The following is a 68,560-nucleotide window of genomic DNA, read 5'->3' as shown; positions in this document are numbered from 1 at the left end:
TATTATATATCTAAATATCCCCCTATTTAACCTTAAAAGCCTCCCGTACTGCAGTATCCTTAAAGTTCTTTAGTGGTTCCTAAGTCGGCGAATCGTATCCCTTCTATTTTACTAGTATATTATATTTGCTGCTGTAACCCCGAGCGTTTTTCGCAGCTAATATCTCTTTAATTTTAAATTCCTCGTGCGGGGTATTAGAGTCCTTTAGTAGGACTAATAAGGGACTAGGCCTAGTATCCATAAATATTTAGCTTGGTAGTGGGTCGGAAGTAGTATATTCTATAAGATCAATATAGAAGACTAGGTAGATATCATTAGGGATATCAAGTTAGATATTAAGTAGGGATGGGACGGCTATAATAATATATTTAGCGGATACCTAGTTAAGCTTCTTATAAGGCCGGTTAGTTTTAATATTCTATAGGCTTAGCTAAACTTAGTCCCCGATTTAGTAGCATTCTACTAGATATTAGGAATAATTTATTGCGTCCTACTGCTGCTATTAAATAAAGGCGATAGCGGCTTAGGCGAGTTCGCCCCCCTCCTGTATTATAGCTAGGAAGCGCGCTGCCCGCCCCTTAAGGGTTATAGAACTTGGCGTAATATCGGGGGAAGGTATTATAATAGGAGAATTAAAGCTATTTGGGAGACGGTTCGGGCTATATCTAGTGATAGAGGAAGTATAATTATTTAGAGTATACTAGTAGGTCGCGAGATATTAGGACTAATCGTATTAATCGAATACTACCTTTACGTATAAAATAGTCTAGACCTCTTGGTTTATATGCTTTATACTATTATCGGTCTATAGATAGTATATAATCAAGAGGAGTTATTTAGTCCTAATAGCCTTATATATTATAGTCTAGAATTGGCCTACCTAGTCTGAGCCTTTATTGCTAATAATCTAGGCAGGGAATCTATAGTGCCGCTACTAGTAGTCTAGGAACCATTCTATATAATCCTCTGCTTATATCGAGTGTATCGCCTTAAGTTAAATATACTTAGATAGGTGGTCGGTAATAACTATTAGGTAATATAGGTCGGAAGCGTGACAGGCTGGGAGGTTAGTTATAAAATTAATAGAAATCTAAGACTAGAAATGATTTAGGATCGGTAAGGGCTAGAGTAGGCCTTAGTATAGCTAGCGACTTTTATACGCTCTACAGTATTAATAGTTCTAAACGAATCAAGCTACTTTAGACGATATATTGTCGAAATAGTAGTCCTGCTATAGTAGCTAAAAAGTTGTATTCTTCCCTAAGTGCCCTATAGTAGGGGAGTTATAGTATTATTAAATTATTATAGTTATTAATGGTTTGAAAGAGGGGAGCTAAGTCCGACCCAAGTAAAATAGTGCCTTATAGGCGTTTAGGGTATAATCTGCAATCTGCTTTTTAGTCTTTACTTCTTTTAGGAATCGTTGCTGTCTATCTGCTATAGCCTTCTATCGGGTATAGTATAAGGCATCTTTAGCTATAGCCTGGTCCTAAAGCGCCTATAGATAAGTATTAGTAAAGATCTAGGAGCTATTTAGTAAAGAGACTCCTATTAAAGGTACTACTTTTAGCGCATCCTTTATTATATTTAGGTCTGCGGCCGGTTAGTCCCCTATTAGGTCCGGTTAGTCCTCTATTAGGTCTGGTTAGTCTTCTATTAGGTCCGCCTCTATAGCGGAGATAGATAGCAGCTAAAGTATTTAGCTAAATCTCAGGGCTATACTATCTGCCTTTTACTCTTATTGCAAAAAGGCATTAAGGCATTAAGCTTATAAGCTGGGTTAGTATCGAAAATAGAAGTTAAAGAAGGCTAAAATCTTAGCCTATTGCGCCTAGCATTCTAATATCTCTTTTAATCGAGTAAAATACTTTAGGTTCTTATAGTCTATAAGGATTATAAATAAAGCAGCAATAGAATAGAATTCAGCTAACTATACCTTAAGGCGTAAGATAATAGTAAGCAGCTCCTTATTATAGATAGTATAGTTCCGTTCGGCTTTTATAAGCTATACTAAGTAGTATACGATTAAGTAAAGTATTTTATCTTCCCCGATTTAAAAGAGGCAGCTACTAATAGCTATACTAAAGCTATCTGCCTTAAGGATCGTTTCCTTCTTAAGGTCCTATTAGGCAAAGACTAAGTATAAAATAAAATATTATTTAAGCATTTAGAAAGCCTTTTCTTCCTTTTTAAGCTATTAAAAGGGGATACCTTTTTATATTAATCGAACTAAAGGCTTAGCTAGGTAGGAGAAATTTAAGATAAAATTGCAATAGAAGTTTATAAACCTTAAAAAGCTCTAAATGCCTTATAACTTTATAGGCGCTTTTTACTTTTAGATTGCCTTAATCTTCTTAGGGTTTAAACGGATCTCCTTTCCTGCTATTATAATATAGCTGAGGTAGTATACCTCCTTTACTCCGAAATTATATTTATCTAGATCTAGATTTAGGCCGGCATCTTATAGGCGCCTAAAGATAACCTTAATGCCATCTATATATTCCTTCTATAAGCCTCCGGTATAGACTAAAATATTATCTAGGTAAGTAGTAGCGAAATCCCTTAATAAGTCCCCTAAGGCCCTATTAATATATCGCTAAAATATCGTAAAGGCCCTAATTAGGCTAAAGGGGGTTATTAATTACTTAAAAATATCACGGACTCGGGCTATGCCCGTGTCATAGATTGACTGAGGCTCGGGCTGCGCCCGTGCCTAGTCTAGGAAGGATAACATAAGGTAGACGCGCGGGCCTATAGGGCAACGTTAGGGCTTTAGCCCGCGCCACATACGGATGTATATAGACTGCGGAAGGGACCTAATTTAGGCTTTTCTCCCTTCCTCCTTAGTTTTATTAATACATCCAATTAACGCCTATTCGCAATCGCCATAAGGCTAGTCTATCACAATTAATAAAACTCTCTCAACCCTTATTATTATACCTCATATAACTGCCGATAATAGATATAGACCCCTTATAGAATATTATAGGCTTGGATGATACCTAATGCGCCTCCGCTCGCCAACGGGCCATATAACTAAAGTCAATTATGAACGCTATGGAAGTACTTAATATAAGGTTTCAAAAATAGTTATCCTAAAGCTAAAAGAGTAAGCGCTAGATATACGCCTAGACTAAGTAGACTAAGCATTAAATATAGGCTCTTATCGACTAAATATAATAATAACTATCATCAGTACCTATATTAACCTTAGACTAATCCTAGACCGATTCTATCCTAATCCTAAAGGAAACCTAATAAAAACGTAAACTAATACCGGTCGGGGAACCCTTTAATAGCAAAAAGGCTATATTTACTATATAGAAGACCTTTATAGAATATAAATTAGAGATCGATCGGGACTTCATTAGTAACGATAAGACCTAGTAGATATTTATCTATTAAAACCTTTCGGCTATAGTCTAATCTTAAGTAGCAGCCTTCTTCGTAAATAGTGCAACCCTCTATTACTATCCTATAGCCTTCTTTAATTACCTATAGCGACTCTTTAAGGATCTACATTAGGAGGAATATATAATTGCTAAGCTTAAGTATACCCTCTACTAGATGCCGAAAGAACCCTTTTCTGCATTTCTTATATATTTTAATTTTAAGGAAAAATTAGTATTAGTAGGGGGATTTAATTAGCTTAAGTCGGTAAAGCTAAAAATACTCTAATCTGCCTTTAACCCTTATATATTAGAAAAGATTATCAGCCTTAGGGTCTCCCGTAAAGACTATAATGCGGCCGTTATAAGGTACCGTAAAATCGCTATCGACCTAAAGATAAGCCTTACCGTAAAACGCTATATAGACCTCTCCTAGGATTACGATAATAATGCCTAAGATCTGCAGATAACTACTCGGGATAAAAACGGTAATACGCCTATAATAGGCGTCTATAAGCTAGGTTCGAAAGGTAAATAAAAGTTTCCTAGTAAAAAGGCGCTATAGGTTTTAAAAAAAGTCCTTAAGAAGTACTATTAGAAATCACTTTATACCCGATATAAGGATGCTAGCTATAAAATATAGGAATATAAGCTAAAGCCGGCCCGGCCCCTACTAGAGATAACTATAACTTCTATAGACCTAAAAGCTATAAAAGCCTTACAAATCGCCAAGCTTAGAGATAGCGATAATAGTAATACCTAGGGAAAAGATTAGCCTTTAAGCTGAATCTCGCAAAAAGGCTTAAAAAATATACCTAGCCCCTAGCTAGGTTATAATGGGAATACTATATAAAGGAGATTAATAATATTAAGGACTATATAGATAGATACCCCTTTTTAGTCCCGATATTATATAATAATTCTACCTTTATTGATACCCTAATTGATTCTAGTTATAACTGCTATACTACAATAAGCAAAAAAACTATCTAAAGGTTAAGACTCTAGCCTATCTACCTACCGTCTTATAGGAAATTTAAGACTATAGTAGATATAAAGAGTCAATCGGGAGAGTAATAGGCTACCCCTTTAATTATCTATACCGTTTATATCAATATCGATATTGATAGATAGCCGTTAGCTATAATACTATATATCGTACTAGGCTTTATTCGCGATGCTATCTTAAGACTACTATAGATAGAATACTATAATATCGAACTATAAGTAAAACGATGCTAATTAAGAATTAAAGCCGCTAATAGCCTCTTTATAAAGGAATCGACTATTCGATCTTTTAGGCCTACTATAATTAATATTCTTAGATCGGTCTTTTACGGTATATTACAATATATAATATACACTTAAGATAATTCGACCTCCTTTTTCTCTATAAGCCTATAGGAGCTTATATATATCCTCTATATTATACTCCCGCCTTATTAGAATTTAGTTCCCCCCCTGGCCTAGCTGCGAACCCTACTACTTAAGCTTTAGGATTTTACCAACCTTTTTAATAAGGCAAAGGCTTCCAGCCTCCTACTATACTAAGGCACGCTTAATTACTATATTAAGCTTAAACCGACCCTACTAGATAAGGGGCCACCCGACCTCCTATAGGGACCGCTATATAATATACTATAGGACTAATTACTTAAGGTTCGGAGATAAGTAACTAACCTTATAGATAAAGGATAGATCCGCGCGAATTCCTTATTGGCAGCGGTATTAGTCTTACTCGCAAAAAAGGCGAATAGTAGATAGCACTTCTGCGTGGATTACCAGGCCTTAAATAAGGTTATAATATAAGACTAGTATCCCTTTCCCTTAATTAAGGAGATACTATAATCCCTATTATAAGCAAAGTGGTTTATAAAGGTAGATGTCTAGGCTGCATTCTATAAAATCTATATTACGGAAGGCAATAAGCACCTTACTGTATTCTAGATATATTTCGGCCTTTTTAAGTAATTAGTAACCCCTTTTAGTCTAATAGGGGCCCCCGCAATATTCCAATATTATATAAATAGGGTCTTAGGGGATATATTAAGAGACTTTACTATAGCCTACCTTAATAACGTTTTAGTCTATATAGGGGGCTTATAGAAGGAATATATAGATTGCATAAGGAATATCTTTAGACGGCTATAAGATGCCGGCCTAAACTTAGATCTAGAGAAATATGAGTTTGCTATAAAAGAGGTATATTACCTAGGCTATATCATAATAGCTAGAAAAAAGATCTACCTAGACCTTAAAAAGATTAAGGCAATCTAAGAGTAGGAGGCCCTTATAAAGCTATAGGGCGTCTAAAGCTTCCTATGATTTATGAATTTCTACTGCGATTTTATCTTAAACTTCTCCTATTTAGCCAAACTATTAGTCTAACTAATATAAAAGAGTATTCCTTTCTAATAGCTAGAAGAAGAAAAAAAAGCCTTTTAAACACTTAAGTAGTATTTTATTTTATATTTAATTTTTGCCTAATAGGACCCTAAGAAAGAGATAATCTTTAAGGCAGATAGCTCTAGTATAGCTATTAGTAGCTACCTCTCCTAAATTAAGGAGGATAAGGCGCTTTACCTAATTATATACTACTTAGTACGACTTACTAAAGCTAAATAGAATTATACTATTTACAATAAAGAGCTATTAGCTATTATCTCATATCTTAAGGTATAGTCTGCTGAACTCTACTCTATTGCCGCTCTATTTATAATCCTTATAGACTATAAGAACCTAAAGTATTTTGCTTAACCGAAGGAGATATTAGAATACTAGGCATAATAGGCCGAGATGTTAGCCCTTTTTAACTTCTACCTTTAGTATTAGCCTAACTTATAGGCCTAATATCCTAATATACTTTTACGATAGGAGCAAAAGGCAGATAGCGCGATACTAAGGTTCAGCTAAATCCTTTAACTACTATCTATCTCTACTATTAAGGTAAACCTAATAGAGGTCTAGCTAGACCTAATTAGGGATTGCCTAACTATAAACCTAGGTATAATAGACGATATACTGGTAGTAGTATTATCGACTAGAGTCTCTTTACCTAATGGTTCTTAAATCTTTACCAATATATACCTATAGGCACTCTAGGACTAAATTATAGCTAAAGACGATTTATACTGGGCCTAATAGAAGGCTATAGCAAATAGAGAACGATAATTCCCTATAAAGGCAAAGACTAAAAAATAGATTATAGATTATACCCTAAACGCCTATAAAATACTATTCTACTAGGGCTAGACTTAGCTCCCTTTATTCGAACCGCTAATAACTATAGTAATTTAATAATACTATAACTCCCCTACTGTAGGGCACCTAGGGAAGAATATAACTTTCTAACTACTATAATAGGATTACCACTTTGATAATATATTGTCTAAGGTAGCTCGATTTATTTGGAATTATTAATACTATAGGGCGCATAAGAGCCGTTAGCTGCAATAAAGCTTACTTTAGCCCCTACCGATCCTAGATCGCTTTTAATCCTAAATCTCTATAGACTTTATAATAGACCTCCCGGCCTATACTAACTCTAACCCGCACTACTTAATAGTTATTACTAACTGCCTATTAAAGTATATCTAATTTGAAGCGATATACTTAATACGAACGGAAAATTGTATAGAATACTTCCTAGATTACTAGTAGTAGCACTATAGATTCCCCGCCTAGATTATTAGCAATAAAGGCTCAGACTAAGTAGGCTAATTCTAGACTATAATATATAAAGCTATTAGGACTAAATAACTCCTCTCGACGGTATACTACCTATAGACTAATAGTAGCATAAAGCGTATAAACTAGGAGGTCTAGGCTATCTTATATATTAAAGTAGCATTTAACTAGTATAACTAGCCCTAATATCTTGCAACTTGCTAATACACTCTAAATAACCGCACTTCTTTAGTTACTAGATATAGTCTAAACTGTCTCCTAAATAGCTTCGACTCTCCTATTATAATACCTCCCCCTAATATTATACTAAATTTAATAACCCCTAAAGGGCGAGCGGCACGCTTCTTAGCTATAATGCAGAAGGGGGGCGAATTCGCCTAGGCCGCTATTGCCTTTATCTAATAATGGCAGTAAGACGCGACGAATCATTCCTAACGCCTAACGGAATGCTACTAAATTGGGGACTAAATTTAGCTAAGCCTATAGAATATTAAGACTAACCGGCTTTATAAGAAGCTCGATTAGGTATCTACTAAGTATACTATTATAGCTATTCCATCCCCGCTTAATATCCGACTCGATATCCCTAATAGTATTTACCCGGTCTTTTACGTTAATCTTATAGAATATGCCGCTTCCAACCCACTACCGAGCCAAATACTTATAGATACTAGGCCCGGTCCCCTATTAGTCCTACTAGAGAACTCTAATACCCTATATAAGGAATTCGAGGTCGAAGAGATACTAACTACTAAAAACACTTAGGGTTATAGCGGCAAACGTAATATACCAGTGAAATAGAAGGGATATAATTCGCCGACTTAGGAACCACTAAAGAACTTTAAGGATACTGTAATATAGGAGGCATTTAAGGTTAAATAAAGGGATATTTGAATATATAATAGGCCCGGTCGAACCCTATAGCAACCCTAATATAAAAATAGATGAAATTTTTCCCAGAGAAGGGGGGTATATTATAGACTCAGGCTATGCCTATATTATAGATTAACTAAGGCTCGGGCTGCGCCTATGCCTAATCTGGGATAGATGATATAAGGTAGACGAGCGGGCCTATAGGGTAACGTTAGGGCTTTAGCCCGCGCCATATACGGATGTATATAGACTGCGGAAGGGACCCGATTCGGGCTCTTCTCCCTTCCTCTTTAGTTTTATTAATACATCCGATTGATGCCTATTCGTAGTCGCCCTAGGGCCAGTCCGTCACAAAAAAGACTAAAGCAGGTCTGGAATATAGTTAGGTATTTATCGCTTTTAGTGATATACATCTTATAGAATGCAGTATAGATATCTACCTTTATAAACCACTTTGCCTAGGATAGGGAGTATAGTATCTCCTTAATTAAGGGAAGGGGATACCGGTTTTATGCTATAACCTTATTTAGAGCCTAGTAATCTATATAAAAATGCTATTTACTATTTGCCTTTCTCGCGAATAGGACTAGTGCTACTACTAATAAGGAGCTTATATAGATCTATCCTTTATCTATAAGGTTTATTACCTATCTTTAAATCTCGAGTAGCTAATCCTACGGTATATTATATAGCGGTCCCTATAGGAGGTCAGGTAGCCCCCTTATTTAGGGTCGGTTAAAATTTAATATAATAATTAAGCGTGCCCTAGTATAGTAGGAGGCTAAAAGCCTTTGCCTTATTAAAGAGGTCGGCGAAGTCTTAAAGCTTAAGTAGTAGGGTTTATAGCTAGGCTAAAGGGGGAATTAAATTCTAATAAGGTAGGAGTATAATATAAAGGATATATATAAGCTCTTATAGGCTTATAGAGAAGAAAGAGGTCGAATTATTTTAGGTATATACCGCTTATTATAGTATATTATAAAAGACCGATTTAAGAATATTAATTATAGTAGGCCTAGAGGATTGAGTGGTTAATTCCTTAATAAAGAGGCTATTAGTAGCTCTAATTTTTAATTAGTACTACTTTACTTATAGTTCGATATTGCGGTACTCTATCTAAAGCAGCTTTAGGATAATATCGCGGGTAAGGCTTAGGACGATATATAGTATTATAGCTAATAGCTATCTATCGATATTGATATTAATATAGACGGCATAGGTAATTAAGGGGGTAGCCTATTACTCCTCCGATTAACTCTTTATATCTACTGCAGTCTTAAGTTTCCTATAAGATAGTAAGTAGATAGGCTAGAGTCCTAACCTTTAGATACTTTTTTCGCTTATCGTACTATAGCAATTATAATTAGAGTTAATTAAGGTATTAATAAAGGTAGAATTATTATATAATATTAGGACTAAAAAAGGGTACCTATCTATACGGTCCTTAATATTATTAATCTCCTTTATATAATAATCCTATTATGACCTAGCTAGGGGCTAGATATATTTTTTAAGCTTTTTCGCGAGATTCGGCTTAAAGGCTAGTCTTTTCTTTAGGAATTACTATTATTACTATCTTTAAGCTCGGCGATTCGTAAGGCTTTTATAGCCTTTAGGTCTATAGAAGCTATAGTTATCTCTTATAGAGGCTAGGCCGGCCTTAGCTTATATTCCTATATTTTATAGCTAGTATCCTTATATTAGGTATAAAGTGACTTCTAATAGTGCTCCTTAAGGACTTCCTTTAAAACCTATAGCTCCCTTTTATTAGGAAACCTTTATTTGCCTTTCAGATCTAGCTTATAGACGCCTATTATAGGCATATTACTATCTTTATCCCGAGCGGTTGCCTATAGATCCTAAGTATTATTATTGTAATCCTAGGAAAGATCTATATAGTATTTTATAGTAAGATTTATCTCTAAGTCGATAGCGATTTTACGGTACTATATAACGGCTGCATTATAGTCCTTATAGGAGACCCTTAGGCCGATAATCTTTTTTAATATATAAGGGTTAAAAGCAGATTAGAGTATTTCTAGCTTTACCGATTTAGGCTAATTAAGCCCCCCTATTAATACTAATTTTTCCTTAAAATATATAAAAAAAGCAGAGAAAGGTTCTTTTGGTATTTAGTAGAGGGTATACTTAAGCTTAGTAATCGTATATTCCTCCTAATATTAATCCTTAAAGAGTCGCTATAGGTAATTAAAGAAGGCTATAAGATGATAATAGAGGGCTATATTATTCTCGAAGAAGGCTATAACTTAAGATTAGACTATAGCGAAGAGGTTTTAATAGATAAATATTTATTAAGTCTTATTATTACCGATAAACTCCTAATCAATCTCTAATTTATATTCTATAAAGGTCTTCTATATAATAAATATAGCCTTTTTGCTATTAAAGGGTTCCCCGACTAATATCGGCTTATATTTTTATTAAGTTTCCTTTAAGATTAGGATAAAATCGGTCTAAGATTAATCTAAAGTCGATATAGGTATTAATAATAGTTATTACTATATCTAATTAATAAAAGCTTATATTCGATATTTAGTCTGCTCAGTCTAGGCGCGTATCTAGCGCTTACTCTTTTAGCTTTAGGATAGCTATTTTTAGAACCTTATATTAAGTACTTCTATAGTATTTATAATTAATTTTAGTTGCGCGGCCTATTAACGAGCGGAGGCGCATTAGGTATTATCCGAGCCTATAATATTCTATAAGGGGTCTATATCTAATATCGGCGGTTATATGAGATATAATAATAAGGGTTAAGAGAGTTTTATTAATTATAATAGACTGGTCCTAAGGCGACTGCGAATAGGCGTTAATTGGATGTATTGATAAAACTAAAGAGGAAGGGAAAAAAGCCTGAATCGGGTCCCTTCTGCAGTCTATATATATCCGTATATAGCGCGGGCTAGAGCCCTAACGTTGCCCTATAGGCCCGCGCGTCTGCCTTATATCATCTATCCCGGACTAGGCATGGGCGCAGCCCGAGCCCTAGCCAATCCATGACACGGGCATAGCCCGAGTCCGTGACAAAAGCTATCCTATATATACACGAAGGAGGGGTGGGCCCAGGCATCCAGGGTAGCTAGTAAGAGAGCTCCCCGTAATGCTCGTCAGTAACTCCGCTATATCCGACTAACCCCGCTATATCCGACTAACCCCGTTATATCCGGCCACCCTAACTACCACGCTAATGACTAACTACCACGCTAATAGGCAACTACCACGCTAGTAGGCCGCCATCACGTTAATAGGCCACTACGCTAATTTAGCAATGTCACACCTTTTTTAACAAGGCCTACCTTACTTGATATACAGTAAATAATCCACTGAAAATCCTTAAGGTAAAAGGCAAAGGCCTAAAGTTAGTAAGACTACCGTAAGTCTAAGAGGCGATATAAGGGCCAGAAGGTCAGTAGGCCAGTAGGGCATTAGGCCAGCAGCCTAGTAGGCTACTATAGGATTTTAACAAATCCACTGAAAATCCGGAAGGTAAACGGTAAAGGCCCAAGGTTGGTAAGACCACCGTATGTCCGGTGGGACAGTTGTGAGTCTAAGAGACGGTGGAAGGGCCAGCAGTCTAGTAGACTACTATAGGATTTTAACAGAATGGCTTCTGCACTTATTTAATTTAAACCCTATTAAATATATATAGAAGGCTTTAAAGCAGGAATTGGTAATTACTAACCCTTATTTATCAGTTTTAAAGAATAATGAGGCGCATAAGGCTGAGTTGATAGAATGTATTAAAAAAGCGTGGGCAGCAGTGCTATAGCCTTTAATTACAAGGCTGATTGAGTTTATACTATAAGGCTTACATGCTGTAAATCGCGCATATAGTAGGTATACTAAATATAAATCGCAAAAAGCAGGGCTATTAGCCATATCTTGTTTTATTAGAATTAATGCATTACTACCTAAGTTATGGCTATTTGAATTCTTACGCAATAATGTAATGATGGCATTGATGTAGGAGTCTGGTTGTTGCGACACTTTTGCATACCTACTGTAATACTCGCTATACCTGCTATTTATAGTGGGCAGAGGGGTAGCCCTAAGGGGCTACTATTCCCTCGGTTATATGTGCCATATTCTAGCCGAATATTCCCGACAATTATACGAATCCACGATATCCCCGGCAACACCAACCCCACTACTGCTGTCGCTGACGACGCACCTCCATCCGGGCACTCGACTTGGACTGAGACGCCGACACAACATACACATTCCTCTCGTCGATTGTCCACCCTGTCCACTGTTGAGTTGCTGAAAGGATGGCCAGCACCCCTCCGATTGGTATGTATGAAAGGTCTACGCCGTTCCCAAGACTGCCTCACAAAGGGAGCTTCTCCCCTCTTTATTGCCCATACAGCCCCCCCCTCCGGCGAAATCCCTCCGTGCTAATTTTACAACAGTCCTCGACGGCGGCACCGGCTTCCTCAAAGTCGGCTACGCAGCACAAAACTTCCCCGAGCACCAGTTCCCTTCTATCGTGGGACGACCCATTCTCCGATCAGAGGAACGTACCGACAGCAATGTCGTGATCAAAGACATCATGTGCGGAGATGAGGCGGCCGCGGCCCGCAACATGCTTCAGATCAGCTACCCGATGGAAAATGGCATTGTGAAGAAGTGGGACGATATGCAGCATTTATGGGACTATACGTTTTTCCAGAAGCTCAAGGTCGATACGAACGGGCAGAAGATCCTGTTGACGGAACCTCCAATGAATCCGTTGAGGAATAGGGAGCAGATGTGCGAGGTCATGTTTGACCGCTACGGATTTGGGGGTGTCTATGTGGCCATCCAGGCGGTTCTTGCGTTGTATGCCCAGGGTGAGTACACGGGCTCATCCCCGCCCCCCCTCTCTCCCGGGACGTTGACCATGTCGAGGCACTAATTGTGTGGTGGGGTTGGTGCAGGTCTGAGTTCTGGTGTTGTCGTCGATTCCGGGGACGGCGTCACGCACATTGTCCCGGTTTACGAGTCAGTGGTGCTGAGCCATCTTACGAAACGATTAGACGTGGCTGGTCGAGATGTAACCCGTAACCTGATCAAGCTGCTCAACCGCCGCGGGTACGCGCTCAACCGAACAGCCGACTTTGAAACGGTGCGCCAGGTCAAAGAAAAGCTCTGCTACGTCTCGTACGATTTGGAGCTAGACAAGCGACTGAGCGAGGATACCACAGTGCTGGTGGAGAACTACACGCTTCCCGACGGCCGCGTGATCCGGGTGGGCAGCGAGAGATTCGAGGCGCCCGAGTGTCTGTTCCAGCCTCACCTTGTCGACAGCGAATCTCCCGGGCTGGGCGAGTTTCTTTTCAACACGATCCAGTCTGCGGATGTGGATATACGTTCTTCACTATTCAAGGCCGTCGTTTTGTCAGGAGGCAGCAGCATGTATCCGGGTCTGCCGTCGAGGCTGGAAAAGGAGCTGAAGCAGCTGTGGCTGACGCGGGCGCTGCAGGGCAACCCGGAGAGGCTGGGCAAGTTCAAGGTGCGAATAGAAGATCCGCCAAGGAGACGACACATGGTGTTTCTGGGAGGCGCGGTTCTGGCCAACATAATGGCGGATAAGGAGAGCATGTGGGTGACCAAGGCGGAGTGGGATGAGCAAGGGTCACGTGTTCTTGAGAAGTTGGGGCCGCGATAGATAAAGAAAAGCGAGGTGAATATGTATATCATGAGCCGGCGGTGTGACACGGCCAGTACGCCTTGACAGCCAGCCAGCCCAGCAGTTTGCGTGAATATGTGTCATGCTACAGAGTACTGTGTACGGAGTACGTTGGGTTGTTTTCATTTCGTCTTCAAGGTATTGACACTCTAATCCTCCTCCAGCAGTGTAACTTTTCTTTATAAAAATAAAGGAGCGTAAAAAAATAAAAGCGAAAAATAAAAATAATCAAAAAATCAAAAAAACAGTCAAGTCCACATGAGGGCTAGAAGGAAAAGAATGAGCCACGGATGCCGAACTTTTATTTCTTTTTCCCGTTGATGCCATGATACATCCAGCGACTACTCCGTCTGCCATCTGCATCTGCAGCCCAAGCTTAGTCATTCCTGCAACATGGCATGCCATGACCCAAACATCACCGCAGGTCACACCAACCCAGCCTGCCTCTCCAACAAACTCGTCTCTTGCGGCAAACCGGTCCCCCAGCCCTGAAAACCCAGGGCCAGACAACGGACGCTCGCCGCGGAAACGTGCATCCGCAAGACGACACTCGCTACCCGCGCGACTCGCTCCATCGGCGGCCCTCGCTGGTTCCCACCTTGCGGACTCCCCTCCCCCGACTCGCGCGGCTCTCCGTCAGGTACTAAGCGGGAGGGGAGCGGCGGGATTTCCCCATGCGGCTCTGGGGGCCTGTGGGCGAAGGGGGCTCCTCGAACAAAATACGCCGGGTTTGATGGCTTGGGGCTGGCTGGCTGGGCTGGTTCTTTGGACAGGTTGACGGGGAAGAGATTATTAACGAAGCAGCGGTGGGAAAAAGAAAAGAGGGTGGGAAACAAAAAAAAAAAAAAAAAAAAGAAAGAAAACAGAAGAAGAAAAAAACGGACATAGAAAGGAACACACTCACGCGCCAAGGATTTATATTGGATACGCAGCATTTTTGTCAACATCGGATCAGGCCGAGCAATTCAACCAGTTCATCGATGAGCTTGACGAATCCCCCGTCGGGGCCGAGCTCCAGCGCCATCAGCAGAGGCCAGTCGCTCAAGAGGAGTGTGCAGGATGCATTTTCGGCGGGGACAAGTAAGTTTTTTTATGTTTTATTTATTTATTTTTTCCCGATCAATCGAGCGAGTTTCGTTGCGTTTTGTGTTTTCTTCTTCAAAAAGAAACGACTAGCTTCCCTCTGGGTCGTCGCCCCAGTCCACTAGCGGTGGGATTGGCCTGGTGGCGACCAGGCGGCAACGGGGATTCGGCAATAGAAACAAGCTTGTTTCCAGGCCACCAGACCCCGTGCTTCATTCTGTCGAAGTCGAACTGAACTGGCAGCGCTCAGGTTCCGGCTTCGCTTGGGCCAGGCCAGGCGTGCCTGCCTGATCTGGTCGGATCCGCACGAAGCACCCCTTGAACAGGTCTCCACACCCTGCCGGTCTGGCTGACAGATGTTGCCGGGCTGTGCCAGTTGTGCACGTATCAAGTCTCGTTCCCGCACTGCCATAGTCGTCCTTCCTTTTTCTCGTTTCCCTCCTGGCCGCCGCAATCGTCCTTTTTTTCTTCTTTGTTTTTTCTTCTTTTTCTCCTGCCCGCCAAGGGTTCATTTCCTTTCACCGGCGCAAGCGGTGCAGCGAATCGATCGAGGGCGGGGGGGAAGAGGGAGCCGGGAACCCGGGAAAAGTAGCTTCCGGACGGTCCTTCGGCTTGACTTGCTTTGCCTTTTTTCAACATCCGAGACCAGACCTTCTTGACCGGAACAGCGCATAGCGCAGCGCAGCGCAACAGCAAGACGCCGTGGAGCGCTACCCTCCCGCCATGCCTCTGCAACTCCGCATCGGGGGCCACTACCATCTCTCTGCTTCGTCGTCGTCTTCCCTCCAGTTTGGCTCGCCCACTCACCGTCGCTATGCAGATGCCCACGAGCGGCCCGGCGCCTTCGTCCCCCGGCATCGGGTCATGGACCGCTACCGGATCGTCGGCTTCATCAGCAGCGGCACCTACGGCCGCGTGTACAAGGCCGTCAGCCGCGTCGGCACGGCGCCCGCCCCCGGGACGCACCAGGCCGCCGCCGGCCAGGTCGAGGTCGCCATCAAAAAGTTCAAGCCGGACAAGGAGGGCGAGCAGGTCAGCTACACGGGCATCTCGCAGAGCGCCATCCGCGAGATGAGCCTGTGCAGCGAGCTCCGCCACGGCAACGTCATCCGGCTGGTGGAGACGATCCTCGAGGACAAGTGCATCTTCATGGTGTTTGAGTACGCCGAGCACGACCTGCTGCAAATCATCCACCACCACACGCAGCAGCCGCGGCACCCCATCCCCCCGGCCACCATCCGGAGCATCATGTTCCAGCTGCTCAACGGGTGCCAGTACCTGCACACCAACTGGGTGCTGCACCGGGACCTCAAGCCCGCCAACATCATGGTCACGTCAGGCGGCGAGGTCAAGATTGGCGACCTGGGGCTGGCCCGGCGCTTCGACAAGCCGCTGCACTCGCTCTTCAGCGGCGACAAGGTCGTCGTCACCATCTGGTACCGCGCGCCGGAGCTGATTCTCGGCTCGTACCACTACACCCCGGCCATTGACCTGTGGGCCGTGGGCTGTATCCTGGCCGAGCTGCTCTCCTTGCGGCCCATCTTTAAGGGGGAGGAGGCCAAGATGGACAGCAAGAAGACGGTGCCTTTTCAGCGGAACCAGATGCAAAAGATTGTCGACATCATGGGGCTGCCCACGCGCGCCAGGTGGCCCTTGCTGCCGGCCATGCCCGAGGCCGGCCAGCTCAACACGTTGCAGGCGCCGCCGTATGCCCATCACCACCACCACCACCACCACCATCATCATCATCATCATCACAACCAGCACAACCAGCAACAGCAACAGCAACAGCAACAACACCAGCAACACCAACACCAGTACTCGCCCATGCAGCAGCAGCAGCAGCATCACCAGGGCCACCACTCGTCCTCGGCCACCGGCACCACCACGTCCAACCTGGAAAAGTGGTACTACAACACCATCTCCAACGCCTCGTCCGGCGCGTCCGGCTCCTCGCCCACGTCCCTCGGCGCAGAGGGCTTCAAGCTGCTGGCCGGGCTGCTGGAGTACGACCCGCAGAAGCGGCTCACGGCCGCCCAGGCCCTGCAGTCGACCTTCTTTACCGCCGGCGACCGCGTCCACACCAACGCGTTTGAGGGCCTCAAGGTGGAGTATCCCCACCGGCGGGTCAGCCAGGACGACAACGACATCCGCACGAGCAGTCTGCCGGGCACGAAACGCACCGGCCTGCCAGACGACGGGCTCCTGCGGGCTACCAAGCGTGTGAAGGAGTAGGCATTCCACGGCGTGCCAGAGGAGTCGAGGCACCATTGCTGCATGTACATTCACGACTTGAGCATTGCACGGGGTTCCGCGGAGCCGAGGCGCAGATCTTGTCTTGTCTTTTTTTTTATTTATTTTTTTTTTTTTGCCCTTTCTTCTTCTCTTTTCTTTGGTCTTTTTCGGCTCCTAGCCTCGCAGGTTCGGCGTTGGTTGCTTGGCATCTCCAGTCATGGCTTCATGGCCTGTTGCATCTCTTTCATCTGCGCATCTGGCACGCAGCGTAATAGCCAGTGAGTGACCAGTGATCAGTGATCATTTCAGTCAAGCCTGGGTACACCTGGCCCGTCTCCATCCGTCAAGTCTGCAGGAATCGGGAATCGTGAAGGCGTAGACAGGCGCCGGGTGTGTACCAGGACGCCACGCAGCCCGGAGCGCCGATGGCCGGCATGGCGGGGTCCGCGAGGCTGCTGTGCCCGATTGCGCTGCTGTTGGCGGCGGCTAGCTGGGCTTCGTGAGGCCTTGCTGGGGCGGCGGTGATCTAGCCATGCTGGGGCTGGGTGGTCGGTGGTCGGTGGTCGGTGGTTTGCCGTGCTGATTTGGCGGCAGTTAACTGTTTGGTGCTTATACATGGACGCGGCATCGGCATCACGGCATCGGCATCAGCACCACGGCATACGCACCATGGAATCAGCATCACGACATCAGCATCGGCATCATCACACGGCGTCAACTGCTCGCGCCATCCACTGTACTGCAATTCCATTGACCAGCAGCGCTCATCAACCGCCCCGAACCTGCCTCACCCCACGACACTGCACCCTGGCGCCCACCACACTCTACAAGCTAGAACGAGTAGCCCCCCCCCCCCCCCCCGCCCTTCCCCCAAAAGCCCCATTATATCCCCCGCGTTGCCGGCAAAGTCGCCGTCGCCACCTGCCGGGTATTCGCACAAGACAACAAGACTGAACCGCCAACCGCGCAGAAACAAAGAGCAAAACACGCACCGAAGCCGAGCAAGCGCAAGAGCCATCAGATTAGACAAAGTATCAAAAGCAAAGCACGTGTAAAACGCAATCAGGGGGGGGCGGTGTGACGGGGGCAGCTGCCCGATCCCTCTGTCTCTGCAACCACGGGCGCCACGGCCGGCGTATGGAGAGGACATAAAAAAGGGGGGGGGAAGAGTGGAAAAGTAAAGTAAAGTAAAAAGAAAAAAAAAAGAAAAGGGAGTTCATGTCTGAGGAAAAAAGGCAGAGAGTGTGCCTCTGCAGTGGTCCTTCATATAACGAGTCATAATGCTTGGTGTTGCCGCGGCGGAAATGTCACTTCTTGACCGGCGCAGGAGGAGCCTTGACGTTGTTGGACAGCCAGGCCAGTCCCTCGAGGAGGCCCTCGCCGGTGGTGGCGCAGCTGGGCACCACGTACCACACCTTGTCTTGCAGCTTGGCGAGCTGCAGCGCCTCGGTGACTTCTTGGGGCTTCATGGCTGCACGGACGGGGTTAGTCCTGGTCTCTCGAGTTTGACGACGCGGAGCTGTCTCTCTTGGTTCTTGCACCAGGCCAGGGGGAGGGGAGGGGGGGCCTACCCTCTCTAAGATCCTGCTTGTTTGCAAAAACCAGCAACAAGCTGTCCTTCATCTCGCGGTCGTTGATGATGCGGTGCAGCTCCTGCCTGGCCTCGTCGATGCGAGCGCGGTCCGACGAGTCAATGACAAAGATTAATGCTTGGGTGCCTGCGGCGGGTTTAGCGCACGATGCAGCCAGAAAAAGTGTAAAATAAAAAAAAATAAAAAAAAAAAAACCCCCAGAAAGGGGGCATCTTTCCAACCACCGACAGGCCGGGCAACATACCGCCGTAGTAGTGCCTCCACAGAGGACGGATCTTGTCCTGGCCGCCCACGTCCCACACGTTGAACTTGACGTTCTTGTACGTGACCGTCTCGACGTTGAAGCCGACCGTGGGGATGGTGGTCACGTCCTGCCCCAGCTTGAGCTTGTACAGGATGGTCGTCTTGCCGGCGGCGTCGAGGCCCAGCATCAGAAGCCGCATCTCCTTGGACCCAAACACCTTGGCCAGCAGCTTGGAGAGTTGCCCGCCCATTTCTGCCGCTCTGTGTCTGCTAAGGGGTCTGTCTGCGCTGCGAATGATCGGCTGGTGATGGTCAACGCGGGCATGTAGAGTACAAGTCGACGTTCGGGAGGAGCGCGCACCGAGGGAAAGACTTCGTTTTTGACGGTGAGGCAATCGAAGCAGTCGAGGCAATCGAGCGGTGGAGAGAGAGAGAAAAAAAAGAAAAAGAGCGAAGGAAGAAACAGACGGCAAGAGAAGAGAAGGGAGCGAAAGAGAAGGGTAAAAAAAAAAAACAAATTAAAGGAACGAACTCGGTCGGGAGACGTGCAAGAGAATGTATGGCGCAGAAACGGCGGGTGATTGCAAAGAAAAGGAATCAGGAATCTGAGGTTGCCGACGCCAGCGTTAAGGAGGGATGGAGGGATGCATGGGAGATGAGGCGGGTACGGGCGTGGTGGACCCAGGTGGGGCGTGGTCGTGGTCGAGTGGGAATATGCGGGGCTGCAGAAAACGCAGGGTTGGCCTTGGGTGCGCTGGCGTTTCAAGTGCTTATTAGTGAGAGAGCCTCAGCCCAGTTGGGCTTGTCTGTGGGGCTGCCTGTTGGGCTGCACTTGTCTGTCTGGTTGATGGACAAGAGGCGGAGGTGCCCATCCCCAGGTACCGACCGCACGTCCGAGACATACTGAAGGTACCTACCATACCTAAGGTAGGAATGTACCTAGTTGCTCCCATCACCATGACACAGCAATACGACGTATGTGCCGGCAACGTTCTGGCTGTCCAACCCATCAACGGACGCATCATGCGGCTGCATGCGCAGCCAAAGTCTGAAACACAGCATGCAGCTTGTTTCGACGCGGGCACCCAGCTTGACGCACCGTAGAAAAACGTCATCCCACATATCTACATAAGCCGACCAAATGCTGTTGTTATAACACTTTGGGATATCTATGACCTCCATGACCGGTACTCCCCAAATCTACGGGGGTAAAAAAAAAGGGGGGGGAAGAAGAAAAAAAAAGAAGAAGAAAAAGAAGAGAACAAGAAAAACCCTGTAGCCGCCGCAAGCCAGTGCCAGGAGAAACCCAAAGCCAAAGCCGTGCACATGTCCTTGCCCCCCCCCCCTCTCCCCAAGGAGAACGCCCTGTACGAGTCCGAGTCCATGTTCGACAATTCACGCCCGGTACTCAATCACAAACCGCCTCTCCACTTGCTGCAGCGTCGATGAGTCGTTTTCCCCCTCAAACTTGAGATCTACGCGGCCCTGGCCGTCCATACTATGGACTTCGGCCTTGTAAAACGTCGTCGTGTTTGGATACAGCGCCAGGACCACCTGCCCGGCTTCCCAGCCCTTCAGCGTGCTCGCCTGGCTCTCCGGAGTGATGGGGATCATGCTGCTCGCGCTCGTCCGGTACTCCTTTTGCTTGCTCTGGTCGTCCGGCTCAATGTCCAGCACCTTGTAGCGCCGGCTCTTTCCTTCTCCCAGCACCTGGGCCACCTCGCCCAGGATCCAGTCCGACACCCCTTCTCCGCCAGCCTTGGGCTTGAATGCCACGGCATCTCCCTTGGAGAAGACGACCTTGGACTTGTTGCTGTTTGCAGCCACCGCCACCGCCGCTGCTGCCGAGGCGGCTGCCAAGGCCGAGGCGGCGGCAGTGGGAACGGCCGATGCGGCCCCGCCCGCGGATGCAAAACTACCAGCGCCGGCGCTGCCGCCCCCGTTGGTACCGGCGGACCCTCCTTGAGGCTCGACGCTCTCCGCCTTTGGGGGTATGCTATCCCTATTACTGTCTCTGTCTCTGTCCCTGTCCCGGTCCCGGTCCCGGGTGCTCAAGCGGTCGCCGTACTTTCTGGATGAATTGCCAATGGGGCTGGGGACGGGCGAGTCTCCTGCCCCGTCGAAATCGTAGAGAGACGCGGCGCTGGCGGCGGCTGCGACGCTGTCTCGAGCGTTGCGTTTGCCCGTGGGTGCTGCTAACGGACCGCCCTCGGCCTGCTCCTTGGCGACAATGACGGCCCTCATGATCTTTAGCTGCTCCATGACGGCCTTGATGCTGCCGACGTTGGCTTCCGAGTGCCGAACACCGTTCCGGCACAGCTGCTCCATCTGCTTGAGCGCGTCGCCGGGGATCCGGTTTGGGTCCATGGAGCCGACCCTTTTGTCCATGTCGACAAGCTCGGCCAGGTTGTCGTTCTCGGCGTTGATGCCGGACACAATCTCGCCCATTTGGTTCTTGCAAGAGTCCCATATCTGGGCTTCCTCGCCGTGCGCATTGTTGCCGTTGCTCCTGTTGGAGCCGCGGCCGCTGCGGTTGCGTTGCGACATGCCGGCGCTTTTGCTGCCGGGGCTGCCTGTGCTGCCGCCGCCGCCGCCGTGGCCGTGGCCGTGGCCGTGGCCGCCGTCGATGCGAATGTGGTGGTTGCCTTGGGATTCGACCGAGCCAGCGTGCGGCGAGGACCGTCGGAAGAGCGTGCCGTGGTTTTCCTTGAGACTGTCGAGTTCCCTGCGGCGCTTCTTTCTGTCAGCCATGACGAGGCGGGTATCTCTCTGCCCGAGGAATGTTTGAGTTTGTCACTGCGTCTCCGTCGCTTGGCAGTCCCCGCCTTTTTCCGAGTTCGCGCTAGACACACCCGGGGGGGGAATGATTAAAATAAACAAGAAATAAAAAAAATAAAAACTAAAAAAAAAACTCCGATACAGATTGGGAGGAAGCGATGCAAACGAAGCAAAGGCCAAGTTTCCGCTGTGTTGCTTCCCATGCCATCAAACCAGCTCGATGAATGATGCACACTGTCACTTTGCGCGGCGCACCGCAGCTGGCAAACTGGGCGAGACGGCGACCAACGCGAATCTACGCGCACGACAAAGCGACTGGCTGCGCAACAAAATGCAGGTGCTGACTCAACGGGGCTAGTGTTGCAAACAAGTGATGGTGCGCAAGTAAAATGCATAGATGCTGGTAAAGAGGGGGGGAATGGAAGTGTAGTAAGGCGGAAGGGGGAAAGGGGAAAAAAATTTAGGAAATAAATGTAAATAAATAAAAATAAAGACGTACTTTTGAACTCCCAGCCCAAGAAATGCACGTCCAGAATGGCCAGGCGCGACTGCGGCAAGTGTCTGGTGGTTCCTTCCTCCCCGGTCCGCTGGTGCAAGATGTCGTCGCGTCCAGTCTGCGCAGCGTCCGGTGCCTATGTCTGGTTCAGGGCAGACGAATGGGCGGCTCGCTGCTCCGCAAACTGCAAGTGCCGTCAACTACCTCCTAGGTACCTAGGTACCTACCTATGTATGTACCAGTACCAGACTGTATCTGGTTCCGCAGGCTCCGTGGGTGCAATCCTTCGCGCGCTTCCACCCTCGCCGCTGGCACCACGCTGAAAGGCCAGCCTGGCGTGGCGCGTGGTGCGTGGTGCGTTTGTCGCTCGGCTGTACGCTCTCGCGAGGGAGTCGGGCAACACCCGCCGACGGAAGTTTGGAGCGAAGGAATGCCAAAAGAAAATCACGACGTGCAGGGTGCGAGGTGGCGGATGCAAAGGGTCGACGCGCGTCTTGCAAAGGCGAGGGCGAGGGCGAGGGCGTGTGAGCGCACCCCGAGATGTGATGGCCATGGGGCGCTGGGGCAGTCAACTGGTTGCACCAGAATGTGACCAGTGCCACTCCCTCGGGCTTTATTACAATGTACCCAAGGTAGGAGGTAGGTAGGTACTGCTACGGCTCCGTTACCGCCCGGGTGCTTCAAGAAGCCCAATCCCGCTGCTACAGAGTTGATGTGTGCGGCAAACGCTGGTCCCCTATCCTGCCTATTGACGTTACGCAGTAACCTCCAGTCCTGTTCATAGTATGTACCAGTGGCTGGCTACCACTGGTGATTTGTGAACGCAGCTTGAGCTATTCCACGCCTGGCCAGCTCTTCCCTGACAACGGGCTTGCGACATGCCCCCAGGGCCCTGATCTTTGCCTCGTGCACCGAGGACCCCAGATAACCCCCCCCCCGTCTTACAGTCTCCCCTTTCCTCCCTCAACCTCGCAAAACGCCTTGAACGTGATAAACTGGTCGTCTGGCCCGCCCGCCGACTCGAGCACACACTCAGCCGTCGACCCTACAAAAAAGACATAGCCCTCCTTGACATCCAGCGTCGTCGGCCCGACGCTAATCTTCCCCTGGCCATTCGTGCAGATGACAATGCTGGGCCCTTCCAGGGGCTCAAAGGTCGCCTTGGCGCCGTCGCCGTAGAGCACCGACCGCACCACGCTAAACTCCTCGATGGGCGGGTCGTACAGCACCACCGCGGATCCCGAGCTGTACGCCGTCCGGTTGAGCGTGGCGTACGGGTAGTCCCTGGGCGCCATCTTCTGCTCGTCGATCGGCGCGCAGTTGTACGTGAGCATGTCGACGAGCGTGCCGACATCCTTGAACTTTGGCGTCAGTCCCGCGCGCACAACGTTGTCCGAGGCGGCCATGCACTCGACAATGTCCCCGGACACGTAGGCGTGGATGTCGTCGGCGACGAGGAACAAGGCCTCGCCGGGCTGGAGCGTGACATAGTTGAGGAAGAAGAGGACAAAGATGCCGATGTCGTCGCCGAACTGGCCATGCAGCCGGGTCACCAGCTCCGACAAGACTAGGCCCGACGTGGAGGCCACTCCGCCTGCGGCGAACCGGTCGCCCTCCGACTTTGCCAGCCCGACCAGCTTGGCCATTTCCTTGCTGACCTCGTCCGCCGACGAGGCCATCAGAGACCCAAACGCCCTTTTCAGCGCCTGTTTCTTGGCTGCCTCGTCCCCGTCGTCGCCCTGCGCGGCCGTCTTGGCCAGCTCGCTCGCGGCCTCCTCGCCAACCAAGGCCCGCAGGGGCGGAATCGCTCCGAGAAAGTGGCTGACTTCGGCGAGGGGTCTGAAGCCGCACAGTCCCTCAAAGGGAGTGATTGCAATCGCCATCTCTGGCTTGTGGTTGTCGTCGGGGTAGTTTCTGGCATCCCGCGCATGCAGTTTCTCCGCCAACCGCTTGTTGGGGTGGGCTTGGATCGAAAGCGCCTTGTTGATGGAAAGCACCTTGAAGAGGAACGGCAGTTTGGCGCCGTACTTTTCGGAAACGGAAGAGGAGATGAGCATCTGGTTCTCGGCGCAGAGCTCCAGCAGGGTTCGGCCGGTCTCGAGGTGTCGGGAAGGGTTGGAGGGGTGGGTGCCCATCCAAAGCTAAGGTTGCCGTTGCGTTAGCAATGCATGCGAGGAAACCCGGTTTCTTCAGGGCAAACTGGGCGGCGTCGACGGTATTCCCCCCCCCCCGGCGGGGGGGAGCTGGTGTATCGCATGTGTACTCGCCTCGGCATACGGCTTCTCCGCCTCGATGCTCAGTCCCTCTCTCGGCGTAGCAGCGGCAAACCTTGCCGCGGCAGAATCTTTGCCCTTTTTGCCCCATTCATACGAGTTGACGCCGCACTGGAGGCGGAACAAGGGCACCTGCATGATGATTGATTCCGGTATGCGGCAAGGAGAGCAACCGATGCAGTTGTGGAAGCGTGTCGATCAGCGCTGGAGACTGCGGATAGGGCAGCCTTCGGGAATGTCTCGGGCAGCTCAAGCCGCGGCCCAGTTCCTGCAAATGTTATTCAAGCTTCGTCTCTGTTGCATTCGCATCACCAAGACGAGAGAGGGGGAAATGCGGAAGCTCGGCCTAGTGCAAGGGCAAGCAAAGAATGGGATGGAGTCAAGGCAGGTAGCATGACGTCTGGTTGTTTATTGACTACATGTAGGCTCCACCGCTCCCAGCTACCCTGATTGCTACCCCGCCCTCGATGAAGCAGCATTGAATGAATAATCAGTACTCCGTACAGCCAAGTGACCACGTCCCGCTTGACTCCCGCTAGACCCACATATGCAGCCTGGCGTGTTGAAGGCGGAGCCCGTCAATTGATAACTTTGCGACATACGCTGTCAATCTGTCAGTGGGTACGTAGCAAGTGGTGACAATAAATACGCCCCGCTGTGGAACAAGCCTCCTTGGGCGCTTCCAGGGCCAGTTGAATTGATGACCTCGTGCCATCTCATCAACTTGCAGCTCGTGCCTGATTTACACCCCATCGCTCCTCCATCAGTGTCGACCGGTGTCGCGCGTTTCATCAACCCCGTCTGCTGCGGGCACAGCATCCTATATTCTTCTCTTCTACGTCAGCGCTTTTTTCTAGGTTTCCTAAGACAACCAAAAAAAAACGACCTCTCGTGGGAAATCAAAACCCAGCCCAGTTACACATACAGCCTGCGTCAAGCAGCCTCGCAACAAGTCCTTTCATCTCCTCTTCGTTTCATCTCCTCGTCCTCCTTCGTCTCCCCCATCCGTATCCTACAATCGGCGCGTCCCAGAAGTCTCTTTTTTCCCTCGACTCAGCTCCCTCTTTGACGACCAGCGCCTGCGTCGCAATTGCCCAGCCGCATGGATTGCCCGCGCCCACCGGCCGTAAATAAACATCAAGCACGCCAAAGCTCGGACAGTCCTGCAGAATGATGCGCATCGGTAGACCACATTCGGCTCGTCGCATTCGCATGTAAACGGCCAGCTTGGGCGGTGGTTCTTGGCCTCGAAGGCGGGGCGTCGCTCCAGAGCATCGGGATTCCAAAGCAAAGGACGAGGACGATTGCGCCGAGATGCCGATCAAGGACGCGCCAGCTTCACCCTGGATCAGCGAGGCGATGGCGCTTCGCAATTTGTGGAAATGCCCCCAACGTGGCTTGAAGATGCCTCCCAGCATGCGGAAGAATGATGGAAAAAAAATAGAAAAAATGTCGTCATGGTGTAAATCAACGCAAAAAACACACTGGGCGCAGCGCAAGAGACTGTGCACTGGGCACGTCTCTGGATCCATTCCTACATCATCATCGGTGAAGAGCTGCGGAGCGGCCGCGGCCGCGGCTGGCGCCCGTCCCCAAGGGGGAGGTTGATCCCAGACTGGTCCCGCCCATGTAGCACCCGCGGCCCTGCACGGCTTGCTGTTGGTCTCCCATGGCCAGCATGCTTTCGGACATCTGACCCCGTTCCGACGTAGCGTCCGCCGTGTACCGATAGGCATACTCGGGAATGGGCGGTCGGAGGTGTCCGTGTGCTAGAAGCTCGTCCGACGTCGGCGCGGTCGTGTACATGTCGGCGGTACTCTCCATGGAAGACGTGTTGCACGGGCTGTTGCCGTAGCCACCGTGGTAGCTCAAGTCCACAAGGGCAGGGTGCTCCGTCCCGTGAATCGCCTGCGCGGTGCGGCGATTGATTGTTTCGTCGGCACCCAGGGGGCCGGCAGCACAAGATCTGTCCACGGGATGCGACATGATCCTTTCTCCGCCACTGTCCACCGCAGCGGCGGCATAGCAGGGAAATCCGTTTGCGAACGAATATCCTGCGTCTGTCCCACCGGTCGGACGAGCCCCGATCCCGGCAGGACTTCCACCACTGGGGCATCCGTACCCGCCATCTGCTTCGTCGTACATCATGTCGTTGCTTCTAGCCACCATTGAACCTCCGGACCGATACGCTCCCATCATGTATTGGTGCTCGTCCAAGGCGATGCCTTGCGGTGAGGAGACGTAGGGGGTGGAATGTTCGCCATTGTACCCGTTGACCCATTCGCCCGTCTGGCCGTAGTGTTTTCCCACGCAGCCGTAAGGAGTCTCGTGCTGATTCACACTCCCGCTGTGCCCCATCGATACCATGTTATTGTAGCTGTAAGGCGGTGACGCGGGCAGCGCCGAGGTGGCTGCCGAGGTTCGGGCAAACTTGCGTGATACAGCAATGTTGTAGAAGTTTTCTTGCCTGACGCCGGAGACTTCCTGGGACGAAACCTGTACTTTATTGTGAGCCTTTCGCTCCGCTGATAATGTACGGGCAGATTGGAAGGGAGGGGAAAACAGGGGAAAGGAAGCAAAAAGGTACCCTCAAGAACTGGCAAGGTCCAACTCCCGCACTCCTGCAGTTGGTGCACGCTTCTCCCGTTCCGTTATCTCCGCTGCAACGAATCTTTCTCTGGCGACAGCGACCGCACTCAACTTACATGTCAGTAAACTGCATGTGGAATGCCTATGCTCCCAATCACTTACGGCAACGGCAATACGCTTTCTCTGGGAGCCAGCATCGTCCATTCTGTCAGCATCCGTCGTCGTTTTGCACATCCGAGTGTCCGGTTTGCCGCGGAATCGGGAGCCTTGGTCCACGACGGCGTGTTTCTGATGACAAGGAAGCGGTCTTTGACAGATACTGTATCCCATGCCCTCTTCAGAAGTCTGAAAAGAGCTGACCATGATATGTCGGGCCGCCCAGTCACCATTCAAGACCTGGTAGCATGCACTCGGACCCAGTGAATCGCAAAGGGGGTTTGTAGCAAGGCTGCGGGCTTGTCAATGATTCTGCAATAGCAATGTCACACCACAAATCAAGAATTCGTCAAGCTCAGCGAAGCGTCCTTGGTTGTGAGAGTTGCAAATGACAAGCAGACCAAAGGGGAAAAAATAAGATAAAAATAAAAATTAGAAGAAGAAGAAAAAGAAATTAGAATTGTCTTGCTTCGATTCGACCAAGAAGACTTTTGGAGAACTGCAACAACAACAAGGCAACAAGAAGGCGAGTTGATGCTCAAGGAAACAAGAGACTGGATGTGAATCTTTGAGAATCTTTGAGTGAACGAGGTTCTTTTGAATGATTCTTGCCAGAGAAACCGTCATCAAGCTGATCCTCTTGAGCTGAGAGGCTGACAAGAGATTGGTCTGCCGGCTAGACATGGAGTAAGAGCACCGGATAGCTTGAGAATCTGCAATCATGCCATGCTGTTATACGTCGGCTGTACGACACTTGAGACATCCTGAAAACACGCTCAGTCTGATGATAGCTTGTTTGTGGTCGCCGGATCACGCCCGGTGCATCCAATGGATTTCCATCCGATTGCACAACGCCATTCATCCCTGACCATGTCCGTGTTTGCGACAGGCCCTCCCAGGAAACACGGCAGAAATCGACTCGCGCAGATGCCTACTTCTTCGACTCCCCTTGTCCCTAACGGTGTTCGTTTCAACTGCAGACGGCCTCCAGAAAGAACGCTGCACCTGCGGCGGCCATGACGGCGGTATGCCAGATGGTCTGTTCATCGCGGACTCTCCGAGTGGGTGCACCTTGACAGCACCCGACGGTTACATGCAGCAAGGGGCACAATGTGCATGCCATTCAGGTACATGCCCCCTCTCTCGGCCGATAGTATTTTCCCACGAACCACCAAAGGCCCCTTCTTCAAGGGCCAAGGGCCCGGTAGATCTGGTGCTTGGCTCGGCAGATCAGGCGAAAGCCTTGCGTCCCAGAGAGCATCCAATCTCATTTGCAGGAGCAGTCCGTCTCAGAGAAGTCCGAAATTGAGCCAGCAGGGCGACACAAGGTCCCCAAGCAAGATAAAGATTCCGAGAGAGCGGATCCCGCCTCCGTTTGTGTAAAAGGAGCCAAGCATTGCTGCTGCGGCCACTCAATGATGGCTCTCCAACCTCGCTTGCCATGTTCAGCGCTTCGGTTGCACATCTTTCGGTCAATAAGATTTGACATAGCGGCGGAATCCGCTGCCTTTGCGGAGAAGCCTAAAGTGTTGGTAATCGACTTGTCGCCTGGACATACGGAAGGAAATTGCGCGCTTGGGCAAGGGCAAGTCGGCTGGACCTCTCTGGCCTTGTACCGACGTCCTGTCATGGCTGTCATGGCTCGGCTCAGGCCGTTTCGCCTGTGCGGGCCACGTAGTTCTCTCTCTCCCCAAGTCAGCAAGGCGTCAAGCACGGGTACGTCCGGCCAACAGCAAACTTGACGGCCGTGGACTACTTACTCGTCTCCGGGCAAAGCGAACGAGTGCGTGGACTGTTGCAGATTTCTGCGCCTATACTTTGCCGTTACACCAAATCCCTTTCTCCACAGCTCTCAGGTCAGCGCCTTCTTTTTTTTTTCCCCGCCCCAGTTTTGGACGTGCGTCGTAGCCACAAGTGAGGTTGGTTCTGGACAGTTCTCGCCAACATGGTTCATATCAGAAGCACTAATCTGTTCTTTGGTGTAACCGCAGAGCCCAAGAGAACTACATCAAGTTTTGGGCAGAACAGCAGACAAGAAAAGCCACATCAAGCGGTCCCAGCGGCGGGCTGTTGGTCGGAAACTCTGCTGTGGTTGTGCCATTGAGGGAACGTAGCAGTGGCTTCAAGGTCAGATCAATTGGTTTGCCCTTGAATAAGCTTCCTGAACATGGTTGGCTGCAACAGGGACACATGCCGGGCACGTGTATACCATGTCGCGGTGAGGAGAGACAGGGCACGCGCGTCATCGATGTTGGATAATGCCAGTATAGGTACGGAGTAGGCGCTTGCCTTATCCCAGCGGGCGTTTGCAACCCTCGACAGGTGGCTTGGCAGACGATGGCTGTTGGTCGATAACGCTCGTCATTCGTGACGGAGCAGTGCGAGGAAAGTAGGAAGACGTCTGGTATCTGCGTCCCTGCGTCCATAGTGGACGACGAAATCCTCGCAAGCAAACACCCTCGCATATGTATCCATAACAATGATGCTCGCAATGATATGCTCGTCGTCGTGGATTCAGCTCTATTTCGTCCGTGCGTCGACACTTGCGACAGGGACTGGCCAACGGTGCTGTATTTCCATTTCTCTCGATATGGGTTACCTCGAGCCTGCTGTTTGTCATGGCCAGAGGCATGCTTACGCTTCAGGCAGAACCCAGAGGCGCAGGCTTCGTCAGGCGACTCAGGGCCATGATTAACGAGGGAGGGCCGATACCGCCATCGCACAGGCTTTGAATGGATATGCCAGGCTGATGCGCCGCCCAAAGGCCATATATTCCTACTCAATAAGATTCGGTCCGTAGATCTTTGTCTATCAATACCGGTAGTACCAGAAATGACCATGGTCATGTAAACACATCTGCCAATCAATCTGCAGTACCGGCACGACCATGGTCATGTCTTTCGAGTGCTCACGATCGTTGTCATGAAATGCCTGGCCAGGCTGTCGGAGGATGGTAGCCTATTCCCTCAATCCTACCTTGCACGGCTCATGTAAACCTGCTTTCTCCAAACAGCTTTGTCCTTGATACGGAATACACCAGAGTGGTTCCCATCCCATGTGCAAGTCACAACTGTCATTCGTTGCTCAGTTAGCCATGCTGTGGGGGGGGGGGAAGCACGTTGCAAGTGAGCCATCCTGTTCACCGCAGGTGTGTGCGGGACTGGCTACGCCGTCAAGAGCCTTCTCATGCACGAAGCACGTCACTCCTGAGCAGGATCGTGTAGAATCTCTCTTCGTTTCTTTTTCCCTCGCCTTCTCTCCTTGATACCCCACTATCGGATTGTGCCATGCACCCTCGCTACACAAGACATGGTTAACCATGTCAAGGGGTTCTGCGGCTGCTAGCCAAGTCGCTACCGGTTCCCCATTCGGGCAAACATGTCAAGTCCAAGCCAGAACAGACTTTGTTTCCCTGCGCGCTTTGCTGGTACCCTTGTGTTCCCCTCTGTGACTTGGGAAGGAGCGAGCTCAACAGAGGCGGGTCAAGACGGGGGGCTTCCTTGGAGTGCACATGGAGGCCGCGATGCGCGCATGGACGGAATCGGCAAGTTGACGGCCATTCCAGGTCATTGCCTTCAAGGGTGGGAAACTTGGTCGACTACCTACCCAAGGTACGGAGCAGGTGGCGGTGACGTTCAAACGTGATCAGTGGTGCCCTGGAGGACTGGAATAAGGTCAATCATTCCCCGGCACTTCCGTATGTCTCAAACACGATGCCAAACTCTCGCCCAACTTCGTAGTCCTGGTCGTTTGCATGACAGCCACCGTGGCTTGATTGGCGGTCCTGTGTGCCATCAAAGCACCCGGTTTCGAAAAACGTGCAGGGACGTGCATTGTCGTCTCTTTGAAATCTTGATGCAGTTGCTTCCAAATGACCGGGGCGCGGTTGGTGGAATGCTTCTGCCGTGCCTTCATGATCGACGGGCCGCTTCCCTTTTCCCTTTTGCCACTTGTTCCCAGAGATGGTGATGCCGTGAGCATCGGGCTTTCACCACGATAATGCAAATGCTAAAATTAGATCACAAATCAACGCGTTACTTGGTGCATTACACTAGAAACCAAACCATCCGATGTTTTCAACTGCGGATGCCATCCATTGCCTTTGGGATTGGTACCTTGCAGAGACGCTGCAAAGTCCAATGATGTCTCTGAGAGCAACCCGGGTGCCGCATTGCTGGCATCAACTCGGGATTGTCTGATAGGATAGGTCGAGGCCAACAGCAACCACGGCCTCCTTGCTGTGGCGTCCACTGAAAAGCAGCTTTGCCAAATCATCATTCAGGCGGCTCACTTTTGTACGACGGTAGGGTTCAAGATGCCCAAACTGTCCACGAACCTCGGATGGGTTACTACCAATTCTCTGTCCCGGCCGACTCACGCTGCAACATGCGCTTATACTGTACGTCAAAGGCCCCGAAAACAGGCTCTTGGACGAGGTCGGTGAATCTGCTGAATAAGGGTTATCGGCACCGGGTTTTCCCACCGAGTCCAGAGCAGATGCACGCCAAGTGATGCTCAGAGCCGAGGGCGTGTCACAAGTCGAAGAAATGTCGTGATTCGCGAGTTAGTTTGGTAAGCTGACGGCCTCCCATTCGTAACTCAGCAGAAAGAGGACCAGTTGAAAACAATGTCTTTTCCGTGGTGGCCAGATGTACGTTTCGGTTTTTGAAGTAGTAATTCTTCGTCATCTTCCAGAACGGTACGAGTCGTCAATAACGGTCATCTCGGTCGTGACCCCGGTGCTGATCTTGCTTCCAATTCCTGCCTCTATCGACGCCCCTGTCATCACGCCTACGATCACGGGCTCTGTAGTCCCAATCTCTCCTTCCGCTACGGCCGCCAACGTCTTTGCCACTATACCTGTCACCGCCGTCTCGATCTCCTCGGCGGGGGCTGCGACTTCGACCTTGTTCCCTTCGGCCCTGGCCTCCTCGTGTCGGTGACTGATCATGTTCTCGAGCGTCAATTCTGCCACCCCGAGCATGACGGCCCTGCATCTCTTCTTCTCCGTGTATCATGCCATAGTTGTTCTTCTCGGCCCTATCTTCCTCAGCCCTGTACTGCCTCCGCTTTTCCAGTTCGCGAACGCCGCCCCAGCCTCCCCGCGAGGCGTTTGCCTTTCGCTTGCTATTTGTGTCTTTCCGCCACATGTCGCTCAGCTTGCTAACGCTTTGCGAAAAGTCCACATGTATTCTGCGATCGTCGATCAACACTCCCTGCATCTTGAAATATGCCGTCTCGCAAGACGCCTTGTCTTCGTATTCAATAAACGCGTACTGCAAGCTGTCCCCTGTTTTCTGGTCCCTAATTACCTCGCAGCTCAAAATCTTCCCGAATCGTCCGAATATAAGCTCCAAATCCTCGTCTCCAGTGACTGGGTTAAGTTTGCACACAAAAAGCACGTTCTCTGGTGGTTTAACCTCGGCAAACGGTAAATCACCCATCATCTCCAATGTTAGAGCTTGGGCGTTCGCCTCGGTTTGACGTCGTCGCCGTTCCAGCTCAGTCTCATCAACGCCGTCATCCTCGTGTAGAGCTGCTTCGTCTGCAATCCGCACGGTTTTCAGCTGCTCGGATGTCGGTGGGGGGCTTGAGCTCGGCTCCCTCAAGCCTGCTGGGTCTGGGTAGGGGTCGTCCAAAATGACAGCGTGTTTAATTCGGATATCAATCAACGGGTAGCCATTGTCATCGACGATGGCTTCGTTGATCTTTTCCAAGGCATCGAAACCCTCCACAACTTTGCCGAATATGGCGGCCTTTCCATCCAAAAAGTCTGTATCCTCGCCCAGGGTTATTATAAATTGCGAGGCGGCCATTCGAGTGTCTGGATCGTTCGATAGAGGCACTGTGGCCATGCTGACTGTGCCGCGCTCGAGGTGCTTCAACTTGGGATGAAAAAAAGCATGAAAAGGACGCTGTGCGGGGTCTCCGGAGACCAAGCCCCAAATAGACGAACCTCCATCAGACTTTTTTGACAATGGTCCTAGAGGGTCGCCGGTTTGGAAGGAAAAGTTCTTTCGGATTGAATGTATGGGAGAAAAGTTGTAGTATTTTGTCTTGCAGAGTTTAACAAAACTAAAACTTAAGTTAGTGCTGCCTCATAAAGCACCGGGAAGGAAATGACGGACTTTTCGCAAAGTTTCGGAGCATACTCGACAAGCAAGTCGATGACAATGTCACCAGCGCTTGTCTCGAGAAGAACCGACATGGCAGCCAAGGGTCGTAACGTCGGCTTCCAAGAGGGTAGTGCCAGCCGCAACTTGATCTTTGCTCATCGAAGCGGTAGCAGTAAGCAGAAAAGGGGGGGCGATTACGTGCAAATCGCCATCGAAATAGAGCTACGAAGTTGGTTATTGTTCAATCCGTTGGTTTCCTCAAGTAAACTGCGCAGACAGATTACCTACTTGAGTCAAGCCACAGGAGCCGCAGTGGCGATAAGATGCGGCAACAAATGGGGAGCTGTCTAAGCCACAGACGCCCCAGTTTGGACGGGAGTTACTCTTGAAATTGGTACGATGCGCCGCTACCTCCCTAGGGTAGTCAAGCTCTTTTCTGGCTCCGCCAACCATCTAGCCCATTTACCTTGCACCTTGCCTTGGGTACCTACCGACGGGAACTTGTTGGGAGCAGGAGCTGCATATTGTCCTGATTTGGAATTCCGCGTGTTATGACATCCAGGAAATGAGGTATGCTATCTTGTACTTCGTATCCGTGAGAATCACCAACAGACCACTAGTCAATCATGAGCGAGTTCATCAATTCAATCTGAGTCGCATATTTTATGGCCTGTGTATCTGACCATGGCCTACGCTGGAGTACATTAGCATTACTGTTGACTGAATAATGAAATGAAGGGCATGCATAGGCGTCATGCTACAAGCAGCTCCAAGTTCACACCCCTTTTCTGCCGCCGTCCGGTGAGACATGGATAGGGAGCTCCCATCATTCGTTGTTGGTCGAGTCAAGAGCCAGGCGCTTGACCATCACCAGAATCCTATGCAAGCCCCGACCCCTGACGTCGGGTTCTCTGAAATGTCCTTGCACCCTTGGTACAGTGCAACATACATGTAGTAGCTATTACCTACCCTTCTGACTACCTAGGTAGCTAGAAAAGAAGACCTTCCAAACGCCAACGCTGAATCCATGATAATAAGCACATCGCATTTACTCCATACATGGCGAGCTCTTTCTCCGTCGCCCAGAACGAAGCTCCTTTTCAGTTTCCATTAACCGAGCTTGTGCCCACATTCGCATCGAGTTATCGCCACGGACAGTGTCACAGTTGAGAAGCTCGGTTAAGGCACGTTTGATGCTCTCGTTGACATCAAACAGACGCTTCTCCTCGACGGAGATCTCGTGTATTGTTTCTTCATCAATAATAGTATCGAGAGTATCAACGGCAGTCATTTCCCGATGACGATAGCAGGTTCGAGTGCGTCCATGCTTGTGGTCATTAAAAGGATGGTGTCTCTTCGGGGATGACGACGACGTTGACGATGCAGCGGATGAGCTGGTCGAAGTACTGGCGAATGAAGATTTGCGCGGTCGAATTTGCTCCAAGTGATTGGACAGTTCTTCATGCTGCTCCTGAAGGAGTATGTATTTTTGTAGAGCAAAGTTGTACGTGTGGGAATCGTTCTTGTTCATCTTGCTATATTATTTATCTCGCCACACAAGGTTTGCTAAACAGCAGATCAGGACGTGGGTGTAATCAGGTTTTGAAATGTCTGTTGCCAGTCCTTGTAGACACGCCTTATAACAAGTCCATCTGACGGAGAAGTCGGTATTGGGCAGTAACTGGTACAGTTAGGGAGCGGGGAATCCGTATTTAGAGTGCAGGATGCAGCTGCAGCAACCCACACAATCATCTAGCCGATGCCAACCAGAACTACCTCGAAGCGTGAGACAGCTCAAGTATTTGTTGGAAGAGGACTGCCTAGCGTGCCAAAACGAAGAGTCCCCACAGGAGTGGCAGGGGATGATGCGAATTGAGCGCAGGAGTGCTATGGCTATTCTCTAATTGCCGCCTTGCTTCTCACCGTATGGTGATGGAAATTAGGACTTGTCGTAACTGTGACTCTAGGAAGCGGAGGGCCGCTAAGTAAAGTGGGCATGTGTGGTATTGCCTGAGAGAACCCGATTGTGGAAGGCGATAAAAGGCGATGATATAGGTGATGTCGACGGGACGGATGGATTGCTGTTAATGTTGCTGGACAGAGGATTGATTGAGAAAATCAGACTCCTGGACCGTTCAGGTTATAAGATGTGGAAGAAAGGCGGTAGGGGCGGGGGAGCAGGTGGGAAGGTGAAAAAGTTAATAGTAACAAGGTTGGGAGACCAGGAAGGCGCACGGGGAAATAGGTCAAACAGGTACGCGATGGTGACAGGAGGTGGCTACGACTCGTGGTCCCGATTCTCGAGTATCCAAGTACCTTTTCACCTGGCGGGGTGCTGTTGTCGTGAAAGTACGCAACGAAAATAGACAAGACGGGCATCTCTTCGTGGAGCGCTTTTCTTTATTCCAACTTGGGCAATCGGCGGCGCACCAGCCAGGAAGGAAACCAACACAGTTTTATAAAGTTTTGCGGCCAATAAACACAGACACAGCCTTCTACCAGCGATAACGCGTGAGGGGCCACCCCATGCTCATGCTGCGTGGAGTCGTGGAGTCGTGGAGTCGTGGAGCCGTGGACCCCATCCATGGTCCAACAAAGACGGTGACAGGTACATACCTAAGGTACGAATGGCCTGCCAGCCAAGTCCAAGTACGGCGCAAACGAAAAGGCGGGAGTGGATCGAGTCTGGTTCCAGTGGCCTGTTCTCGATGGCGCTATGCCACGTTAGGATGGCGCGACAATGTGGGAATTCGATGATGACGAAGGGAAGGCCAGGGAGAAGATTTACAAGCCAAGGCGTCAATACCAGGAGCTACCAGCCAAACCTACCCGATCCCTAGGGGGCTTTGGGGCGGTTATCGGCTGGGACCATCCAACGATCTTGGGGTCTGTTGTTCAGTTCAAGGTTTGTTTGTACGGAGTAGTGGTGCTCGCTTTCCTTAGTGGCCAGTTGTGGCTCGTGTGCCCATGAATATGGGGTGGTGTGCGGGCAGCGGTTACGGTGTGTTTACAGTGGACGCCCACTGGAACAAGACTGGTCCAGATCAGGGTTGGGCCATTTCCCAGAGGGTGACGACGATAAAGACCAAAACTGGGATCGCGCGGTGCCGACTTGGTAGCTTGACCGGCCTGCAGGTCCTTTTGCAATAATGGAGTAAATTTCCTTTTTGGGAGAGTCTGACAGGAGTTGTTGGCAAAAAAATGCAGCCCGAGAGTGCAGGGCTAGACGGGCAAGAATAAGATTTGCCCTTCGACGTGGGCCCCCTCTCAATCTCTTATCGGGGGAGGGAAAAAGGGTTACGCTTTCGGCACGATCTGCTGGCCGAATAAAGTTTAGTCTTATATATAGGCACATAGTAGTTATTCCCGTCGACTGCGGGACTAGTGAAAGAATTCGACGGGTCGTACTCCTGCGGAGGACCATGGAATCATTTCGTCAATGATCGATCGGCCATTTGCTTAAGGGCAGATGGGAACCTGTTTTCCAGCCTTCAGGTTCCTGTGGGGAAGTAGTGACTATTTGTGGCTATTTGTGGCCCACAAATAAGCAGTTGACATTATCGCCCCCTTTTATGGCTTGCAAGAGTTGGCGGCAGGTGCAGCTTCCTTACCAGCATATTGGCCAAAAAACCGATATGAATGCTGGGCAATACATCAGGTGAAAGTACCAAGGGAATTCGACAAGACATTTTTTTGTCCCAAAAGGGAGGCAGGTACTCTTGCTGGCTTGTATGGAGGCGGGCAGGCTGTGTTGTCTCCGATAAGGTACCTCCTTGTACCGCCAGGCGTGGAGTCTTAACTCTCGCTCGCTTTGTGAAAACGTGCAAACGTGAAAACGTGGTTTGATAAATCCGCAAGGGATGAGCGCACATCGGCAAGAACCCCCCGTTCCTGGGTCTCTAGGCTCTCCACCCTGGCTTGGTCGTCATCTTCACCCATTTCAGACGACTATACTCTGGACATCCACGTGTACTCTACTCCGAACACTTGGAAGTACTCCCTGATCCCCACGTACGGGGTCATTCAATAAACAAGTGACGGTTGGAAATCGAGATTGCAAAAGATGCAACAGAACCGTGACACATTGCTCCGGGACTCTCACGTATTCAGAAAGTCGCATCATGAATCAAGGATGAGGTCATGCGTTGAGAAATGCTTGGGCGATAAAATTATTGCTTTTGCCGCTGGAGCGGCAGAGTTGAACTCTATTGATTTTTCCTGCAAATCCTTCGCGCTACTCCTGCAGCTCCTAACCCGATTGTGCAAACGTGTCACGTCAGGGTTTTTTTTTCCTTACAAAAAAAAAAAGTTGGCGCTTTGCCAAATGTGACAGTGGCTAGGTCCCGCCAGTCCCTTGCATCCCGAGTCCACGCAGCCAGGCCCAGCACAGCCTTCAACGCGCAATTCTCGGAAATAGCTCCGCGGCCAAACTTTTGTCCTTCTTATTTTCCTATTGTCTCGATCCGCGGGGAAGGGGGGGCAAACTTTGTTCGCACAGTTTCAATTTCAGTCATTTGTGACATGGTGTGACAATCTTCAGCCTGGTATCACAATTCCAGGTTATGTATCCTCGCCGCATTGCCTCTACGAAGCGCTTATTGTCCCGCCTGGTTCCAACGGAAAAGATGCTGCGTTTGGCAAGCAGTTGCGTCACGATGCCGTCACACTTGCTTGGTGGATAGGTGTCTGTCTGGTTGGTAGGTAATGAGGACTAACACGATGATGCTGCGCCAAAAGAAGGGTGGTGCTGACCCTTGTGAACATAGATAGGTATTTTACCCTGATCCAATCCCCCAACACTCAGCTTTGAGAGGCAAAAATGCCACCACAGCAATGGGATAAAACTTGATGAACCGACCGGCCCTCTTTACGGGACGGCAAGGACGGCAAGGGCGGCATCACCAGGTCGGAATATGCACGCTGGTCCACAGACGTCATTCTCATGGTCGATGGAGAGTAAAGAGAAAAATGAACATGAAATCTTGATGCAATGCTGCACCGAGTCTCAACGCCGCCTTCTCGGACAGCCCCGCCCATTCCGTTTACTACCTCTGTGCCCTTGAAACGCGACACAATTGGATAGCTGCCTGGTCATTGTAAAATGGGGCATTTTGCTGTTCCCGAGGTGGCACCTTAAATGAAAGCGACTCTACCGACAATTTTTCTCTCTTGCTAGCATCCAGGAACGCTTGAAATGTCTTCGGGTTCCGCTCCGTTACCGCCATGTACACCTTCACCGTTGGATATAGTTCAAAGAGTTGCAACAGAGTCGCAACCAGTGCTGGGGCAGCCCTTTGGTCGTAGGTGATGTCCGCACCGAGAACTACGTCGACTGGAATGCTTCGGTTCCATATCTTGTCCTCGGCGGCAACCAATGCATGGCCCCATTCGAGATGCATGGACGTAATACGAGACGAGCCTTGCAGACCGTTGAGGAGCAGGTTTTCGGGCATATTGGTGATGACGTCGTCGGAGCCATCAGACACGATGGCATGAGCGGCTTCCAAGTGTTTCGCACACAAGACGGAGAGATATCCTGTGCCGGCTCCTAGTTCAAGCACGCGTTTTCCAGCGACCAGGGACGGGTTCAAACACAGGTACTGACCCATGTGTAGCGCAGCTTCCCATGTTCGAAGCCCCGTCGTGCCGCCAGCGGAGACGAGACTGTGGTTCTCCAGAAACGTGATTGTCGGCAACGTAGTGCAAGGCCGTGCTCTGTTGTCCGTGGCATGTTCACCCGTGGCATGATCACCGCGGTCCAAAAGGGAGAGATGGTATGTTACGTAGCACTTGGCTTGAGCTGTTACTGCTTCAGAGGGCAAGGGCATTGCCATTGTTGTACAGAGTGCGGACATGATATCATCAGATACAGCCTGTAGGAGTCTGGGTCAGGACGATCCTTGCCAGCGGCAGCTTCGCGGAGAAATAGCGATTACACGAGTGCTAGTTCTAACCACACAGACAACATGAAACACTTACATACTGTTCCCAGTCGTCTATTGATGATTCGATACGTGACACGAGCTCTTTCAACGTCGTCAGACGATATCTCACCGGGGGACCCACATTCGACCCGTCTTTGCTGAACAAGCTGGTGTGGAGCTCATCTTGAACCTCGTCCAGGCGGAGATATTCAGCTTGGGGAAAGTCCAGGTCCGACTGCAACTGCAAGTATTGGTGGGAGAACCGCTCTACCTGACGCCGCCATGGGCAATTCATTTCCCCATGCTCAGTGGGAGACACATGGAAGATGTATCTTGAACCCAAGGATGAACGGGTTTAGACGACCCCGTCAGCCAATGTCAAATCATGAGGGGGAAGTCAAAGCTGAAGTATGGGGAGGGGGCTTCAGTGGCCCAAATGGGAAATTCTTCCCTGTGCAGGGATTTAATTTTCGCCGAGCCAGCCGTGCCACGTGATCTGAAGGGCGAGGAAAACCCAGTTGTGCGCTGCGTGGCCCAGTTCGAGTTGGCGGTGGGGCCGCACAAATTCTTAGGGTTGGACCCATTTAAGCGACACTGACGGAGCGGATTTTTTCCCTCCAGGTCAGATTTCGCGCGGCCAGCACCCTTCTTGTCCACCACGGTTTTGAAGTGCTCACGCCCTACTCGCCAGGTCTCTTCTTCCGTCACGCACAGAGACAACATCACAGCACCGCAATCATGGCGGACAACGACTCCTCCGTTACACTGCGAACTCGCAAGTTCATCCGCAACCCTCTGCTGGGTCGCAAGCAGATGGTCGTGTGAGTTTTGATACCTTTTCCCCCCTCCTCCGTTCAGCCCCGGGCGATGTCGACGAATGTGCACATGGTGATGGAGGGACCATGGACTCTCTCGTCTTGGACAACAACAATAAATTCGACGAGACGGCAATGGAAGGACTACTTTTTCTCGCATCTGCGTACATCAAAAGGACTAGCTGGACGAGGAGATCGCCAAGAAGACTTTCAACATCCACGCCGTTTGCCGATTCATCCGTCAACAGTCCTGCTCTGCACCTTACAACGTGGTACAGCATGCGCGCATCGTTTTTCACCTTTCCCACCACGACTCGAGTCCCGATATAGAGTTTCCATGGTCCTGCCCCATCACCGCTGCGCTCACATGGCCCATGTGTCCCCGATCCAGACAAACGACGAGGAAAACGTCGGTTACAGCTGAAGCCACCCAACTAATGTCCGTTTGCGTAGTGACATCCTCCACCCTAGCCGTGCCAACATCTCCAAGGAGGAGCTGCGCGAGAAGCTCGGCGGCATGTACAAGGCCCAGAAGGACCAGGTCCAGGTCTTTGGCCTGCGAACCCAGTTCGGTGGCGGCAAGACCACGGGTTTCGCCCTGATCTACGACTCCCCCGAGGCCATGAAGAAGTTCGAGCCTACCTACCGCCTGGTCCGTGTCGGCATGGCCACCAAGCCCGAGCGTGCCAGCAGACAGCAGCGTACGTTTGCACTCTCCGTGTTTTGACGAATGTTGCGAAACAAATTGTGCCCCGGGGCCAGCCAGGTGTGCTAACAAGACCCCCCAACAGGCAAGCAACGCAAGAACCGACAAAAGACTCTCCGCGGCACGGCAAAGGTCAAGGGTGCCAAGGCGAAGAAGGAGAAATAAGCGCATCGCCCGTTCTTGTAGAATCGCGAGAAGGGTACGGCGGAGCTGTGGTATCGTGGCATTTCACAGATGATGATGTTGATGATGACTGTCGTCCGTGGGTGCTTGCATTTCTTCATTGTGAGGTATTTTGTTCCGTGTCTATACGGCAGCCTCTAGGAAACAGTTGTGGGGAACGGTTAGGAGACGGAGGGCAGGCACAGGGAAAGAAAAATAACGCGGCTTTTCCAATGGTTTGTTTTACCCGTCGATATACTTGGCATGAATCAAGGTGTTTGGGTTTCGGACCAACAAATGATTACAACGTTTGTGCATCCGGGGACCCGTGACATTTGCCGTGATGACAACATCCCGGTCGAGCATGTCTGGCGGCATATCCCGCGAATGAGTCGCATGGCCCGACGGCGTGTCCCAGGGCATCAAGAGGTTGTTGGTTTATTCCCACCACAACAACCACACCTAGATAGCCCACCAAACAGCAAAGCATCATCAAGGTAAAGAAGCAGCTCGGTGACAGATTTTAGATAAAGGACCGTGGCCGCGTAATGTTCTTTGCAGTATTTTTTTTTCCGTGTTGAATGCCGACCAGCAGCGGGTATCTACCGTCATGACCTCATAATCCAACCGTGATCCTTGATGATGCTGAAATCCGCGCCCCCCCCTCCTCCCAAAATCCAAGCAAGCCGCAAACACCGTATCGAAAACCTCGTAAACTTTGCAAAAAACCCCATCATCCATCACATGCCGCCCCCCTGCCGTCCAGCCATGAGGCCGCGAAAACATAATAAGTCTTTCACATCAGCCCCAGCGCAAACACGCCGGCCAGACAGGCCACCACCGCGACCACCGTGCCGGAATCCCTCCTCACGCCCTGCGCCTTCACAATCGGCACATGCCAGCCGCAGTGCTCGCGGCCCCCGACGCTATTGCACGTGTAGTACGTCTCCTGCTTGTAGCCCAGGCTAGCGAGAGCGGCGTCCTGGCCGGGAGGGGGCGTGGCCACGGGCGTGTACCCCGGGGCGGGGGGGTCGCCACGCTTCCACGACGACGGGCTCGTTTCGTCGGGCTGAGGCTGGAGCGGCTGCTGCTGCTGCTGCTGCTGCGCTGCGCGACGGTCCCCGGCGTCTGGTACCGCAGGTGCGAAAGGTGGTTCTTGCAGCGAGGCATGTTGGTCTGCTAGGACGAGCAGCGCGGCGGGGAGGAGGAGGAGGAGGAAGAGGAGGAGCACTTGGGGTCGGAGCAGCGTGTGCGGTGTGCGCATGGTTGGTGTCTGGCGGGAATGACGGACTGGTTTTCCCTGGGTGGTTTTGCAGTGTCGGGGCAGTTGTGGGAGTGCGGCGATGGGCACGCGAGGCGGGCTTGCATGTCGTGGATTCTCGATCGAACGGGGTCGGGAATACGGAGCAGGAGGTCCTGTTTTTGAGGACGGAGCGAAGTGGGCGGCCCGAGTCAGGGAATCGTGTCGCATGGGGCACAGCCGACAAGTGCAAAAAGCCAAAGAGGTGAGGGCTTGGCGATGTGAAGGCCATGATAAATGCTGGGAGCTTGCGACTTGCAGCCAGCCCGCTTTGCTCCGTACGCGGGAACGTACTGTATGTGTGTTTCCACGCTGCCTGGCGTCTTCCTTTTCTCCCCAGCCTTTGCGGGCAGGGGCTGGCCAAGCTGGCTGGCTGGCTGGCTGGCTGTTGGTCATCACATGGAGCTGGGCCGCCACAGCCAAGTCCAACCGCGACGCAGCGCCTCGGAACGAAATGCTTCCAGCCGGCTCAAGACGCGGTCGGTCCCCCCTCCCATCGACGCACGGAAGTAACGGAGTAGATGGGTTGCAACTCGATCTGATGCGCACGGATCGGCTGGTCAAGAAGCGCCTGCAAAGCCCAGCGACGAATCAATCCAGCGAAAAGAAGAAGTCAATGGCTGGGGCAACTGGGCCCCGCCCAATCCCCCACACCTGCCACACAATTGAAGTCAAGCTAGCTAAATATGTTTGGTCCTTGCAGCGCGGCGCTGCAGAATCCTGCAGAAATCAATTTGATATGTCCTGTCTGCCCTCTGGCTGGCGGTGTCGTCAACCGACCTGCCTGCCTGCCTGCCTGCCTGCCTGCCTGCCTGCCTGCCGCCGATGAAACTAGGCCGTTCCCATTCCCATTCATTCGACTTGCTGCTGCCGCGCTGCTGCTTTCGACGCCAAGAAACATGCAATGTACCAAGGAATGTCTTGGTCCTGCCACCCCCGCCTTTTTCGGCTTCCCTTCGCGTCAAACGCCAAGGCCCCCCTGCTCTGTCTGCCAGCGAATTCCTCCGTCTTACGGACCGATTGCCCACGACTTGACTGGTTGGTGACGGGCCGTCGTGCGCAGACTCGAAGTCGCACGAGGAGCTGGCGTCGAGTGCGTTGTTGCTTCGGGCCCTGTCCGCGCCACCTGGGCCCTTCGACGTTGGAGGTCCAGGCAGTCGACTTTTTCGGTGGGCGTCTCGCGCCAGCGCGCGCCAGCGCGCGCCAGCGACGGACGTGTGCAGACGGCCAAGTCCGGCGGGAGAAGACGGCACGGACATCCTTGCTGCCTGCTGCCTGGTGCAGCGGTTTTGTTTGCCGTGCCGAGATGCCCGCGCTCGCTCGTTTCTCCAGTGGCAAGAACCCGACAACGTAGCTGCCGTGGTGAATACCCAGGGTCCAGGTTAGGCTCTGGTCCGAGGACAAGAACTTGGACAGACCCTGGCCCAGGATTCTTTATCACCTTGCATGTATCCAGCGGGGAAATATTTCTCTCTACGTGTGCTTATTTCTGATGGCTTCTATAACCATTGTAGAATAAATGTTTCCAAAGTCAGCCTACTCGATGCGAGGTGTAAGGCAACCACTACTGCTTCTACTCATGCCTCTACAGAACAAGCCAAGAAAGCCAGATACCCCGTTGGCACACCTCATCACGTAAATGAGGGCAACCTATGCTCTTGCGTCAGGATCCTTCAAAGTCTCTTGAACGAGACCAGAGGCATCGAGTTGGATGCCATGTTTCTTCTACGCAGCTAATGGACGCAAACCAACGCTGCAGTGTCAGCTTTTTGTTTGTGAGCCCCAAAATGCTCATGGTATCAAACCCAACGCCAAACCATGCGAATGCGACTGCGTGATTGTGCAATTCCCTCAGCCCATCCACCTGTAGACGTGCTTGCGGTCCTCAGCCGAATCAGCCGTCCTTCCACGCCGACGTAGCCGCCACAATTCTTGGGTCCATCATCTCCTCCCACAACACGGTCCTGCAGCCATCATCTTCGTCCTCATCGTCCTCATCTTCAAGATCCGGCGCCTCAAACTTGTCGTAGACGCGCTGACCCTTGTCGTCCAACACCTTGTCCTTGTATTCCCGGTCTCTAAAGGCGAGACGCACCTCCAAGCTGGACTCGCACCCACCTGCCAGTACCTCTGCCGTGGCTGGTGCCACGACCGGCTGCCACTGCGTGGCTTTTGACATGATGATCCGTTTCCAAGTTATAACCATGCCCTCCTTGGCAGCGCCCTTCTCCAGCACTGCCAGGCTGCTCACGTCGTCGGGCAGCTTGGGAAGGTCTTGCTTGTCCTCGACATGGTCCTTGGCCTCGTTGAAAGCGGGTTCCGCACTCTGGGCTTCGGCAATATCCTCGCGTCCTTCTTCCTCGGCACTTGTGGCTGGCGCGTCTTGGAATGACTCGTCCTGCTCATAGTCGTTGCCGGCGTATTCTTCATATGCCCTTTTCCGTTTGCGCATCGACCCATACTGCTGCTGAGGATCCCATCGCTGCACAAAGGGGAAAGGAGGCTCTGACAGCACCATGCCCTCGTGACAGCATTCAACAGCTCGGTATGTTACCTTGCATCTCCACGCGTCCGGGTCGCCCTCTTGCTTAGCAGACTCCTTGGGGGTGTTGTTGTTGTTGTTGTTGTTGTTGTCCACAGCTTCAACAGGCTGAGGTTTATTGCGTGGTCTTATGTCTTGCATGAGTTGCTGCTTGATGCGCTCTTCGTCCGCTTCCGATTTGGGATTCTTCAGCCCAAGCGCGCCGAACACCATTCTTCTGCCTGCCCCTATATCCACTCGACTTGACCGCTGAGTCGAGGACAGATCTGGGGTCGCTGAAGGCGCATCCTGAGGACCCTGCGGCGGCTCATCGGCTTTCTCCCCGTTAGTCACCGGTTGTTGGATTTTTGCTGGTGAAGTGGTCTTTGTCAAGGACTTGAGGAGTGCCTCTTTCCGAGCCAGGAGCTCGGCATCTCTGGAGAGGAGGTTAGAGCCTTTCAGGGCATCCAGAGCTTTCTTCTTCCGGCGCCGAGCGTTCCTTTTTTGCGTTCTTGTAAGGCCTTGATGCGGTTCGCTCTCCGGTCGAGTCTGTGGAGCTTCTTTCGCAGATTCCACCTGAGGCTCATCTCCTGAATCACTTGAGCTACTGCCGCTGGAACCATGGCTTGAATCATTGCTACTTTCAGATATGTTGCCGTGATCCGACTCGGTATCATTGTCGTCGGAGCTGGAGTCATCTTCGACCGAGGGGTCTTTGTAAACCGACGTGTCTTTCATGTCCGACGAGTCTTCTTCATCCGACGAGTCTTCTTCATCCGACGAGTCTTCTTCATCCGACGAGTCTTCTTCATCCGACGATTCTTCTTCATTCGATGATTCTTCTTCATCCGATGATTCTTCTTCATCTGACGAGTCTTCTTCTTCATCCGACAAGGCTTCCTCCTTTTTTGACAAGTCTTCTTGATCCGAAGAGTCTTCTTCATCTGACGAGTCTTCTGATGAAGCTTCATCCGAGCTGGACTTTTCTGCTTCAGGCTCACTGGGAATTTCCTCGATAAGTGGCTTCTTTGAGAGTGGTTGGCGGTTGAAGATGTCCTGCGGCTGCTCCTGCACTGGCGAAGCCTCGCTTTGCTCCAATTGCCTTGTGACCATCCAATCCAGCATCTCGCCAAAATTCAGGCTCGGAGTAATCGTGCGCTTCAAAGCATCGTACGTCTTTTTCAGATCTTGTCGCTGCCGCAGCAGCTCCGTTTCGATAGCCACAAACGATAAAGACGGATATGCCGTTTTTAGGGCGAATTGGCGCTCCATGGGACCATCATTCCACTTTGAGCAACATTCCGCTGCGGGATAGTCCGAGCTTTCGTCTCCGCTGGCGCTGGCGCTGGCGCTGGACGCACTCGTTGCGTTCTGAGAGGGCTCAAAGTCTTCACTGTCGGAACCGAGCTGATTTTCCACCCGCTCATCGTGGTTTTCATTTCCGTGTCCCGGCGGTGCTTCGAGCATGAGCGGCTGCTCAGGCTCCACCGTTTCCTGTTGATCAGTTCGCGCTCTCTTCCGCGGAGGGAGCTCCAGAGCAGGCCGATCGCGTGGTGCGCGCAGCCGTGGTCGCCCAAAGGCCACTCCGTCAACGAGGTGTTTGCCATCCGAGGAGATCTGGTGTCGTCCGCTGAGACGGCGCCGTCTAAGGTCGTCTGTCGAAAGAGAGCGGATTCTGCAAGGCGAGTTAGCCGCAGCAAATCACCCCCGGTGATGCTTAGAAGTAAGCAATAACGCAGGTTGACAAACACGACGTGATCTTCATCCTTCAAGATCTGCCCGACAATCTGGAAATGCAAGAATTCGTAGCTTCCGCTACCGTCATCCGCCAGCTCAACGGTATAGTCCTCCAGGCCCCAATCACTGCTTTCGAGGGGGACCACTTCATTGACCTGGCTGACGAGTGTGGCGATGCTCAAGTCTGCAGAACGAGCACATGGCCAGACGAGCTTCACCTCGGGGACGCCATGCCGTCTGATGGTGAGGCGCAACCTGATGTCATGCGGCGACATGGTCACGACATGGCGGCGCGATGCTGCGAGATGGGGTTCGGAGATGCTGAGAACCGCGGCTGGAGTTGAGACCACAGGTCTCTGCACGCAATGAAAACGCTTGTTAGTGGGCGCCGTACATGGAACGAGTTGGGTGAAGAAAGGGGGACGAAAATGGCACGATTCACGGGAAAAAAGCCATTGCGATTGAAGGGAAAATTAAATGGGTCCACTCGTGGCACAGTGCCCAGGGCTTTCCACTATGTACTATGTATGTGGCGTGTGTACTCCGTGCGGACTACTCCGTAGTTACCATACATACAGGGGGTATTTTTTCAATTTTCAAGACGCATGGGAATTGAAGGTTGAAAAGATCAACTCTAACTTTTACGCCCGGCCGTGCCAACGTAAAATCTGCTATATACATACAATTCCTTGACTTGGAGTCTCATAGCCGCCACTACGACCCATCCATACTTAGCATGTGTCCCATCTTTTCTATCTACATTTCAACAAGTTAGCCCTGCCACCGAAAGAACACATGACTGCGTGGCCGAGGAAAACTCACCTTTGTCTTGAGATAGCCCTGCACTTCGTCACTTTGAAAGCCCTTCTTACCTTTCCAGCTCAATGGCACCATGGCAACTCTTTCCCTGACCACAACCTCCCTGTTGGGACCTTCGACTGCCCTGATTTTATCCGGGTTATTTGTCAACAGTTTGATTTCGGTTTGCCCGAGATCCAGCAGCATGGCCGTAGCCAGTCCGTAGCTCCGCGCGTCGGCAGGGTGTCGTAGCAGCAGGTTGGCCTCTACGGTATCCGACCCCAGATCCTGCAGATTATACGCCTTTAATTTTTCGCCGAGGCCGATGCCGCGTCCCTCCTGGCGCAAGTAGACGATGATGCCGCCGGAGGAATGGCCCGGAAGACCCATCAGTCGAGCGGCTTCGTCGAGTTGCTCGCCACAGTCACACCGCGCGGACCAGGCCGTCTCCCCCGTGTAGCATTCCGAGTGGATGCGCACCAATGGCGGCTGGGTGGCAGAGGCGGAGTTGGACGACGAGGACGGAGTGGCAGGTCGGTGTTGCGCGGCCTCGATGCCACTTGTCGTTCGGCCGGGGTACAATCTGCCGGTATAGGCGCCGCGAATCATGCGGTCCATTTCTGTCTCGCCCTGACGAGGGGCGTCTAGGCTCTTGCTTCGGATGTGTTTGCCAAAGACGATGGCCAGGTGCTCCTTGTTGTCTACGTTGTTGGTGTAGAGATGCAGGAACATTTCGGTGCCGGAGACGGTCGGGATGCGTGCGCGGACGATGCATTGCACCTCGGGCAACGCCTGGAGCAGCTTGGGTCGCTTGTTGCCGCATCCTCCGTTGGGGATTGAGCTGTCAACGGGAACACCGCGTGGTGCGGCCGTCGTTGGGGTTTGTGTCCCGGGGGTTTGCGGCGGGGTGAAGGCGGGGGAGAGCAGCGACGGCGGAGGCGGTTGCGTCGCATTGGCGTCGGGGACTGTGGCACGCGGGTCGGCGCTGTGGGTGAGGGATAGCTCATCGAGCGGTTCGTGAAGACGCTGATCAGGGCGGTTCCTCGTGGGAGCATCTGCGGGGGACGGGAGCGGCGAGTAAAACGACGGCAGTTGTTGGTTGGCGTCGCCGAGCTCAGGGTACGAGTTGGAAGGCATTGTCGCGTAGTCCCGGCGCAGATGCAGATGCCTCCTCGTCATTGGGGCTTTGCGCTGCAATCAAGGGCGATGCACCTCTTGCTGATACGTCCAGAGGGAGCGGAAAGCGGTTTGAAAGAGCTCGCCCTGCACAGTACAGCTGGGTCGTCGGAAAGGCAAAAGTTTCAATGTCGACGTTTTTCTGCCCTGGCGGGGAGCGCAAATGGCACGTAAATGCGGAGTGCTGGCATCAAGGTACCTACATTAAGCACGAGCCGAGACGCACGTGGATGACAACTGGGACGGGGCACTCGGTAGTACGGTCTGGTACGTGCATGTCAATACAATACGGAGTACTCCGTACATGTACCTACCAGGTACCTAAGGGAGTTGACCAGACCCTGACAGTGCTTTGCCCCAGACGCGCGCCAGACGCACGTCAGACGCTAGATTATTATAGCGCATCGTAGGGGAATACGCGGGGACGGAATCCGACATGGATCCTGCAATTGTGCAGCGCAGCAGTGCCGCCACTTCTCGCGAGCTACCTTTTTAGGAACCGAGGCGAAGTACTCCTTGCATGACATTTGGTCAATTTTTACCATATAGCATTGATGATTATTAATTACGCCAGTCAGTCGGCCAAAGCGAACTAAATATCTAGTACAATCCCTCGCTGATTGAGGAGGGAAAAACCGTGCTAGTTGCCTTAGGTACCTAATGCATGTAGTCGGGCGAAAACACTCCTGCCTACAATTTACAGCACCACATTTGTTAACCATTCCATGCCCGTGAATAATGTCTACCCCAAGCATTCCGATACCCTAGCTTCTCTGCTATCCCTTCATCTCAACCTTCTTAAATCCTACTCCTAGTAGCAACACTCCCTGTAAGCCCGCATATAATAGATTTCCTTCTGTTGATGGCATGCCCCGGTTGCGCTGCCCAAAGCATACCCTAGAGCTGTGGGAGCTAGCCTCAGTTATCCCTTTAAGGTGCTAAGGTGCAGCGTTTGTACTGGACCCACTTTCTGCTAGATACCTAGCAGGTACCTCCTTCCTACTGGACTGCCAAACATTAACCACTAAAATCCTTAAATTGGTACCTATAGTATCTACTATATGCCTGCTAATGACTGATATAAGGAGGTATAACTGCTAAATAAGGCCTATTAATAAGGGCATATTGCGTGTTTTCTATAGCTAAATTAGCTGAAACCGCCCTATAGCGCGTTATATCTTATGAGGAGTGGGATGTAGGACTTTGTAGCTCTGGATATTGTGGGTACTTCTGCTACTATACTATTTCATCGCCTGCTGACGTACCCTTTTATATACGGCTTTCTATTGGCTCAAACCCTGGTCCGGTACAAAAGCTGCACCTACATGTACAGTATGTTGCTCGCAAGTCGCCGGGAACGCTAGTTGGTCTCATGTAATGAAGGACATCGCCCACATCACCACATTAGACGCACACAGGTGCAAAACTGTCTTGAACTACAAGCCAAGCGTATGATCATCTATATACATTCGCGGCTCTCCGCCGACATGAGGTCCCTATATTACAGTGAGGGGTGATGTAACCCCCCTGATCGACTATATACCAGCGTCACCTCCCCCCCAACCATCTACTGCAAAGCAGCAACTTCCTTGCCAGTGCCGTAGGCAATGTTGACCACGGCCTGGTTAAGCTTTGCCGGGTCGTTCAACATGTGGGGGCACATGGGCTGATTGGCGCCGTTGTTACCAGTAAAGGAGCACTTCTCGTCATGGCCCAATGTGCATGTCGCCGTGGCAATGTTGTAGAGCTGGTGATTCTTGGCGACCCAGCTGTCCTTTTGCGCGAGACAACTGACAAGGAAGGGCATGCTGCCGGCGGCCTGCAGAGGCAGCTTGCCGTCGTCCAAAAGGTGCTTGCACTCTGCCGCAGGGACGTCCTCGAACTGCATGGTGATACCCCCGCCCATATGGGGCTCTTCCTTGGCTGACTTGCCAAAGGCGAGGTAGTTCCAGGCATCGTAGGAGATGTCATGAGCGCCGCCGGATTGGTCGATTCTCAGGAGGTTAACACTTCGGCCCTGGTAGGAGACTTTGACGCATATGTTACTGCAGTCAGGCATGCCGGGCCAGTAGGCAACTCGGTTGGTGTTGATCTTGCAGCCCAGGACTCCGACGGATGAGGAATATTGATCGTGGGGGGTCATGCTGGCACTCTGACCACGCCGGGCGGGAATAGAGGCGGCAGGTACGGCAGTAGCCGAGATGACGATAGCAATGATTGGGAAACGCATTTTATAGAAAGAGAGAGAAGAGATATTTGTGCTCTGAGGTGTTAGGGAATCGGAATACGTGATCCAGAAGGGATCGGACCAAGACTGCCTGCTCGGCTGATATGTTTATAAAGGACTGTACAAACCACCAGGGTCTTTTTGTAGAGAGTGTATACAAGAAGATTTACTGAAAAAAAAAATCAACAAGGGAATGTGTTTGAAATGTCGATTTGGCCCGAAATGAGATGGGCTCTTGCAACCTGCGTGCTTCCTACATCCGGCAAAAGGAATCGGAGAATTACTTATAGTCGTATGTCTGGGACCAAGAAGCCAGGCCATGGTATACAGAATGCTGAACACATGTTGCAAAGGCAAACGCCCTGGACCTGCCCTAGTCTTCAGTCCCAGGCAGGGCTGCCTCATGGGACATATGAACTGGAGCACATAAGAAGCGCCACAAAGGGATCTGTTTCTGCAGTTGCGCCGCTTCCTTCTGAATAGCCCGCCATTGGTCCGTTCCCTCTCGGTTCTTTCCGCGGGGTGCTTGAAACACGCATGACGAAACTCTAATGCCACGAGCGGCGGTGTCATTGAACAAGGCACGCTTTCAGCCGGCATACCGAGTGCCGACAAGTAGTATGGAGTACAAAGCCCCCAAAACTTTTCGCTATTGCGCCGTCCCGCGTTTTCGTCGCTCGAGCGCGTATTCACCGCTGTAGTTGCCAAGTCGCAGCAGAGACGGGGCCAGGTCCCAAGATGTCTGGTGGAAGGCGTGAAGCAAGGTCCGTCGTAGCCGCTCCCGCTGCGTCCATTACAGCTGAGCTGCAGGGTGCGATTCGGCTGACGCTCGGGAACGGCTGCCACGGTGCATGCCAGTTTGGCGCCCGCCATTGTAACCTCGCACCAAGCTCAGCGTTGAAAGGGGAAACTTGGCAAAGCACCCGACATTCCCGGGTTCCAAGTGTCTCGGCGAACGCGGACCGCAGCCGGACGCGAAACAGGGCATTTCCACGCTGTAGTCTAAGCAGGACCTTAATTCTCTGCCTCGGAAGTCCCTAGGCCAGGGATGTAGATGCCTGCGCGGGTTCCCTTTGTTGTGGCTGATTCCGGATTCGGAGGAGAGCGCCTTGTCATCCACCTTTGTTCACGTTGAGGAAACCGTCGACTCGAATTGAGCGAATTCGGGCAAGGGCGCTCGCTGGCTGTCTTGTCAGGAGGGCATCTTGTTGGTGCATTTGATAGTGATGGCCTGGGCTCTGCTGCTGCATCGTGGCCATGGATATGTAATGCCCCAGGCCTGCAGCGGGTATGTATATGTCTCTGCCCTAGCGTTTAGGCTCCATGCGCCACCTCATTTTAGGGGGATTATTCCGCCCTTGCAGGCACTTCCTAAAAAGGCAGGGGCGTGGCACGAGTAGCAGCACGTCTTCAATCCGTTTGATCCCTGGCTTTTCCCTGGCAGGTCAAACTGCCTGAAATAACTCCCCTCGGTATCCGTACAATGACAAACGAAGGAGCACTTGTCTGTACTATAATTGACGCCCATGCACATTTCAAAATTTACTCTTGTTCTTTACACTACACAAGAACCTGATATTGCTGTGCCAATCATGTTGTAGGATCCCCAGACTTGGCGCGTTTGCTTCTCGAGTCAACTGAAGGGTTAAACTTATGTCAACTGCTTGTCTCTCCCTAAAAATGCGTCGCATGACCCCACGCCCTTGATCAAGCTTGTGGCTTTTCTCTTACGCGGACAGCCTGTGACGGACCATGAGCATCTGGCCACCGGGGAGCGATTGGAACAGCCCGGTGCCATGTATCCTGGCAAAGTCTTCCAAGTAAGTCTGACTGGCCATTTGTCTCAACTCTGTTTGGCAGACCACTACAGAGACGAGTGGACGCGATCGATTTGCCCATGTGGTGCATGAAACACCATCCATCATCCAGTGTCCCCAATGTCAAGATTACAAGGTTCACTCACTCCTGACTACAGCGAGCTGAGCTACATGTTCTTGGGAAAAAGACACCCGACCAACGGGCGCACTTGTTCACCATTCCTGCAACGCTGCGCAAAATGAGCAACGGGCAGGGGCAGGTACGTGGCTGCAAAAAACTTGCAGGTCGCCTACGGACGTCAATACCGCTGCAAAACATGTTTGCAAATAGGCCCGTGTGTAGACGATTAGATACCGTCAGAATTTCCCGCCATAAATCCAAACTATGGCACTACTGCCATTTATTCTACAATTTTCAACCAACGCTGTCATGCCGACGAAATACCTCCAAAAAGAAGGGAAACAAAAACAATTCACAATCTGTCAAGGCTGCGGCCAGTGACGGATGCGGTCAAGATGCCCCACTATGCAGGCCCGGATAATCGATAAGGAACCACCTACCTTGCCCAGAAAAAATTTGAAGAAACACCACTACCAACATATCAAGCCATCTACAACCACTCCGCAGCACCGACACAAATGGCGGCCAAAATGCCCGTGGCCGCATCGCCCGAGCCGGGTTCCCCAAAGCACGACAAGAAGAGCAGCAAGGAAAAATCGGCAAAGTCGGAAAAAAAGCGCGCCAGAGAGGAAGACGTTGCGACGGCGGATGGAGAACGAAAGCACAAAAAGTCAAAAAGCGTCACGGCAGATGCCGTTCGACGGACCGATGATACCCCCAGCGGTATTTCCGTGAAGAAGGAAAAGGAACAGGGGAAAAAGAAACAAAAGGACCGCAAGTTGCCCCGCCAAGAGAACGATGATGCCGCCCATCCCGACAGTGAAAAGAAGAAGAAGAAGAAGAGATTCAAGGAAGATCCACTGCCCGATGCACTGGCCGAGCCGAGCAAAGTCCAACCTCAGTCCGACAAGAAGGACAAGAAGAAGAAGAAGAAGAAGCATGACGAGGTTGATGCCGCAGGTCATGCTGGCGACACTGTATCGACGCAGCCTGACGTCGATGCCATGGACGTTGATCAACCGCCGGCATCGGATTCCTCCAAGATTTACCATCCGCCAGATATCCCGGCAAATCCACAGTTCCCGTTCTTCAGCCAGACCGTGGCGCTCTACGAGCCGATATACCCCGTTGGCTGGGCCCACCCCGTAACACATGCCCGACATCAGCACCTGCAACACCTCCAGAATAAATACGTGCCTTCACTGCGGGGCGTCCTCCTCGACTACAAGAATGTTTCCGTAGGCCCAGAACCTGGGCGCGCTGGGGCGGCAACCGACGACGAGACCGTTACAACCGTCGAATCCAAAAGGGAATACGCTGTGGGATTTGGCTGGATCACGGCTGATGTGGAGCTCTTTGTTCCCAGCCGGGGAGCCTGGATGGAAGGAAGCGTCAATCTGCAGACAGAGGGCCACATCGGCGTCGTGTGCTTTGGCAGATTCAATGCATCCATCGAGGCTAGACGTCTCCCTCCCTCCTGGAAGTGGGTTTCCAACGAGTCCACTGAGGCGCATGGGTTCGAAGAGACAGCTTCGGTCGTCACCGCAGATGATCATGGAGTAGTGAGGCAGATTCACAGCACGGGTTTCTGGACAGATGGTAGCGGAGGTAGAGTCAAGGGCAGGATTCGCTTCAGGATACGCAACTTTGATGTGGGCATGAGCGGCGACACGAGCTACCTCAGCTTGGAGGGCACGATGCTCGACAGCGATGGCGAGAAGAAACTTGTAAAGGAGGAGGCGCGCATAGCACAGGTAAGGCGGGAGAAGAAGGATGGGCAGAAAATCGGGCGACGACGCGCGCCGGATTTCAGCATGACGCGCTTTGCTGAGGAGAGCGAGGAGACTACGCAAGAGGTCGCGGGTACGACGCAATCTTGAAGAAGCGATATTCAGAGCTGCTGCATAGGTAAGACTTCCGATGCGCAGGACGTCTTTTCGTTCGTCATGTCCAAGGTGTAGGCACAAAGTGGTAGGAGTTTTGATGTTTCAGAAGCGGCATGTTTCTAGTTTGCTGCCGTTCATAACAGGGATTAGCAGAAAATAATATACAGCAAATGCACCTGCTAAACAGTCAACGCCGGGTGCATATATGCGCTGCCAAACAACAAAAAAACCAAGTATCACGAAACGACGTCGCTAAAAGCACTGGGTCCCTTCTGAGACCAACATCTACAAGCACAGCCGTAGCATCACGCTGATGCCTTGACCATGGGTTCCCAGGGCCGGGACGTATCCCAAAGATACACATCCCCCGGTTCACCTGGCTCGTTGACAAAAACATGCTGAATAACCGGCGACTGTGGATGCCCGCAGCATCCTCCTGCGCCACGCCAACAATGCGCAGCAGATACGTCTTCTCCACAAAAGGCGTCGAGCTGAGCCTCGTACCCCTCCCAATCAGCAGAGTGGTCATTCAGCACGACATGGAACCTCACCCCCTGGATATCAATGATGATGCGATTGACAGTCGCTGGAAACCCGTCCGAGGGGCCGCTCAGGACCCACGAGTAGCCCGTCTGGTCGCCGCTGCATTCCCAATCGTACCAGACTTGCGTGCCGTGTTCCGAAAAGTCCCGCAGGACGAGTCTGGATCCCGCGTCAAAGGATATGGCGCAGTGCCGCTTGGAGACGCGGGCATGTGGGGGCAGAACGATGTCGCATTCGGGAGAGGTTCCGATGACGAAGGTGCCTTTTTGTTTGGTGGGGTGGTCGAAGCGCAGCTCGAGAGCGAGCTGGCTCCTGGCAGTGCCGGGCAGGCCCGGTATTGAGGAGAGGTACGGTGATGATGCTGGTGTGGCCAAGGGCTGGTTGGCGGGCAGGCGGGATGCTTTGTCGGCGGGGGAGTTGGGTGCCGAGGGGACCAGCCAGGCGATTATTCTGGAGGACATGCTGGTGGAGGTGGAGCAATTATGTGCCGAGGTAAAAGGAGATGGATAGCTGTGGTTTGCTGCGAAGGGCAAGTTTTAACGAAGGGGTGGCGAGGTTTGCTGAATGTTTTGGTGGTGATGGTTCTTTGAGAGGATGGAGAGCTGAGTCGAGAGAGTGTGGTTCCTCATACAAGTGCGGGAGACTAGGCAATGTCGGCTTTTGAAAACGAGAGTAATAAAGCCCGGCTGTGTCGGGTTCGACGATGGAAATATCGGGTGGGATATCTATCGTGTTGATCAACAGCGAATTCACCACGACTTGAGAGAGAGGATTTGCGGAGTTTATATCGGGGGTGCGAATTTGAATTTGGGCATTGATATGTTAGAAACACACGGGGGTGAAGTGTGTTGGCCGACACGCGAACATTGCAGGTTTAGGGAGTACAGGGTCGCAGTCGCGCGCCGTGGAGGAGGTTACGCGCCGAGCGTGTCGAGCTGCGGTTATACGCTCTAGGAGCAGCGCGACGAAGCACGTTAGGACGTCGAGGGTGCCTGGCTTGGCGTGTGACAGTTGGGCACACTGTAAGGCATGCAAGGACTACGTACTCTGTACGGAGTACTCCACAGCCAATTCCAACCCTGGAAAGAACACACGCAAGAACGTCGGGAGCGGCTGAGCCAATGGTCGGCGGTGGCAACTCGGGTCCTCGGCATATGAACCATATAAGCACCCGAGATGAATCATCAATGCGCTGCCTGTGGGGTCCAGATATGCCGGGTTCATCGTGCTGGTTTGGGTTGAAGTCAAACCTGTGGGCCGGTTGACGAGAGGAGAATCAAGTTAATGCATAAGGAATCGATACCTATCAGAGCCGAGCAGCTGGGTCGGTTCGCAACTGGGCAGCAGATAGTAGATTACCAGCACTTGTACACCTGTCGAACCGAATGTAACCGCCAACTTGATGAGGCTCTATGCACTCGACGAAACAAGCGATCATCAGGTAGCATGATTCCCAGCAGCGGCAGGCTGGACGCAACTCTGCGCTCCAAACCGCCAGCACTCCATGTTTCGAGGAATGGCCGCATGAAACCTCTCCTCCTTGAGAGCCAGCAGGTGTCAAAAGGGCCGTCATCTGTTGAAGATGTTTGGAGTGACAAGCCGGATTTCTTTCAATCTTTAAAGCCTACGTCGATGAACGGTTGTGGCCGGAGGGGCTGGCATACCACCAGCACGTCGAACCTTGACGCTCTGGACGTGCAAATACGCGCAATTTTATCTAAACAGTTGCCAAGATCAAACTCTGCGCGAAATTATGGCATCGGGAGAGACTGGCAGCCGGTTCCTTGGCCCTCCTTTCTCGTTTCTGGGTGAACGGTGAAATAAAAGCATCAGGATCAACGAGGGATAAAACGCGGGTCAGCCATTGTACCGGCCGCGGTGGGCGGCAGGGACCTGCTAAAGGGCTGCGTATGAAGGATGGCTGAGATGACGCATGATGGGTTAAAACAAGAGTCTTTTTGTTTCTTTGCAGATGAGAAGAACTATACTCTAAAAGGGGCAGATGAGTCTGTATTGGAGGGAAATTGGCTTGTCTGTAATGTGGATATCGGTCATGTCCGAGGTCGGATGTGCCGAGTTCCCCCTTAATCAGTAGGCCCTCAGGGGTACCCCTTTGCCCACTATAAATAGCTGGGAACATAAGTCTCTTCGAAGGAGACTTGGTTCCTTCAATCAAGCATTATCGCATTTTCCCTATGCATTCTGACATGGTAGCAATTGCGTAAATATTACAACAAAAACCTCATTTTTTATCCCTTACCTTATGGCCTAGCCTTAAGATCAATTGTTATCTTTATTCTGCTATAAAAGCCACTGTTTTCCGGATCCTAGTTGAGTAAGTTCTAGGTTCCCCATTGAATCCATTAAAAGCCTTCGTTACTAATATACTCGTATAGCCTTATCAATCAAAAAAAGAGGCTATTATAATAGACTAGCCCTAGGGCGACTGCGAATAAGCATCAATCGAATATATTAATAAAACTAAAGAGGAAGGGAGAAGAGCTCGAATCGGGTCCCTTCCGCAATCTATATATATCTATATATACACAGGCTAAAGCCCTAGCATTGCCTTATCGGTCCTACGCATCTACCTTATATAATCCATCCCGGGTTAGGCATAGGCGCAGCCTAAGCCTAGTCAACTTATAATATAAGCATAGCCCGAGTCCGTAATATACCCCCCTTCTCTAGAAAAAATTTTAACTATTTCCATATCGGGGTTACTATAGGATTCACCCGGGTCTATTATATATCTAAATATCCCCCTATTTAGCCTTAAATGCATCCTATACCGTAATATCCTCGAAGTTCTTAAGAGGTTCTTAAGTTAGTAAATCGTATTCTCTCTATTTTACCAGTATATCGCATTTCCCGCTATAGCCTTAGGCGTTCTTCGCGGCTAATATCGCTTCGACCTTAAATTCTTTATATAGGGTATTAGAGTCCTCTAGTAAGACTAATAGGGGACTAGGCCTAATATCTATAAATATTTAGCTTAGCAGTGGATCGGAGGCAGCCTATGTTGATATAAACTCGGGGTACCCAGTTATACGTAGGGTCGCGCGCGTGGTATCAAGTACCGTGAGGTCACCGGTCAAAGGTATGATTACTTCTTTGATTATGACTGACTAACTAAGAGGAAAGAAAGGAAGCAAAAGAGTAATTACACGATGTGGCCTTTTTGTGCGTGCCGTAGTCACGTGCATCGGCGCGGTCGGGCCGGACTGCCCGCGTGCCCTACCGGGCTCAGGGGCACAGGGGCAAAGGGGCAAAAGTGGCCAAAGTGGCCATATCGTGCGCAACGGGTGTGCGCGGCACATCCGTCGCAATATGCCCAATTGGGCACCTTGCGACAGCGATTCCGACACTGGCAGCTTCTCTTTTTATAGAAGCAAACATCGGAATCGCTAGGATGTAAGGCGCACACATAGAAAGAAAAGTGCGGCGCGGTCTCGGCAGGTTATGCCGCCGATAATGCTATCGCGCCGCGCGGCCGGCATCATACCGTACAGCCAAAACAAAGGGGCAAAAAGGGGCAGCAGTAAAAACAGTAAAAACATCAAATGCTTATAGCATTGAACATAGGAAAATCTATATATTTGCCACATATAATATCACCAATACCTTCCAAATGCAGTCAGATATTAACCGGCCTCTTTACCCACCCTTCTATACGTATAACAGCCCTATTTTAGTCGACGAAGGTCTCAAGGGCTTTATTAGGCATTCCCTTAGTTATTACGTCGGCGAGATTATCATTCCTATTAATCCAACGGATCTCATATATCTCCTGGCGCTCATATGACTATCGCAGGGCTATGATATCTATCATAAGCCTCTTTTCCTTAGTAGTACCTAGCTTAATAAGGCATTCGTACAACGAAAAAGAATCTATACACACAACAGTAGGGATTTTCGGCAATCCCAGCCTGCTAATAATCATATTAAGGGTCGTGCCTATCGCGTATGCGATATCGACCCCTTGCACCATGCTATACAGCTCTGAAGCGAGTGCGCTATATATTATACGCTTACTCTTTGTAGAGCTGTAAGTAATGATGTTACCAGTTAGCTGGAAGGCGTTATTCGTAGTATCTATCTTATTCCCTAGTATAATCACATAACCAATCTAGGAGCTTAAATCTTTATTGTTGGCAAAGGATCCATCAATAAATATAAAGATCTTAGCTGTATTAAGGGCCAAATTGATGTACCGTAGGCTACGATCCTGGTTATTACGCTGCTATTGAAGGCGCTTATTCAACCTCGCGATATCGTTAGGGTCAGGTTGCTAGTATTATGCCGCGACAGATAGGTCAAAAGAGGCCTCAGGCTGGCAGACTATAGCTATATAAGCGCCACGAGCGCATTATTCGACATAATTACGCTAGGCTGTGGGCGCATTTTTATCGATGGTCGTAATCTTCTTACTTTAACCTTTCTGGCATAAGGTCATGCCGTTATTATTAGCTGTTAATATATATCCGTTGAATATCAGGGGTATAATTGGCGATAGCCTCGTTTTGGGCTTGGCGTTAAAGCCTACCTTGGTAAGCTCTAATTCCTCCCGTTAGAAGAATACATCATCGCTAAGTCCGAGTATATCGTTAGTCTGCATACCCACGATACTAAAGTATACGGTATCGCTAGTATCGCTAGTATAGTCAATATCGTCAGTAGATATCAGTAAATAGGGGTTATAGGTTAAAGTAGTTATGCCCAGCTTCTCGCGATGGTGCCGGAAGTACGTTACCCACCAGTATGTGCCTGCCTCAGCTATTCTATATAGTGGCTTGACCACTTCCATAATAGTATTATCGGGGTATTAATATGCTATCTGCTTAGGTAGCTTAGCAATAATCGATCTATTAAGGGTAGTGGAAGATTGCATATAAGCCTGCGTAATATTACGTATCCAAAGGAATAGGTTGTAAGAACGTTATAGTAATAGGGCCAATGATATAAGTAACCATTGATTAGCCCGTTAGATTATAAGGGACTGAGTTAATATCAATTGCTTCTCGTTATCACTATGGCCTTATATCACAAGCCTAGACTTCTCGTATAGGGTGTCTGTGCCTTTGCCCTTAATTTCTCGTACTATATATGAGTTAAAGAGGCGTTAGGCTCCATATTTGCCGATATCAAAGGTAATAAATCGGAATACATCGCGGGCCTATAATGCTTCTACCTTTATACGGTCAGACTATTCGAAGGGGGCTCCTAAGGTTATTATCTTCCCTTCCTAGCGTAATTCACTAGTAAGCTGCAAATCGGCTTACTCTTTTGCGGTTAGAAAAGAGGCATCGATAATAGTATTAAAAGCGATAGCATTAACGAGAGCCTCTTCTTAGTCCTCATTAATTATAACGTCAGATATTATATATGCTAGCGGTAGTAATAGTAATACTAGTCGGGTCTGATCCGAGCCAGTAGCCGGCGATGGATATATCGCGGCTGCAGGCGTTAATGATATCTCGGCTGCAGGTATCATCGCGGTTAGAGGTGCGGCTGCAGCTGGAGCCGGTATCCTGACTTCTAGCCGGCCGGGGCGGGCCGGGCCTTCGGCATAGACGATATCTTCGGCATCGTCAGCAGCAGGATTATCAAGATCGTGGTTATAAGGCTTAACGACCGTAGACCGGAACTTAACCGGGCCATATGGCATTTATATAATATAGGTCTTACTATCGAGGCTGATTAGCCGGTACGGCCCGTGCCAGCCACCTTTCTCTTGCTATACCCGTATATCGGATTATAAGGGTAGTCGGTAGATAGGCCGCATATCCAGGCCATTCCATTAGGCGAGGGCATTATAAACTTATCGCTTAGCGAGGCATTTCCTAGCTTCATTAGTGGCCTTTCGTAATATTAAGGCGCATTATAATACTAATAAGCTAGGGGGTGAATCGTCTATAAGTCGAGGATATACCCTAAAGACTAATAATATAGGCACTAGACTATTGGGTTTAGCGGAATCGTTGACAGCCTTTACAGTAAGCTGTAATTTCTATTCCTTTATTATTAGGTCGCCTACTTCGTTATCAATAATAGTATAGGCTCGGCGTAATAGGGCATGATATCTTTCGACCTTACCAATGCTATTATGGGCTTCTATAGGAATTTCATCTATATTAATAGATAGAAGCCGGGCATTATAACGGAATTCAGCAGAGGCGAAATTAAGGCTAGCATCGTAAACAATCCAATCTAGCGGGCCGAGGTATGTATCTATCCAGTATTCCTTAAGGGCATTCCAAATATCGCGGGCCTTCTATCTTTATGGATTAAAAAATCTAGCTGCCTAGAAGCTTATTGCGGCATCCACAATGTGTAATACCGGCCGATTATTAATATAAAGGATATCGACGATAATTTCATAGTTAAACTAGCTAGTATTATTATCCTTAAGCGTGAATTTGAATCGGCTAGGTGCCTTTACATTCATTTGGCATTAATGGCATATATGGGTGATCTTCTCGATAATATTGCAATCAATATCATTATAGCCGGCTTTTTGCAGTACTTTTGCAAGCCTATTAATGGAAGGATGCCCGAAGCGACGATATAACTGACGGATTTGCTATAACAATAGGTGGAAGGCTGCGGTATCTATAGCATTAAGAGTCTACTATAGATGTCCCTATTTCCTGATAATTAGAACCTTAGTATCCCCTTAGATTAATAGGTTATTAATATTATTAAGCTTTACACCCATCCTATCTATATCCGTAATAAAATAAAGGAAGGGGGTGCTACTATCAAAGACGTGAAAGGGGATATTACCGAATATTATCGGGATATTTAGTATACTAGAAGATATGGCAGAGCCTGCGCTAAAGTTCACTATATGCTTCTTATCAATCGTCTCGATAATTAGGGTCTTCATCAATCGTATTAAGGCCTTTACTTGACCTAGGCCTACTGTTAATAAGCCTGAAGCGCCGGTATCTGGTAGGATTCCGCAGAAGGTATAGTCACTGTAGCGTTCTTCTTCTAGAAAGGCAGAATTATAGTTCGGTAAGGGCATTCGGAAGGGGTCAACTTATAAGAAGGCATATCGGCATAATTTATCTTATAGGGCCTATAATATCTTAATAGATGATAACGGTTCTACTTGCATAGGGGCTTGGAAATACTAAGTGGCTGTAATTTACGGTGTAGTAGCATTCTCTATATCCCAGTTTGTGTCCCCTGCCATTATTACTTCGATATTACCGATAATATCGTTAAGGTCAGCCTCTGCGTCTTTTTCGAGGCCTTAGGGGCCAGGCTCTTCGTATTCCTATAAGAAAATACAGAATTTCTTATCATTAAGGGCAGTACAGTAGGATCGGTTCTTTATCTATTGGTCCTTTAATTCTTATTGCTCTTTAGCAGAATAGTTAGATAACTAATACCCTATTTTATTACAAATGAAGCATCTTCTTTAACAGGGCCTAGCAGGAAGGGTGCGATTCTATTCAAAGTGGCATTAAGGGGGTCCGTATCGTTAGGTGCATTAATACCAATTGTAGGATTGACCATATCTACAATCTATGAATAACGCTATATTATCATCAATATCTTCAACATATTAGTGTTATTAAGGCTGCTATTAAAGGAAATAATGCTGTTAAGTCATATAGGTAGTCTCGTAGATAGAAAGTGATCGCCGTAGGTCAGCAGCGAGGCCTTCGAATATAGGGGCATAACGGTACAAGGCCTGGCTACACTCAGGGGTATCCCTTATAGCATTAAGCACTTGCCGATAAAGCTCTATATCAGCTATAAAGGGGGGAAAAAGACCACGATATAGGCGCTAAAGTTCCTCTAGTAGGATATTAAGGCATTCTAGCTTTAACTTATTGGGATATTTCGCGATAGTTAATTAGAGCGTTATTCTATTCCAATAATACAAATAGAATTGCTCTATGCTCTCATTCTCGAAATAGCTCTTAACTTTACGGACTATATCGTCAAAAGTGAGGGTATCACAAATGCATTCGATATTATTAAAGTAATACATCTCAGTATCGCCGATTAGCATAATTTGAAAAGCTCTAGCGAATACATAATCAGGCAATCCTAAAAGGCAGTATTTACTCTTAAAGGATACTACCTTTAGTATAAGGAAGTCATCCATTTTGCCGCTATATCTATCCTCTGTACGATAGCTGCATAAAAGGTCAGATATCTTCTTCGAAATATTATTAAACCCGGCCTCTATATAGGTTCTTCGGGTATAATCTTTTTAGTGGTGTTCCGGAGGGTATTCTGGAACGGCTTATCGGTAGCCTTACGGTAGGCTAGCGGGATCTCTGGCTGGGTTATCCTATAACCCGGGTCAGTCCAGGTTTACCAGTCCTCCCATCAAAACGGTCTATTTATCGGCCTAAGTAGGCCGATATTAGCGGGAAGGGCTAGGTGCCATGCCTATCTTTGGTATTATCGGATAAGGCGTTTGGGCCTATAGGCCGCGATACCGCGATTCGTAATATCTGGCACTAGGGGCGGTATTGGCTTAGAGGGTATTATTATTGGGGTCCTCTGTTGAAGGAAGCACATCATCGGGGCCTATAACCCGAGCTCTGTTAGGTATACTATAACCTCGAGGGGCATTAGAATAGCCGCCTCGGCTAGCCCGGCTAGGGGTATAACCCCTAGGGTGAAGTATTTAATCGGTCGGGCTATAGTCTTCGTCGGCCGTTGCATATTATTATTAATAATAGGAGCTTTCCCCTATTTCGAATAGCGACCTATTGTAAATAGGCGTCTTCCCTTTTCGTTGCTAGGATTAGCCCCTATCTTCTTCTTCTTCAATAGGGGCAGGGGTATAAGGCTTCTTCGATATTGAGGGGGGGATAATGGGTTGTTATGACTGTAATCGTGCCACCCTTGGTATTGCGAAGTCCCTTAATATTGAGGCTTATAAGGATCTTCTTAAGGGCCTTACTGTGGTAGGTGCTCGTAATGAATTCCGTAAGCCTGTGATTTCCTGGTCGAAATTGCCGATAGGTACTGATGCTTCCCTATAGGGGTTAAGTCGTGACCGGAACATTTTATAGTCTAGCTGACGGTTAATCTCTTCTTAAGGCCATTCAGGGTTCTATTGTTATTAAAGGCATTCCATTAAGGTAGGTATTATAATGGAGCCTGATGCTCCGATATACACGCCATAATCCCGTAGGTATATGCGGAATTCGCATAGGAATAGGGGATTAATGCGGTTAAATAGTTGTTCATCCCATTCACTATAGTCTTCGCGAAATAGTTCCTATAGGTCATCATCAATTATACGGTCTTTCTTATAGGTATAGATCAAAAAGGCCAGGCGGTTATATAATGCCACAGTAGTGGCATTAGGGGTAACTGGCTCTATCGCAGTTGCCCAATTGTCATCGAGTAAGGGGGCAAATCGCTGTAACCTTTCGGGCAGTACCGGTTGTAATGTTGATAATTGTAATTGTGCTATAGTATTGAGAGGAGGGTTTAAAAGGGGGGGGGGATATATTGCAAGGAGCGCAATATTTACTCTTGCAAGGAGTGCAAGATCGGCCTTTACTGGTAAAAGTAAAGGAAAGAAAAGAAGGGGTTAGTTAGCAAAATAACCGTTTAATGGAATGGGTTATATTGCTTCCTATAGTTAGCAGGGTGACCATTCAACGGAATAAGTCAGCCGCCTCCTATATATACTAAGGGTATCTTTAAAGATCGTGATAGTCAGTATATTTTCTTCCTTCGTGATAGACGAAGGTGGAAGAGGTCCATATCATTCTTCCAATTAGTTGGTAGCGTAACCATTTAATAGAATAGGTTATCTGCCTTCTTAATTAGCACGATTTGCAACAAAAATCGTCTCTTCGAGAGTAATCTTACTGATCTATAATGCACTATTCTTTGCGGGATATAATCCTATAAGTGGTGGTTATCACCACTAATCAGTATTAATATAAACTCGGGGTACCCAGTTATACGTAGGGTCGCGCGCGTGGTATTAAGTACCGTAAGGTCACCGGTCAAAGGTATGATTACTTCTTTGATTATGACTGACTAACTAAGAGGAAAGAAAGGAAGCAAAAGAGTAATTACACAATATGGCCTTTTTGTGCGTGCCGTAGTCACGTGCATCGGCGCGGTCGGGCCGGACTGCCCGCGTGCCCTACCGGGCTCAGGGGCACAGGGGCAAAGGGGCAAAAGTAGCCAAAGTAGCCACATCGTGCGCAACGGGTGTGCGCGGCACATCCGTCGCAATGTGCCCAATTGGGCACCTTGCGACAGCGATTCCGACAGCCTATTCTATAAAATCGATATAGAAAACTAAATAGATACTATTAGGGATATCGAGTTAGACATTAAGTAGGGATAAAACCGCTATAACTATATACTATGTAGATACCTAATCGAGTTTCTTATAAAGCCGGTTAGTCTTAATATTCTATAGGCTTAGCTAAATGCAATTCCCGACTTAATAGCGCTCTATTAAGCGCTAGGAATAGTTCGTTATATCCTATTACTATTATTAGGTAAATATAATAGCGGCCTAGGCAAATTCTCCCCCTTCCTATATTATCGCTAGGAAATATACTATTCGCCCCTTAGGGGTTATAAAGCTTAACGAGATATTAAAGGGAGAGGCTATAATAGAAGAGTCGAAGCTATTTAGGAGATAGTTTAGGCTATATCTAGTAATAAAAGAGGTATAGTTATTCAGAGTATACTAGTAAATCACGAGATATTAAGGCTAATTATACTAATTAAATGCTACCTTTACGTATAAGATAGCCTAAACCTCCTAGTTTATACGCTTTATACTGCTATCGGTCTATAGGTAGTATATAATTGAGAGGAGTTATTCGGTCTTAATAGTCTTATATAGTATAGTCTAAAAGTAGCCTATTTAATCTAAGCCCCTATCGCTAATAATCTAGGCGGGGAATTTATAGTGCTACTATTAGCAGTCTAAAAAGTATTCCATATAATCCTCTACTCGCATTAAGTATATCGCCTTAAGTTAGATATACTTTAATAAGTAGTTAGTAATAACTATTAGGTAATATAAATTAGAATCGGTATAGGCTAAAAGGTCTATTATAAAATCTATCGAGATTTAAGACTAAAAGCGATTAAGGATTAATAAGGGCTAGAATAGGCCTTATCGCAATTAATAGCTCTTATGCGCCCTATAGCATTAGCAATTCTAAATAAACTAAGCCACCTTAGACAATATATTATTAAAATAATAGTCCTATCAAAGCAATTAGAAGGTTATATTCTTCCTTAAGTGCCCCGCAGTAAGGGAGTTATAATATTATTAAATTACTATAGTTATGTTGCAAAATGGTGACTCAGAACACTGTTGGAAAGTATACTAAGTACCGACAGTGGCGTACAAGGCGTTGCAGAATAAAACAAAGAGCTGGTTAAAGATTTAAAGCGCATAAGAGGTTGACCAGAGCAAAGATGTCAGGGAAATCTGATTCTAATTGTTGGTAACTATTCTAGCTAGAAAGAGGGAATTTTGGGCATATTTCTACCATCTTGAAGAAGTGGTTGAAAATAATGAAAAACCGCAAAAATAGCGAAAAACCCGACGAAAAGTCGGTCTGCCCAACCGTGCCCAGTCTGTGCCCAATATCCTACCCAGTGCCTACCCAATGCCTACCCAACCAAGCCCAGTGGCTTGTAGCGGTGTGCCGGATGCCCTATAACAGCCTGCCGTACGGGCCGGAAGCCCTATATCGGTCTGCCGTAAATGACCGGTGTAGCGGGTGACTGTATATAGAAGGCCGAAAGTGCTGGTATTAGCAAGGTTTGCCCATTTGGTAATCCCGTAGAAATGCGCCGCCTGTTGTGGGCCCTATGGCCCACTATGACCGGCCGCTGTGCCCGGCTGTGGGGCGCTATGCCGGTGCCGTAACCGGCGCTGTGGCCCACTGTAATCGGCGTTATGGGGCGCTGTGCCCTACCGTAGCGCCTGGTATAGCCACCGCGATATCTCAACGTAGAGACGTCGTACGGTAGCGAGACCAGTACCAAAATACAGCTAAAAAGGCGCTGATTTCAACACCCCCTCTGATTAGCAATATGGCTAATCCCAGCGTTAGAATAAAAGAAAGAAACCCTGTAAAAAATCAGAAAAAAAAGATGATAATGCTATAGGGATTGCAGCCCTAATAGCTGCCGAAATATGGGGAATTTCGGGCTTGGAAGTGGTTTGGTAAGTCTATCCGCAGGCATATCTGTCGTGGGTAAATAAGATATTTTTACTAGGCCACCGTGGGCCTTCTCACGTATATACCGGAATTTAAGCAAGGTATGCTTAGTGCGGGCATGCTGATTTGGGTTATTTGTATTAGAAATAGACCCTTAGTTATCGCAGTATAGTGGTATCGGACATTAAATATCGATCTGGATTTCTTTAAATAAATTAGATATCCACTCCACTTCGCGAAGCGCCTTAAGTATTACATTAGACTCGGCTTTAAGCATTAATAAAACCACAGTCGAAGACCGTTTTGACCTCCAGCTAATAGGTCTACCATTTAAGGTAGTAAGATAACCACTGGTGGACTTCGAAGTCAGCCGGCACCTAGCAAAATCGCTGTTAGAAAATGCAGCTAATACTACGGTAGCTTTAGCGGCTCGGTAACGGTAACAAATGGCTGTATTTGCCGTACTAGCTAAGTAGCGAAAAGCGCCCTTAGCAGTATTAAGCTGTGTAGTGGAAGCCTGTTGCATATATCGTGATAGGTATTGCGTTAGAAAGGCAAGGTCAGGTCTTAATATCATCATCAACTATATCGATATCCCTACTAGCTGCTGGAATAAGTATTGATTACTAGCATCTAGCGGCGTATCTTCAGCCTTAGTAAGTATACCGGGCTATAGCGGGATTAGATGCGGTCGTGCGTCCTTAAGGTTGAATTTCTCAAAGACTTCCGCAATAAATTGCGATTAGTGCAGCTATAATAGGCCCTTTTCTCTATCCCTAATAATCTGCACTTTAAGAAAGAAGGAGGCAGGTCCTCGGTCTTCTATAGTATAAACCTTATAGAACTTAGTCTTAAGCTAGTCAATATAGCTAAGATCCGGACCAATAATCAAGCAGTCATCTATATAGGTCACAATAAAGGTATGTATTCTTTTATTATAGAAGACGGCAGCATTAGAAAGTAACGGCTTAAAACCCTCTTGTATTAGAAGGTCTTTTAACCGTAACTACCACTCGCGAGGGCCTTGTTTTAGCCCATATAAGGCTTTCTTTAATAGTATGACCTATGATGCAGAGGGGTTATATCCAACCTTAGTAAGCAAGGCTAGAAGTCGACGATACTGCTGGTCAGACTATAAGGCTGGATTAGGTAAGAGTAGGCTTTCTGCAAATTCTAGAAAACTAGCTGGAATCTCCATATAAATCGTCTCTAGTAGTTCACTATTTAGAAAGGCACTAATAAAGTCGATCTGCTCTATTTCCCAGTTGTTTGCAGCAGCAAGAGTAAGGATAATCCTCTATATTGGTGGGATCGAAGTAGAGGCATAGGTCTCCGTAAAGTCTTGCCCAGATACCTGCATAAAGCCTTTGATAACTAATCGTGCCTTATATTTAACCGGGTTATTATTCGCATCTTTCTTTATATGAAAAATAG

General features: G+C 49.5%; 17 protein-coding genes across 17 annotated transcripts; 5 read left to right on the top strand and 12 right to left on the bottom strand.

Moving 5' to 3' along the window:
• Positions 1-12,238: 12,238 nt before the first annotated feature.
• Positions 12,239-13,617, top strand: UV8b_07684 (uncharacterized protein; the record flags this gene model as incomplete). Its single annotated transcript, XM_043145181.1, has 3 exons — positions 12,239-12,260; positions 12,380-12,799; positions 12,887-13,617. 3 exons carry the CDS (start codon positions 12,239-12,241, stop codon positions 13,615-13,617), a joined length of 1,173 nt encoding a protein of 390 aa, XP_043001116.1.
• A 1,827-nt stretch (positions 13,618-15,444) lies between these two features.
• UV8b_07683 (uncharacterized protein) lies at positions 15,445-16,956 on the top strand (the record flags this gene model as incomplete). Its single annotated transcript, XM_043145180.1, has 1 exon — positions 15,445-16,956. One exon carries the CDS (start codon positions 15,445-15,447, stop codon positions 16,954-16,956), a length of 1,512 nt encoding a protein of 503 aa, XP_043001115.1.
• Positions 16,957-18,263: 1,307 nt separating this feature from the next.
• UV8b_07682 (uncharacterized protein) lies at positions 18,264-19,042 on the bottom strand (the record flags this gene model as incomplete). The annotated part of the gene is made up of 3 exons (XM_043145179.1): positions 18,264-18,427; positions 18,528-18,674; positions 18,793-19,042. The coding sequence occupies 3 exons, from the start codon at positions 19,040-19,042 to the stop codon at positions 18,264-18,266; spliced, it is 561 nt and encodes a 186-aa protein (XP_043001114.1).
• Positions 19,043-20,186: 1,144 nt separating this feature from the next.
• On the bottom strand, positions 20,187-21,542 carry UV8b_07681 (uncharacterized protein; the record flags this gene model as incomplete). The annotated part of the gene is made up of 1 exon (XM_043145178.1): positions 20,187-21,542. The coding sequence occupies one exon, from the start codon at positions 21,540-21,542 to the stop codon at positions 20,187-20,189; it is 1,356 nt and encodes a 451-aa protein (XP_043001113.1).
• A 1,464-nt stretch (positions 21,543-23,006) lies between these two features.
• UV8b_07680 (uncharacterized protein) lies at positions 23,007-24,476 on the bottom strand (the record flags this gene model as incomplete). Its single annotated transcript, XM_043145177.1, has 2 exons — positions 23,007-24,206; positions 24,333-24,476. The coding sequence occupies 2 exons, from the start codon at positions 24,474-24,476 to the stop codon at positions 23,007-23,009; spliced, it is 1,344 nt and encodes a 447-aa protein (XP_043001112.1).
• A 1,404-nt stretch (positions 24,477-25,880) lies between these two features.
• UV8b_07679 (uncharacterized protein) lies at positions 25,881-27,257 on the bottom strand (the record flags this gene model as incomplete). The annotated part of the gene is made up of 3 exons (XM_043145176.1): positions 25,881-26,834; positions 26,926-27,033; positions 27,090-27,257. The coding sequence occupies 3 exons, from the start codon at positions 27,255-27,257 to the stop codon at positions 25,881-25,883; spliced, it is 1,230 nt and encodes a 409-aa protein (XP_043001111.1).
• Positions 27,258-31,792: 4,535 nt separating this feature from the next.
• UV8b_07678 (uncharacterized protein) lies at positions 31,793-33,291 on the bottom strand (the record flags this gene model as incomplete). Its single annotated transcript, XM_043145175.1, has 2 exons — positions 31,793-33,158; positions 33,212-33,291. 2 exons carry the CDS (start codon positions 33,289-33,291, stop codon positions 31,793-31,795), a joined length of 1,446 nt encoding a protein of 481 aa, XP_043001110.1.
• Positions 33,292-34,247: 956 nt separating this feature from the next.
• Positions 34,248-34,730, bottom strand: UV8b_07677 (uncharacterized protein; the record flags this gene model as incomplete). Its single annotated transcript, XM_043145174.1, has 1 exon — positions 34,248-34,730. One exon carries the CDS (start codon positions 34,728-34,730, stop codon positions 34,248-34,250), a length of 483 nt encoding a protein of 160 aa, XP_043001109.1.
• Positions 34,731-35,939: 1,209 nt separating this feature from the next.
• UV8b_07676 (uncharacterized protein) lies at positions 35,940-38,009 on the top strand (the record flags this gene model as incomplete). The annotated part of the gene is made up of 3 exons (XM_043145173.1): positions 35,940-36,104; positions 37,740-37,896; positions 37,966-38,009. 3 exons carry the CDS (start codon positions 35,940-35,942, stop codon positions 38,007-38,009), a joined length of 366 nt encoding a protein of 121 aa, XP_043001108.1.
• A 235-nt stretch (positions 38,010-38,244) lies between these two features.
• On the bottom strand, positions 38,245-39,418 carry UV8b_07675 (uncharacterized protein; the record flags this gene model as incomplete). The annotated part of the gene is made up of 2 exons (XM_043145172.1): positions 38,245-39,072; positions 39,179-39,418. The coding sequence occupies 2 exons, from the start codon at positions 39,416-39,418 to the stop codon at positions 38,245-38,247; spliced, it is 1,068 nt and encodes a 355-aa protein (XP_043001107.1).
• Positions 39,419-39,861: 443 nt separating this feature from the next.
• On the top strand, positions 39,862-40,809 carry UV8b_07674 (uncharacterized protein; the record flags this gene model as incomplete). Its single annotated transcript, XM_043145171.1, has 3 exons — positions 39,862-39,944; positions 40,392-40,639; positions 40,730-40,809. The coding sequence occupies 3 exons, from the start codon at positions 39,862-39,864 to the stop codon at positions 40,807-40,809; spliced, it is 411 nt and encodes a 136-aa protein (XP_043001106.1).
• A 793-nt stretch (positions 40,810-41,602) lies between these two features.
• Positions 41,603-42,070, bottom strand: UV8b_07673 (uncharacterized protein; the record flags this gene model as incomplete). Its single annotated transcript, XM_043145170.1, has 1 exon — positions 41,603-42,070. One exon carries the CDS (start codon positions 42,068-42,070, stop codon positions 41,603-41,605), a length of 468 nt encoding a protein of 155 aa, XP_043001105.1.
• Positions 42,071-44,000: 1,930 nt separating this feature from the next.
• Positions 44,001-46,639, bottom strand: UV8b_07672 (uncharacterized protein; the record flags this gene model as incomplete). The annotated part of the gene is made up of 2 exons (XM_043145169.1): positions 44,001-46,282; positions 46,333-46,639. The coding sequence occupies 2 exons, from the start codon at positions 46,637-46,639 to the stop codon at positions 44,001-44,003; spliced, it is 2,589 nt and encodes an 862-aa protein (XP_043001104.1).
• Positions 46,640-47,078: 439 nt separating this feature from the next.
• On the bottom strand, positions 47,079-48,299 carry UV8b_07671 (uncharacterized protein; the record flags this gene model as incomplete). Its single annotated transcript, XM_043145168.1, has 2 exons — positions 47,079-47,120; positions 47,187-48,299. 2 exons carry the CDS (start codon positions 48,297-48,299, stop codon positions 47,079-47,081), a joined length of 1,155 nt encoding a protein of 384 aa, XP_043001103.1.
• A 1,606-nt stretch (positions 48,300-49,905) lies between these two features.
• UV8b_07670 (uncharacterized protein) lies at positions 49,906-50,481 on the bottom strand (the record flags this gene model as incomplete). Its single annotated transcript, XM_043145167.1, has 1 exon — positions 49,906-50,481. The coding sequence occupies one exon, from the start codon at positions 50,479-50,481 to the stop codon at positions 49,906-49,908; it is 576 nt and encodes a 191-aa protein (XP_043001102.1).
• Positions 50,482-53,033: 2,552 nt separating this feature from the next.
• UV8b_07669 (uncharacterized protein) lies at positions 53,034-54,383 on the top strand (the record flags this gene model as incomplete). Its single annotated transcript, XM_043145166.1, has 1 exon — positions 53,034-54,383. One exon carries the CDS (start codon positions 53,034-53,036, stop codon positions 54,381-54,383), a length of 1,350 nt encoding a protein of 449 aa, XP_043001101.1.
• A 311-nt stretch (positions 54,384-54,694) lies between these two features.
• UV8b_07668 (uncharacterized protein) lies at positions 54,695-55,393 on the bottom strand (the record flags this gene model as incomplete). Its single annotated transcript, XM_043145165.1, has 1 exon — positions 54,695-55,393. The coding sequence occupies one exon, from the start codon at positions 55,391-55,393 to the stop codon at positions 54,695-54,697; it is 699 nt and encodes a 232-aa protein (XP_043001100.1).
• Positions 55,394-68,560: the final 13,167 nt, after the last annotated feature.

The sequence above is a fragment of the Ustilaginoidea virens genome, chromosome 6, assembly GCF_000687475.1.
Source record: "Ustilaginoidea virens chromosome 6, complete sequence".
Classification (NCBI taxonomy): Eukaryota; Fungi; Ascomycota; class Sordariomycetes; order Hypocreales; family Clavicipitaceae; genus Ustilaginoidea; species Ustilaginoidea virens.
The sequence above is the reverse complement of the archived record's forward strand: the minus strand, read 5'-3'. Positions and strand labels throughout refer to the sequence as shown.